This window comes from Muntiacus reevesi, chromosome 7, assembly GCF_963930625.1.
Source record: "Muntiacus reevesi chromosome 7, mMunRee1.1, whole genome shotgun sequence".
In the NCBI taxonomy this organism is placed as follows: domain Eukaryota; kingdom Metazoa; phylum Chordata; class Mammalia; order Artiodactyla; family Cervidae; genus Muntiacus; species Muntiacus reevesi.
This window is the reverse complement of record NC_089255.1, coordinates 4302824-4365005: the sequence shown is the minus strand read 5'-3', so window position 1 is coordinate 4365005 and position 62182 is coordinate 4302824. Positions and strand designations below refer to the sequence as shown.

Genomic DNA, 62182 nt, shown 5'->3' with positions numbered 1-62182 from the left:
CACATATTGGAGGAATCCATTCATGAATGCTACAGATCTTACTTGAATTCTGTATCTAGCTTTTCTTATGGAAGCAAAGGACATACCAAGGTTCTACAGAGCCTGAGAAGGACAAGAAGCTTCTCAGCAAGACACATGCCTGTTTCTCAGTTTCTGCTGAGCCCTCACTGTGAACCCCCAGCACATTAGCTTCTGCTGCGTGCTGTTAAGAGGGGATCAGCACCAGCTCAGAGGACAGTACCACCACCACCGAGAAGGGGGGAGGGAAGTAACTCCCTGAAGAAGGAGCAGAGGGGCGACGTTCTTAGAGCTTTATGGAGAAGTATGTAGGGAAAAAAGAAATCATTACGTACTTTTGGATTTCTGGGCCAGAGAAGAAAGGGCTTTTTTTTTTTTTTTTTTAGAGAAAAGTTCATGCCCTTATCACTTTTCTCCTCTTCAAGAAAGAGAAGAGACTGCCTATAGTGGAGGAATACAGTAGACCTCACTTTGTTCAGCCAAGTTTTCTTCTCAAGAGAAGCAAAGATTGTCAGGTTTGAATGAAGCAGAAAGAAGCCTAAGAGGCCAGTTTCAGCTGCAGCCTGCTAGGGGAGCTGCTATTTTAAAAAAGAAGTGTAAAATGTGAGAAACACGGCACTTAATGTTTAACTCCATGGAATGAAAAAAAAAAAAAAAAAAAGGAAAATAATTGGAAAGCGAGCTAGTAGTAGCTAAAGGGTGAGAATGTTTAGCCAGGAAGCACACCTTGATGGCCAAAATCGTCTTTTTTTTTTCTTTTTAATTAAAGGAAAGTTGAGTATCAAGAGGATATAGAGATATAATCGACCTTACACACTTTGTGTGTTTAAAATACAATCCTGGTGTTTGTTCTCATCTCAGGAGCGCCGGCGTGGTCTTTGTTACCTATCGGATTTCAGGAAGGCTGACTTGAGATGCGGCGTTGCCATTTCCTGGGCCCTCACTTATTTCTTTTCCGGCGCTGTCAGCCAGATCCTTTGTTGTGCCTGCTCTGCATTCACTCTCTCTGCCCTCACACCTCCAGACAGTGGGATGGGGATTTTCCCCGGGCCTTGCAGGAAGAGCTCCGGACGGCCACCGTCTCAGGCCTCGGATACAGGACAGCTTTAGCCGGCCAGCGGGTGTCGGGGCCGCTCGGCGCCACGCCGGGAGCAGACACGCTTTTGTGTGGGTGATCGTCTCGGCGGCCGTGCGACCCCCGGGCGGGAGGCGCGGGCCGCGACCCCCGAGGAGGCGGGGCCTCCGAGCCGGGCTCCGCCTGGTGCGGCTTTCGCGGCCGCCGCCGCCGCCCTCGTTGTTCAGTTACACCGCCCTGTCCTGAGCTGAGAGCGCCAGACGTGGCTGCCCAGGAGCCCTCCATGGCCTTCCTCCCACCCCGCCCCGCGTTTTGCTTCTCCCCCTCGCTTTCTCGTTTTTCCTCGATAACAGCATCCTGGCGGGGCGCTTGGCAAAACTCAGGCTAAAATCAGAAAAGAGAGAAAAAGGACGGACAAATTCGGTGCACCTGCCTCGTCCCTCCAGAGTTTGCGAAGGATCTTAACCATGTCTGAGTCGGGGGAGATTAGTGAATTTGGCTACATCATGGAATTGTTAGCCAGAGGCAAGGTAAGTGCCGGCGCGCGCCGAGCTGCGGCCTGGGTTCCGCCCCCCGTCCCCGCTCCGGGCGCTATTCGGCCAGTGGCTGTAGGTGTCCCGGGCCCTGGCAGCCCCCGGGGAGGGCGGGACTGGAGTCCCAGGTCCGTGTTCTCAGCCAGGACGCCCCAGTCGCTGCTGAAAGCAAGGCAGACGTCTGACCTCCCACCCTCTCCACCCCCATTAATAGCCCGCACCTCTGCAATGAGCCAAAAAGGACTTGGCCAGCTGGGTGACGGTGGGGGCTCTGGGGACCGAGAGGGGCAAGGGCTCAGCCTGCGAAGATGGGGAGGAGGGCCGGGCGTTGGCCAGGGGGCGCTCCTCGATGCGCCCAGGGCTCCTAAGCGTGGTTGACATCGTGTGGTTGACCTGGTCTGTCCAGGCGCGGAGCGCGGAGGGAAGGCTGGACCAGACGGTGGATAGGCTATGAGGCTGGGATCGGGTTCACGCAGTCCTACCTTACGGCGAATAAGAAGGGGCAAAACCCTGGTTCGCCCAGCCCTGGTGTTTTCAGGTCCTTGGCCGTTGTCCCAGGCCCGGAACATTTCAGGCATCCTTCCTTTGGAGGGGAGCGGGAGATGCCAAGGCGCCAGGTTTCAGCCAGGCACTTGTTTCGGAGTCCTTGGGAAACCCAGGGTGGCGCCTGGGGACCACGCCCTCGGCCGGGCGGAGTGGCGCCTCGCTGAAGCGGAAAGCCTTGCCAGAGTCTACCCTCAGCTGCATCTGAGAAGGTGCCTGGAGAGGCTCCTATGTGGTTTACAGGCGGGAAGAACTGGGAAATGCGAAGGTGGCGCGCTGCGCGGTCCGCCGGGATTCGCCTGTGCCTAGAAAGCGAGAAACGGCGTCTGCATTTGTCCTCTGCAGTTGGAGTTTCGAGAAAAGGTTACGGCACAGACGAGAGAAGGATGCCCTGCGCAAGGTCATCATAAAAAGAAGGATGATCTGCAGCTCTGCTGTGAGCCCCTGGGACATGAGTCTCATATCTCACCAACCCCAGCAACGTGGATGCTTCAGGCCAGACAGTCCCACGGCTGGGGAGCAGGTTAACGTCCTCCCCGACCAAAGGGTCCCGGGCCAACTGTGGGCCTCCTGAATTCTCTCTCTTGTTGTGCAAACACGGAATACACTCACTCAAAACAGAATGCTTATTCCCTTTTCATTAGTAGAGTCAGTGTTTCAGGCCATCCCTGCCATTTACACCCCGGACCAGAAGAACAAACGGAGGACGCTGGTTCGACTTTCTTTCGTGTTCCGAGGCTCCATCCTACACTTCGAGGGGCCTCCAGCACACGCGTAGGGACATGCTGGCCAGCATCTCCAAGCTCTTTGTCGCCCCAAACAGCTTCCCCTAGGCCACGAGCACCGCCCTCCCCGACCCCAGGTCTGGCGTGCTACCACAACCCTCTCCACCCTCGGGAAGATCGACCCTGGGGACAGAAGTTCAGAAGGAACTGCTGAGCGAGGAGGCTGACTTCCAGGGGGCGAGAACCTGGCCTGTCTAAAGCACACAGCAGGACCCTGGTTGCCCAGGAACCAGAAGGGGGAGGACGATGCCTTTTGTAGGTTACAAAGTAAATGGACCACCCTTGATGGGATCAGGAGTAGAATGACTGAGAGGTCAGTTTAGGACCCTGGTGCTCAGATATTCTTCAGAGTTAGCCGGATTTGTATTCGTTGGCTAATACTTCAGTAAGCAGGCAACACTTGATATTAGGAGAGAATAGTTTTGAGGTAGGATCCAGGGATCTGCAAGTTGACACCCCAGGTGATGAAGCAGGCAGGTGAACTTCTCATAAACACTAAATGGGCAAGGAGGGCGCAATCATTAATGAGCCCTTAAAACGCCTTATAATAAAGTCAGGTGAAGAAAATGAATGTCTGCAATTAGCATTGTGTTTCAGAGTATGCTCACTGTAGTGAAAAAACACAACTCAAAGCCTTCTGGCTTTATCCACGGAATTTCTTTGCCACACTCTCCACTAGGCGGACCCTCTTCCCTGGCCTTCAGTAATGGGCCTGCAGATGAAGCAGAGGCGTGAGCTCAGCTGACTTCCAGAGTCAGAGGGGCAGGTGTGCCTGTGAAATCTCTGGGGTGGGAAAGTGGGTTCCCACAGTAGGGTCTCTGCCTTTCATCTGGAGGAGTGAGGGGTCAGGAGTAGCCTCTTAACCATTAGAACTCAAGCTTCTCTGCCCTCTTTCCTCACAACTCTGCTCCTCCCAGTTCTGCTTAAACCCTCCTCATATGTGTGATTGTACAGGATTTGAACACTGAATACCTCACTGAGCATTAGCCATGGACTAACAGACCTTTGAGATTTGACTTGCTTTCTTTTCCTCTGAGAAGTTAGGTTCCACCTTGTAGCTCAAGTTGGTAATGTAAAAAATAATATGAAATGGGTCTAATTACACCAGGTTTGTGGAGTTTAAAACGAAAGAGTTGAGGCTCTTGTCTTCCTGCCCCCTCTCCTTCCCTCCCCTTCCTTCAGAGTTGGGACCAGGGGGTTGACCATCATCATCATTTCTTTCACTTTTCTCTGATGGCTTTAAAATTTTAAAGCATTTAATGTACGGTCATTGCAAAATGTTCAAACTTTACCGAAAACTTTACAGTCAAAGGTGGAACTTCGCCCCCACCTCCAATCCACTGCCTTTCCCAGTGGCAGCAGTTTCCTTGATGTCGACCTCAGATTAAATTAGCCTGCTGTGTGCTCTCTGAATGTGGGAGGTAAGTCTTTCATCTCAGGGTAACATAAAACCCACATGATGAGCTCGATCAGCGTATTGACTCTCCTGTGACGATTACTTTAATATTTAAAGTACACAGTGATCTCTACCACTGTGGTCTTTCTGTTCATCCAACCCTATGAGTATGGGTAATACCTATGATAATTCTCAAGAGGTTTAAAAATCAATGTAAATGGGCTCCTTGTATTTCACTGTCACAGAAATTTGTACCTTTTCTGGAAGCCGCTTTCTGAAGTTTGCTGTTTTTTTTTTTTTTTTCAAATAAACGTCGTACTTTGTCTTGGGGCACAGCCAATTAACTATGTTGTGACAGTTTCAGGTGGACTGCACAGGGACTCAGTCATACATACACATGTATCTCTTCTCCCCCAAACTCCCTTCCTTTCCAGGCTGAGTTGAGCAGAGTTCCATGTGCTGTACAGTAGGACTTTGTTGGTTATCCATTTAAAATATAGCACTGTGTAGATGTCCATCCCAAACTCCATAACTGTACCTTCCCCCCATTCTTCCCCTGTACAGCCTGCTGGCCTGCCTCACCCAGAAACCACAATTTCCTTCTCTGAGTCTGTGAGTCTCTTTCTGTTTTGTAAGTTCACTTGTATCATTTCTTTTTAGATTCCACAAATAAGGGATGTCATACAATATTTCTCCTTCTCTGTCTGACTTCACTCAGTATGGCAATCTCTAGGTCCATTCATGTTGCTGCAAATGACATTATTTTATTCTTTTTAATTTTATTCTTTTTATTCTTATCAATATTCCATTGATACATGTACCACATCTTTCTTATCCATTCCTCTGTCAACCTGTGAACATTCAGGTTGCTTCCATGTCCTGGTTATTGTAAATAGTGCTGCAATGAACATTGGGGGTGCATGTATCCTTTCAGATCATGTTTTTCTCTTGATATATGCCCAGGAGTGGGTCGTATGGTAGGTCTATTTTTAGCTTTTTAAGGAACCTCCATACTGTTTTCCATTGTGGCTGTACCAATTTACATTCCCACCAACAGTGTTAATGAGTTCCCTTCTCTCCACACCCTCTCCAACCCTATTGTTTGCGGATGTTTTGGTAATAACCATTCTGGTTGGTATGAAGTGATATCTCACTGTAGTTTTGATTTGCATTTCTCTAATAATTAGCAGTGATGAACACCCTTCCATGTGCGTCTTGGCCACATGTATGTCTTCTCTGGAGAAATGTCTGTCTGGTCTTCTGCCCGTTTGTTGACTGGGTTGTTTGTTTTGATGCTGTTGAGTGTCATGAGCTATGTATAAATTTTGGAGACCTTGTTGGCCAGATCATTTGCAAATATTTTCTCCCAATCTGTGGTTTTGTTTTGTTTTTCTTCTGTAACTCACCTCTTTGGACTAAAAGAGAGCTTTCCAAATCTGTGATCAAAATCTAGCATTACACAATGCAGTGTTTTCAGACTGTTTTGGTCTCTAGAAAGATGTACCTTATTAATTTGTTATCATCATCACACATTTGTTTTTTCCACACCATTGCATACTTTTCTAGAATCATATAATGAAAACTTGATGACAGGAAACCTAGAAGAGTTTATATTTAGTAGACATCCTTATTTAGAGTTTAAACATATTTATATGTATTCATAGCCAGAAAGCACTTATTTCCTACAGTTCAATAGTTTCTGTCAGGGCACATCCAAAGAGTATGATGAAGTGAAGTCACGCAGTCGTGTCCGACTCTTTGCGACCCTATGGACTGTAGCCAGCCAGGATCCTCTGTCCATGGGATTTTCTAGGCAAGAATACCTGAGTGGGTTGCCATTTCCTAAAGAGTATGATAGTTTGAGCAAAATAAAGAGGCTTTGGAAAGCTTACATTTAATTTTAATAGAGAAACAGTGATGATTCTATTACTTGGTGAATTATTACTTTTAACTTTGAATATCTTTGTTGTACAAACAATTGAAGAACTTTTAAAAACACAAAATTTGCTTTCAAACAAGAAGATGCTTATACACTGAAAGAAGTACGTTTAGAAAATCCTCAAATCTAGACTAATGTGAAGTCTTAAACATCTCCTGGGACCAAAACGAAAATACCACCAAATGATCTGTTTCTGAAGACTCAATAGATAGTTGCTCACACAACTGAATCTAAACTGGGTGATAATAGTAAGGTTGTATCCACTGCAAAGTGTTCTTTAAAATATTTTTTTATATCTTGGGGTAGGGTAAAGTGTGTGTGTTGTGGGGAGTAGAGAACACAAAGAGAAGATTTAGGTGTTAGCAATATCACTTGAAAACAGCTAATTTTGTAAATATCAGAATTTTTCTCTGATGTTTTTTACTATGTTGCTCAAAGATAATTTGGGAGGGAAAAACTTTCTGTGAAATGACTTTGTCAAAGAATGTTTAATCACATTTTCTATGAAATTGTAAATTACGTGTTAGACGCTTACCTGTGGGGAGTGATAAAGTACAGAGGCTAGAGTGAGTCTCAAGTTTGAATCTTAGCTATTGGTATGTAGGCATGTGACCTTGACGGTATTACTAAATCTCTGGATAAAGCTGGAGAGAAGTTGGGATTGTTTCATGTCCCTCTGAAGGGAAGTATACCTATTTCACAGGGTTATTGCAAGGATTAAATGAATATTTTGTGCAAAGTTCCTAATGCTGTTATTAGCACCTAGTAGGCCTTCAATTGCAAACATCTGCTGGATCATCAAAAAAGCAAGAGAGTTCCAGAAAAACATCCATTTCTGCTTTATTGACTATGTGAAAGCCTTTGACTGTGTGGATCACAATAAACTGTTGAAAATTGTGGAAGAGATGGGAATACCAAACCACCTGACCTGCCTCTTGAGAAACCTGTATGCAGGTCAGGAAGCAACAGTTAGAACTGGGCATGGAACAACAGATTGGTTCCAAATAGGAAAAGGAGTACGTCAAGGTTGTATATTGTCACCCTGCTTATTTAACTTATATGCATCATGAGAAACACTGGGTTGGAGGAAGCATAAGCTGGAATCAAGATTGCCAGGAGAAAGATCAATAACCTCAGATATGCACATGACACCACCCTTATGGCAGAAAGTGAAGAAGAACTAAAGAGCCTCTTGATGAAAATGAAAGAGGAGAGTGAAAAAGTTGGCTTAAAGCTCAACATTCAGAAAATTAAGATCATGGCATCTGGCCCCATCACTTCATGGAAAATAGATGGGGAAACAGTGGAAACAGTGGCTGACTTTTTCTGGGCTCCCAAATCACTGCAGATGGTGACTGCAGCCATGAAATTAAAAGACGCTTACTCCTTGGAAGGAAAGTTATGACTAACCTAGACAGCACAGTAAAAAGCAGAGACATTACTTTGTTGACAAAGGTCCGTCTAGTCAAGGCTATGGTTTTTCCAGTAGTCATGTATGGATGTGAGAGTTGGACTATAAAGAAAGCTGAGCGCAGAAAAATTGATGCTTTTGAACTGTGGTGTTGAAGAAGACTCTTGAGAGTCCCTTGCACTGCAAGGAGATCCAACCAGTCCATCCTAGTGGAGATCAGTCCTGAGTGTTCATTGGAAGGACTGATGTTGAAACTGAAACTCCAATACTTTGGCCACCTGCTGACTCATTGGAAAAGAGCCTGATGCTGGGAAAGATTGAGGGCAGGAGGAGAAGGGGACGACAGAGGATGAGATGGTTGGATGGCATCACCGACTCGATGGACATGGGTTTGGGTGCACTCTGGGAGTTGGTGATGGACAGGGAGGCCTGGCGTGCTGTGGTTTACGGGGTCGCAGAGAGTCGGACACGACTGAGTGACTGAACTGAACTGAAGTCCTTCAGTAAGTAAAGCTATTACATCTACTTACTTTGACGACAGGTTTTGGTCTTGAGACACCTTATATGCAAATTATGATCATTAACAATGGAAGGTAGAGGTGCCAGATAAAAATACAGGATGTAGAGTTAAATTTGACTTTCAGGTAAACAAGCAATTTTTTGGTCTAAGTATATCCCATTCAATATTTGAGATATATGGATACTAAAAAAAAAGTTCATTATGTATGTGAAATTCAGATTTATCAGGGTGTCCTGTGTTTTTGTTTGCTAAAACTGGAAACCCTAAGTATAGGAATAGTCAGATGCAGTTAAAGGGACCCGCTTACAGCCTCTAAGTATTATCAATGTTCACCCTAAGTTGGCTAAAGGACCCCACTGTCTACCAGTTATGCAGCCAATACACTCCTGTCATTAATGGGAAAATGTCTGCCAGGGCAGCACTGTGTACCTCCTGTCAACTCTGAAATTGTTGGTCTGGTGCTATCAGTTAGCCAATGAATGCCTCCTGGATTTTCTTTTAAACAAACAAAAGTTCGAAATGGATGGGGAGATATAGTTTATAAAACATCAAACATGAGTATATGGAATAAGAGCATGTAATCGCATTAAACTGAGCAGTAAGAGAAGGGCTCCAGCAGCTCAGAGCAGGGGCTACTGATCAACGAGAACTAGACTCATGAGGATGGAGACTAGATCTGCAGCCTGAAAGGTGAGCAGGAGTTGGCCCATCAAGGGAAACCTGAACTTCCTGGCTGGCTGGACTCCTCTCCTCTGAGGTTGTTCCCATAGAAACTCTTTATGACAGGCAAGCTTGGGCTGTCAGAGACTTAGGTCAATAACTGGTAAATTCATTTCCTGTCCCTTTCCCTCTAACTTCCTTGAACCCAGCAGCACAGACAGTGTTTATGCCAGTCCACCGGGATACTCTGTGGTTGACTTCATTGCCCCCTTCCTCATCACTTAAGTCCAGGGCTCTCCTAATTGAAAACCCAGATTGTTTCCAAACAGGGGGCAAGGTTTAGGAGTATGCTGGCCATGTCAGCTGATTGCTCATTCTTGGTCAGGATATACTCACAGAATGGTACTCTGCTTGTTTGACCTCAGACTGGACAGATGAAGAGCCAGTGGGGCCTCACGGCACTGCTGAGATACGCACCATGGCCGTTAGGACCTGACTCAGCCTGGAATTCAATCTCTTGTTGGGTATTAGGAATCAGTGTGGAAAGAGAGCTGGTTAATTTAATGAATAGTGTATAGCCTAAAGGGTATCAGGTTTATATTTTAAGTGTGAGCTCATGAACATTTTTTGGGCCTCTATTTTACCAGACCTGAATAATATGTGTGTGTGTGTCTGTGTGTGTGTGTGTTTTGGGAGTGGTGGTTGTTAGCAAGTGAAGGAGGAGAAATTGTCCTTTTGGACTTCATGAAACAGATTCAAAACAGCTTACGCCCCAGTGATAGAAGAGCAATTACACAATGCCAACAAGCATAAGATATCATAATGTAGGCAAGAGTATGAAGGTCAAGGAACTGAGTGGGTGACAGGTGTGAAATAGGCTTCCTTGTGTCGAATTTTGACCCATGTTTTAAAAGAAACTTGGAAAAGAAGGTGCTAGGATACTCCAAACTGAGGGGGAGGAGGCACCAAGGGATAGTATATGCAGGACAAATTGGGAGAATAATGATTTATAAAACAAAACAAAACACATCTTTTGTGTCATTCCTACGTAAACATCTTCAAAAGCTTCCCAGTACCTACTAAGAAGAAGCAGGTAGTTCTAGGCCCTCCATACAATACTGGACTCTTGTGTTACTGCAAGAGGATTTGAAGGCTGTCAGAGAGAGGTATGGGGAAAGGAGAGAGAAGGATTTTTAAAAATCCCCAAACCGTAGGATTTTCAGTTGAGCAACTGAGAACGATCTTGGCTATCTTTGATAACTGGGAGGCTGAGATGGATGGATATTGGGAGAGAGTGATAAGATGACCCCAAGCATGGCAGTGTGGGAGAAGAAATGACTAGGTAGGTGGGAGAGTGGTAGTTTAGACTGGCGGTTTTCAAATTTGCCATCTTCTTACCAATATTCACCCTCCCCTGTTTTGCTTTTAAAAGTATATGGATGAGTTTACATAAGTATAAAAACAGTTATGGGTTAAATAACATTAAAAATTTCTAGAACTAAAACAGGTACGTATGATAAAGTGCAAACAATACAATGTGGACGGAAAGTGTCTTCCACACCTGCTTCATCCCCTTACTTCTTCACAATACTATTAGCATTATCTTGTGCTCTATTGCAGACATTTTTATTTGCTTATTTGTGTACATAAACAATATGCCTGCTTGTCTCATCTTTTTATTTTTGCCAAAGTGGCAACATACAGAATCCATATGGTTTTTGTTTTGTTTTTACACTATTTTAGAAATCCTTTCTCATCAGTGCACTCATTTTAACTGCTAAATAGTATTCCATGGTGTGAATGTACTTTATGAATGGTACATATTTAATTTCCACAAATAAAGTTCCTCAGAGATCTTTATACACGTTTTTGTGCACACACAAGTCTTTCAGTGGGAAAATTATTAGAAGAGGAATTGCTTAAAGTAGAAGCACTGAAATTTTTTGATAGGATTTGCAAAATTTCCTTTCAAATAAGTCAAACCAATCTGCACTGCTACAAAAAAAAGTTTGAAGGTGACTGTTTCCCCCATTCTCAACCAAGTGTATTGAGGTAACTTTTGAACTTTGAGAATAAGATGGAAAATGGCAACTCATTGGCATTTGATTTGCATAATGGAAGGGCTTTCAAGTTTATTTTCAGCCAAATGTTGTCTATACAGTTTTTTTCTTTAGTTCATGTTAACGAAACCTTCTAATCTCTTTTAGTCTGTACTTTAACTAATTAGTTTTGGACTGACGCACTATTGAAGTGGGGAGGTGTAAGATTAGAGCGACAGGGGAATTATTGAACCCAAAGACCATAATTAAAAACAGAAACTGATTTATAATGCTTATTAAAATCTTTTAATAAGCCTTTTAAAATCTATATGAGAACATGGTGTCGGACATCATACAGGTTACTAAATTAGGCAGGCATTTGCTGTTTTCCTCAGTTCCCCCGGATTAGGGCGCTTCAGACCTCGTGGGGAGCAAGCAGCCTCAACTCCAGCCTGGAAAGTCACGCGACCAGGCATTAACCGGGATCGGAATAGTCCAGGCATTACTCGGTGAGGTGTTCATCCTCTCTGGACCTTATCTGTGAACTGAGGGCATTCCATTACAGACCATCGCTGTGGTCATTTGCTGTTCTCGGTTGTACCCTGCAACACCGTCATTTAATCGCCGGCTGGAGAGGAGGCTACCTCTGCTGACAGTGCTGTGGGAAGACGGCGGAACTGGGCACAGCGAAAGACTTGTCCCAAATAGGAAATAAAAGTGGGAAGCGTGTCAAAACCCAATCGGGATTCCGCGCTACAGCTCTGCGGTTCCCTCGCCCAGCTGTTTGTCCAGAGCTCCTGTTTTCTCAGTCTATACATAAGAGAATGAAGGGCAGGGGCGTGATCTAACAAGACGGCTTTCAACAACCCCAGGTTCATTTGTTTTCGATTTGTCTTGAAAACTGGGGGAAACGCGCTTGGACTTCAGCAGGTGAATTTTGCGCAGCTAGTCTCCGAGCTGGAGAAGCGGGGCCTGACCACAGGCTGGGTGCGTGGGTGCGGGAGCAGTTCAGGACCACCTGGCCCCCCTTCCCCGCATCCTCCGTGCCGGGGCTGGCTGGCAGGGACCCGCAGAGCGGCGGCGGCGTGGACGGGATGCACACCCTAGGCCGCGTAGGGAGGCTGCCGCCTCTAATTCCTGGCCAGTGCGCAGGGAGAGGGACCCCTACCCTGCGGCCCGTCTAAGCGCCAGTTGGCAGGAACGTGCCGTGCGTGACGGCGCCGCGCCCTGGCGTGTAAAAGCAGAAGCTGACCATGAGAGGCTGGTTAGCAGCTAGGGAACGTACAGCTCGCCCTGCGCAGCGGGCCGAAGAGGAGGGGTGCGGGGCGGGGGCAGGGGCCCACTCGGGGAAACCCCCGGCCCGGGTAGGGGCGGTGTGAGCCGGCTCTTTCCCTGGTCGCCTCCCTGCGGCGCGCGGCTCCGGTGCGACAGCACGGGGAAGGAGGCCTGGGCTCGGCCTCGCCCCGCCGCCCCGTCTAGAGTCAGGAAGTGGTGCCTGTCTGTGATGCTCGAGGCGCGCTGTAGCGAAGGCGCGGACGTCCGAAGGCAGAGCCGAGGGTTGGCGCGGAGAAGCGGCCCAGGATGCAGGCGGCTGCGGCGCCGCCCGGCCGCTCCACCCCGGCCCCGCCCTCCGCCGCCCCTTCCCCGCCTTCGCTTCCGCCCCTCCGAGGCTCCCGAACCCGTCAGGGGGCTTCGGCCGCGGCTCGGGCGGGCGCGAGGGGCGGCGGGGAAGCGGGCCGGGGCCGCGACTCGGGCTGGCGCGCCGGCCGTCCGGGAAGCGCGGGGATTCCGGCGCGGGCCACACCCCGCCCGCCGCGCGGCCGCGGGCCTCCCGCCCGCTTTGTGCGGTGGGCGCTGTCGCCCGGGCGACGCCGCCGCCCCGCCCCGCCCCGCCCTCCGCGGCGCCCGCCAGGGTCTCCGCGCGGCCGCCCGCCCCGCCGCAGTCCGCAGTAGCCGCCGCCGCAGCCGCCCGGGGGCCGCGATTCCCGGGGCCGTCGCAGGAGCAGAGCTCGACTCTCCGCGCCTGTGCTGTCGTCCGCCCTGGCCGCCTCCTGCCCGCGTCGGTCCGCTGGCCGGGGCCGGCTGACCAGCTCGCCCTCCGGCTCCGAACCGAGGCTCGGCGGCCGCCGCAGGGACCCGCTCGCTAGAGCCTCCCCGGGGCCGCGCGTCTGCCTGCTGGGGCCCTGCCGTTGATGACACCTGGAGGGAGGCTGCCATGGAGGGGGACGGCTCAGACTCGCTGGTGGGTAGGGGCGAGAACAGCTGCCTCAGCCTGGAGGGCGGCGCGCCGGGGCTCCGCGCGCTCGGTCCCCGCTGCCCGGAGCCGGGAGCGAGCCTCTCCTCCCGAGGAGCGGGGGCGGGCGTGCGGTGGCCCCGCTTCCTCTTCGCCTTCCGCGCCCTGGGCCGGTTCCGCAACCCCGGGCGCCTCCTGTCCGCCCCTGGGAGGGGAGGGTCAGAGTCGGGGTCACCCAGGCCCGGAAGGGGGCGCCCCGGGGGCGCGGCGACGGCCCACCTGAGAGCCTCGGGGAGTTGGGGCGGGGCTCTCCGGTGGCCTTGCAGACTGCCGAATTCGCCTTAAGGACTCGGGGGCCCGCAGTGGCCCCGGGCGCCCGCACCGCCGCCCTTTTTCCCGGAGCGTGGCGGGGCCGGTGCTCGAGTCCTCCTCGGACCCCCGCAAGCCCGGCCCGCGGTCGCCGCGAGCGCAGGCTCCTCCCCGGCTTTGCCTGCCCGCGCGGGGCGGGCTTGCTCCGTCCGGCAGCTGTCGGGGTTCGAGTGCTTTTGTTTCAGGGAGTCGGGTGTGTAGTGCAGTTCTCAACTTGTTGGTTTTCCGTCGAACCTCATTTGTTTTGAAATGGCTTATTTGGGGGAGCCACCACACCACATTTCTCGTAATCAGATTGCTTCCCTTCAATGCATGTAAAATGAACACTCGTTTTTCTTTTACCTAAGAATTGCTTTATATCCATCGTGATTAGAAAGTTTGTACACTGATCTGTGTACAAGAAAAGTGGAAATGATTTTAGATCTTCCAGTGAGAGGTAAACCTCCCATAAAGTGGGGCGTGAGAATCTGTTTTGGACTTTGAAGACAATATTTCCCTTTGAATTAGATGTCAAGTTCTTTATGAAATGAGATAGGATGTGAATATTCTGTATTCTTTGATGTGAATTGTGAAATGTGGATATCTTCCTGATTTTCTAAAACTGTGACGTGATGCGGGCTTTTACTAAATAATTTATTGAGTGATGCAGCAAGAACCGCTGCATTGCACGACTCACCGACAGTGATAAAGCCCGTTGGCTGAAGTACTGTCGTCAGGCATTATTAACTCACTGGTATCATTTTAAGGGGAATAGACTCACAAACATTTTTATTTAACTAAAAGAAGTGAATTAATTCAGTTTTAATTTTCTGTGTGTTTCCAGTAGTTGAAATGGTTGACTAGCATTGTACCATCCTTACAATTGCAAGGATGCTAAATATAGATTCATAGCACGTGAAGCTTGGGATCCATGGAGGGAAAACTGCACAGGCAAAGGATGGGAAAGCTGGTATGAGGTTATTAGACCTTTATAGTTGTGATGAGTCTAAGTGTTTCTCATTGAAAATATTGCAAGCTTGTACCATTGAGAGCACTTACAGTGGTTCTTTGTAATCCTTGCTACCCTTTTAGTATTCATACAGTGCTTTCAAGATAGCTGCTTTGGTATGCAGCCTGAGAACCTCAAGTATTTTACATACATTACAGTTGCAGCATGTGGAAAATGGTCACGTTTAATGTAGAAAATTGCTGATAATTCAGCTTGTAAGTAGATTTCAAATAGGGTCCAGGAACATAATGGCTAGCCCAGTTTTTAACAGCTCTTGTTGTTTGTCAGTTACAGAGCTTATGTGCTAAATAGGAATAATCCTGTTCTTAGTGCCGTATTCTTTTTTTTTTTTGGTGCTGTATTCTTAATTTTTATTAAAGTAATCTGCTTTCAGAATTTCACTAAAGGTGAAGTATTATGGTTGGCAAATATTTTATGTTGATTTTTCTCATATTTCAAATATATATATATATATATATATATATTTACCATCTCATGTCTGTTCACTTCTAGGCCATACGATGATGAGGGGGTGGATAAATAATGGTGTAGACTTCCCTCCCAAAAAGAAACTTCAGATTTTAAAAAATCTTTAATTCTTTTCTGTAGTAATTATATATGTATTTATACACGGGGTATAAGCAAGTTAACGTATTTACACACTAAAAGCCTTTTATTCTGATTTCTGCTTCTCATTAAGGTTACCATTAAGAATATCGAAAGAGAGCTCATTTGCCCGGCATGCAAGGAGCTGTTCACCCACCCGTTGATTCTCCCTTGTCAACATAGCATCTGTCATAAATGCGTGAAGGAGCTCTTACTGATGCTTGATGATTCATTCAATGATGTGGGGTCTGACAACTCCAATCAGAGCAGTCCTCGACTTCGGCTTCCCTCCCCTAGCGTGGATAAAATTGACAGAATTAGCAGACCAGGTATGTGGTAGAACCAGGTGATGAAGCTTGTTTATATGTTAAGAGATAATTGTAGAAGGGAAATTTCGTCATTTTGGGGGTTAATCTTTCTAGGTGAATAAATTAAAACTGTACTTATAAAAGAATCTCTGTCTCTCTTAAAATGAACTTTTAAAATGTCAGAATGAACTTTTAATTGTGTTTTGATATTCATTTAAAGTGGATATTGGATGTTGAACACCAGCTTTGTGTTAAACCCATTGTTAACTGTGTCTGTATTTTAGGGCATGTTCTAAGCCTGTGATGTCCTTTACAGGAGGGTTGAAATAATGGACTACTGAAGTACTTACTAGGGACTCTTGTATGTTTGGTAATAGGTAAATAAATATGCAAACTTAAAGGATGAGACTACATAATGCCTAGTCCCAGAAGGCTTTTAGAGGAGTGTTATTTGGTATCATTCTACTACATTTTATTCTTCAGCCATTTTTTTGATCCAGATTTTAAAATAACAATTTTGGACATCAGCTAAACAGTAGTGGAATTCTGTAGTAGTTAAAAAAGTGGATCTCAGTTCAGTTCAGTTGCTCAGTTGTTTCCAACTCTTTGCAATCCCATGAACCGCAGCACACCAGGCCTTCCTTTCCGTCACCAACTCCGGGAGCTTACTCAAACTCATGCCCATCGAGTCGGTGATGCCATCCAACCATCTCATCCTCTGTTGTCCCCTTCTCCTTCCACCTTCAATCTTTCCCAGCATCAGGGTCTTTTCCAAGGGGTCAGTTCTTCGCATAAGGTGGCTGAAATATTGGAGCTTCAGCTTCAGCATCAGTCCTTCCAGTGAATATTCAGGACTGATTTTCTTTAGGATGGACTGGTTTGATCTCCTTGCAGTCCGCGGGACTCTCAAGTCTTCTCCAACACTATTGGGATGGTATTTTTTTCTTCTGAACATCTATTGCAGGATTAATGTAGACCAAAATTGATTTGAAATCACTGGGAACAAGGCCATTGGAAAATTAAGGGCCAGAATGAGCAGTGAGAGTCAAGGGGAGCCAAAGGATTGGATAGAAATGTCACAGCCTTACGCTCAGCACTTCCTTCCTGTTGAGGAGAGAGTCCTTTAGTGGTCATGAGCACCAGATCTCAAGGCTTCAGCTCTGTCCAGTTTGGGCTTTGAAGTTTCCAGTTTCATCCTTTGTCCACTCTATTTCTCTCTCTCTTGTTTAGGAGTAACTTTTTAATATTGTAAAAAAAAAAAGCCCCGAAAACAAAACACTTTTTTAAAATCAGTTTTAGAGAATGTCGTCATTTTTGGTTGTGCTATGACATGGATCTCCTCGGGCAGTATTTGTGTCTGTGTGTTCCATTAGAGAGTGGATAAGAGGAGATCAGTTCTAAGAGTGGTACTATGGTATTTTAAATCCATGAATTTTTCTTTAAGTGGTAATCACCAGTTGCTTGGAGGACACTTTATGCACATCAAAGTGGTGTGTATACACAGAAAAGGGAGCTTTAGGTAACGGGGAGGTGCCGGGTGCATGAGGGTGGGCAGGGTTTTGCTCTTTGTGACGTCATCACTTTCATGTTTTCCTCCTGAGAGGAGGCTGGTGTACTGGGGAGGCTAGGAAAGACAGTGATAGCTTGAAACCACTCTACCAGATAAAAGTTCATCTTCTGTTAGTAGATTCTTAGAGAAAAATTAGGGACCCTGGCTTGATTGATGAACAGGATTCACTTTTTGTATATTAATGTTCAGCACAGTCCATTAAATGAGATTCTAGTTAAATACTAGTATTTTTACTGATCTTTAGATTGAGCTCACATGTGTATTTCATGAAATTCCTTATTATGTTTACGCTTTTAATCTTAAGACTTGGTTGGTTTTTATGGGATCAGTATAAAATATGAATGAAAAGCAGTTAACTGTTTTCAGCAGTTGGTAGCCATTCAATAAATACTTGTTTCGTGGATGTTGACTGGCAAACATCTGCTATGAAATTTGTACAGATCATGCCATAATGGCTTATCTTCATTGATAATGGCATTTTTTTCCAGGACAAGAGATCAGAAGTAGATTTACTAGATATGTTCTTCCCTCTTCTTTAGGAAGAACCCTTTTAAGCCTAAATGTGTCCTGACAGGGGGCAACTTAGAAAGCTGCTCCCTGGAGAATGATTAAAGGAAATAATGTTTGGCTGGGAGAAGGGTGTGACTGCAGAATATGAGGGCTGTCTTATGAAAGAGTAGTGGTGCTCTAGGCATCTTCGCAGCAGACGTTCCAGATCTGTCCAGTGTACTAGCCACATATGGCTGTTGAGCACGTGAAACACATTAGTCTGAATGGAGGGTACACTTGAAACTCTTAGAAGGAAAAAATGAACATAAATATCTCTAATAATTTTATATTGATTACATTTTAAAATGATAACTTTTTAATATATTGTATTACTAAATATGTATTTCTAAAATTAGCTTCACTTATTTATTTTTACTTTTTAATGTGGCTATTGGCAAATGGAGGAGGAAATGGCAACCCACTCCACTATCCTTGCCTGGAAAATCCCATGGACAGAGGAGCCTGGCGGGGTACAGTCCTTGGGGTCGCAGAGGGTCGGACATGACTGAGTGCACACACATTGGAAAATGTAAAATGACATCTGGCTTACACTTTCACATGTATTTCTTTCAAATTGCATTGCATCATTCATTTGACAGATTTTAAAATAAAAGGATGCCTTGAAAGGAGAGCAAGACTTGTGTATATAACATTAGCATGTTAAGTTGTAAAATCTAAAAGAGCTGTATAACTGTTCGTTTTTGGTCATATATATATATATATATATATATATATATATATATACACACAAGATTTTTCTCCCATTTTGTTGTCATGCCCCATTTGTCTGTTGTCATTAAAATACAATCAGTGTTAGCAATATTTATTTACTGTGCTGATTTCGGTCACTTAAAACAAGCAAAGATACTTTATTTTGACTTTGTATTTTCAACAGTTACCATAAGTAACTGTTTAAAAACACAAATGTGTGATTGTTTAAAAACACAGATCTACAGGATAAGGTATAGGCTCTTAATTGCTGCACGAACAGTGTTTAATTCTGAACTGTGGTAAAATAATTTCGATGAATGCTTTACATTGGTGGCTTTGTATAAATACCACGTGTACCAGGAGGAACATATTTTTTACTGTTAATTCAATAATTGTGTTATGTGTAGGACACAGTTACTGCTTTATCTTTTGTTAACATGTTGTGACTCTTCTCTTTGAAATTAAATTCTAAATCCAGCTTTCTGTTCATTGTTCACAGCATCACAACGGAGATCTTTGGGGTGGAGAGGTAGAAAATGCTTTATTGCTTGTGTGGCCGCAGGCAGTATAGTGTTGGATTTAAATTAAATAACTTTATAGAGATAAATTTAAAAAAATCATCATCAGTGGTCAAGTCTTCAAAATCATGTAGAAGGTGAACAAATTGGGCTGACATGACTTAAAGGTCAACAGGACTAAATTTTCAAGCAAGTTCTGATGTTTTTAAAGGAAGTTCTGATTATTAGTGTTTGCATTTTGTTGTATATGCACACACACCTATGTGTATCCATGATGGGATATTTTTAAAGAAAAAGCATCCCCTTGCTACTGTTTTTTTTAATGTTCCCTTAAAAATGCTTTACATTTACTTAATGGAGCAAAGCTTAAATTAACAGCCATATTGCTACCATGGGAAGGTTAAATAAGCCAGCACCTTAATTTGCTTAAAGGTATTGATAACTTCCCTGGTGGCTCAGATGGTAAGACATCTGCCTGCAATGTGGGAGACCTGGGTTCAATCCCTGGGTTGGGAAGATCCCCTGGAGAAGGACATGGCAACCCACTCTAGTGCTCTTGCCTGGAAAATCCCATGGACAGAGGAGCCTGATAGGCTACATACAGTTCATGGGGTCACAGAGTTGGACATGACTGAGTGACTTCACTTTCTTTCACTTTATAATTTGGTGGTTAATACCATAAATCTTAGCTTGTTTATGCATATGGTGTATTTTTTGTTAATATTTCAAAGTATTTGGAATCTGAATTTTAACATTTGGGTCTTTCTCATTCATGAATAAATAATGTACATTGCTTTTGTGTGAAAGGTGGGCCAACTCATCGTATTAAAGTATTTTCTTTTTTATTCCAGTTGACCTTTAAAGTAAAATTGGCTGCTTTTTTGGAGGGAAAATGCTGGTGATACCTTAAATTTTGGTGGAGAAAATAAACACCTGAAATGTTACCCTTTTCTGTTTTCCTCACCTTCTTCTACATGCCTCAATTTTAAAATCTTAAGCCACTTCTAGAAGCCACACATAATCCATTCTCTTATAGGTTTTAGTGAGTCCCTGAGAATTTGAAGTGTTGAAATTTAATAATTAGGAGGAAAGGTAGGAACAGTTTGCTTAAAAAAATAATTGCTCATTACCCACTTTTGATTCAGAGGGTAGTCGAGAAAAAGGTTTTGCAGTTTGAATATCCAGTACTCAAAGGGATAATGTAACTCTTAGGCATCAGATGGTCAGGACGTGGCTGCATTAAGGTGGTGCATGAGGTGGCAGCCGCTCCGCGGCACCAGGAAGCAGCGTGATGTCAACGTGAGGGGATGCAGTCTGCCACGTGGTCAGGTAGTAACAGTGTGGAAGTTGTTTGCAGCCAGAATATGGCAGAAGATACGCGGTTGGAATAGGTTGGGAATTTGTGATGAATTTTTGTTTTGAAATACTCTATGTTGAAATGCTTTATTGCTATTTTTTATCATTTAAAAGGGAAAACATATGATGGAAAGATGACTTTTGGGGGAGGATTTGCTATAAACCAGTTTGAAATAATTTTGGATTCTTCATTTTTACGACTGTGTCATGGTTTATGCTTAACTGGTTTAATCTGTCTTTGAAGTTAAAGGTATAGGGGGAAATTGTCGATTCTGTGAAATGACAGTTCAGATAATTAGCAAATATCATTGACCCCATGCATGGAGTTTGAGTTGGAAAATTGTATCGCTTGGCCTATTTTGCTTCTTTACCTTTCTAAGATGTCATTACTACCCCCCATTATACCATGCTTTTGAGTAGTACTGTCCATAGACCTTTGTATAATCATAGAAATGTTTGACCCTGCGCCATACAAGATGGTAACCAAAAATGTCTTTTGACAATTTAAAATATGGGTACTACTACTAAGGAATTGAGTTTTATATTAATTTTTTTCCCATTTATTTTTATTAGTTGGAGGTAATATTAAATTTTAAGTAAATTTAAATAGCTGCACTTGGCTAATAGTTACTATATTAGCAGAGTTATAGAGAAATATTGATTCTGTTATGTTTTATTCTTGGTTCTACTGACTTGATTTTTTTTCCCATCTGGCTTACTTCTTAGAATATCGTTAGATTTATCTTGTTTTCTTTATTGCCCTGAAGTATATTTTATTGTTTATTTTTATGAAAATGATGGTAGAAGATAAGTATTCATAAAAAAATTTTGAGAGCTTTGAAGATGTTTAGAAAAATAGCCAAGATATATTGATTTAATAGTTTGTCTGGTTTAAGAAGTTCAGTGTGATGCCTTACACCTTGTCTTTTATTATAAAAACAAAAGAGGTTTACAGAAAAGGGATAAAACTTGTTTTTGAAATTTCTGAACTTGAGGGTCAAAATCTGGGTGTCACCAGTGTACATGTTAAAGCATGATTTTATTGGCATAATTTACTTTTGTTTTTTCCCCATTACTTAATTGAGCACAACTTTCAATTCACAAAACCAATAATTCATTTTTTAAAAACATTGACTGTTAAGATTAGTTATCCATTTTAATTTTTATCACCTAGTTCATGTGTGGAAGCATGTAATTAAATATGAATTTCCATTTGTTTAAACTTGACCACTGCACTGTATCACTTCCAGAATTGTTTGGCTTGTTTTTTCACTAAATGAAATTTTCATTGGCATGTGTTTTAAAAGTAGTTCTGATGCTTATTTTATTATGTGCCTGCTGTGGTGTGAAATATCTCATACTATATTGCATGTTTTTAGAATTATTACAAGAATATATTTTACATAGGATTTTTACATTTTTATGTGACTGCTTTCTTGGGTGTATTTTTAAATGTAAAGTTTAAAAATTTCTTTAAATTTTTTGAAGATATTTAAAATTTAAAATAATGAAGCTGCATGCTTGTTGCATAAGTGGCTTTGGGGGCCTAATGCTGTTTTGCATGTTGTAAAGTCACTTCAAATGTCTCATACCATGGACTGATCACTAAATGTTAACCTGTAGTGATATGTCAGACATTGATAGTTATGTTGCCTAGGCAATATTAACACAGCTTTTTAAAGACCTTTTCTAAATGTGATTTTCACTTTTGGGATTGGATAGTAGTATGAAAGAAGGCTATAGCCAAAACAGTTTGTGTTTATACTTAAGGAGTTATTTTGTGGGCAACCAAGACTACCTGCTTGGACTAGATTTATACAGGAGAGGAGGAAACAGGATAGGCATGCACCTGTGTTAAACAAACCACCCCAGATTCCTGCGAACCTGTGGGTAAGGACTGTCATGCCTTGGTTTCTTGATTTGTTAAAATCAGGATACTACTGAGGAAAGGTCATTCAGTGTGTTGTAAAGTTACTTGTATTTTTGGTGTATCTTTTGGCTTACTGAATTAAACAATCTTAATGATTCTTTTTTTCAGGTCATAAGAAGATATTAAATGGTTGGTTCCTCTTAAAGTCAGTAGATTCTAGGTCTATGAATAAGCTTTTCACTCTTATAGATTGCACTGAATTAACTAATGATTTTGCCTACTGAATTTTCTAGATAAAACAATACTACAGTGGGATACCCTCTATTGTGGTGCTTAACAATTTTGTTACGTATTCTTCTGAGAATCAGAGCTATGGATTTGATTGTTTTTTTTAATTTTTAAATTTAATTATTTTTTTGTGCTGTGGATTATTTAACCAGAAATTATGTATGGATACATAGATGCAAAATTTTGCATGCAATTTCAAAGAGTTTACCAAACTGTTTGAGTCTTCCTGGAGTCAATCCATGGACCCTGCCTGGGTTAAGGGCTCCTGCCCTTTTATGTATAAACTCAGTTCCTATCAATCAGCCGAGGATATTTTCATTTAAATGCAAGTCACATTCCTTTGGGTATGATGTATGAAAATAACCATTTTTATATAATTATATACTTTGAAAAGATCTTGATCCTGTGTAGTATTGTATGCTTTGTCCACATATCTGATTTAATATGGTATTTATATGGGATTTACTATAGAATAATTTCTTTCATCTTTGATTTGATAACTTAGTAGCTTGGGCTTATCTTTTATATATAAAACCATATAAAAAAAAGAATTTCCAGTACATGAACTGATTTATATGTACCACTTTGAGTATTACGTTTTTGGAATATATATGTAGATACATATCTTTGCAAAACATGACTCCTTTTTTTTTTAAAATTCTATTCATTTTCCTACTTATGTAACTGAACAAGAACTTATTAATTACACAGGCTGGAAGCGCAATTCACTGACCCCTAGGACAACCACTTTTCCTTGCCCTGGCTGTGAGCATGATGTGGATCTTGGAGAGCGGGGAATCAATGGTCTGTTTCGAAATTTCACTTTGGAAACTATTGTTGAAAGATACCGGCAGGCAGCCAGGGCAGCCACAGCCATTATGTGTGACCTTTGTAAGCCACCGCCTCAAGAATCCACAAAAAGTTGCATGGACTGCAGTGCAAGCTACTGCAATGAATGCTTCAAAATTTATCATCCTTGGGGTACCGTAAAAGCGCAACATGAGTATGTGGGCCCAACTACGAACTTTAGACCCAAGGTAAGTGAAGTTTCTATGATCCCAGGGGACGGGGGAGCCTGGTGGGCTGCTGTCTGTGGGGTCGCACAGAGTCGGACACGACTGAAGCGACTTAGCAGCAGCAGTGTAGTAAACAATACGATGAGATAAATTATACCAAGTCTAGAACCTGACAGAAGGAAAATAATTTTAAAAGCTGAGAGGAGAAATTAAGGCCTTATAGTTGGAGTTATTTAGTGTGTTGCTAAATATCCGCAGAGCTTAGAAGGCAGTAGTATGGTTCACTCTGTTAAAACACAGTGATGTACAACACATGAATATTTGTAATGATAACTGAGAAATAGAGGAAAGGTTATGTCAGATATACTCTCTGTACTCTTAAGACTGAGATGGTTAAAGTTAAAAAGCTTTTGTACTTTAATATGACAAGCCTGTCATTGTCTAAAAGGAGTGGTTGGGCAACATTCTGACATTTTTAGTTACCTAAATTGTACCAGGAATAAATAAGAGTAATTACAGCCTAATAGTTTGAAGCTTATGACATAGTGGTTATATAGTATCTGAAGTGGGATTTGCATTTCTTACATATTCAGGTAGTTTCTGTAATAATGAACAAAGGAACTTCATGAATGAAGTTTTAGATGAAACAAAGTTGTCGCTAAATCAGTAATTGTTGAAGCTAGATAAAGGATACATTGTGATTTATTTTATTATTCTTCCAGGTAAATAAATAAATAAATATTACTCTTTTTTTAAACAAAAGGATTCTATGTATTGCAATTTGCCCTACTATGTGATTCAAAAGCAAAATGTATTTTTGATATCTTCACTTAATACTGCTTTCTGATTTATATAGATTTAAAACATGTAATTGATTCTTTTGATTGATGTTCTCATTCCCCTAAACCTAGTAACTTGTGTAGGTATGAATTCTATTTATGTTCTTAAACATAAGACACTGAACATAAGACATTTCCATAGAAAAATGGAAAAAAAAACAAAACAATCTTCAGAGTTATCTTGAAACTGAGCTGAATATTTCTCATTTCATATTAAATGCTGTGGGACTGGTGGATTAAAACAAGAACAGTCTGTGCTTATGCTTTTTGAAATGACTTCTGTCTCAAAGTATGCCAGTGTGGCAATAGATTTATTAAATACTTTAAAATTCGCTGTTATATTCCTTAGCTCCTCTTAAGTGCTCAAGGTCATAGATTTTTAAAAATTTATGACTTCAACCTAGTGTTTGATGTGTCTTTTAAGATAATAAATTTATTAGTACTATTCTATCATGAAGGCACCTATAATTATTAAGTATGTAGGGCTTTACTTTTTACGAGTTAATTTCAGAAAATTGACCATTTTTGAATATAAATTACAGTCTTGTTCTATTTACAAATGTGAGATTGATAAGAGAAATATGAATAAGTTATATTGAGGAGAAATGTTTTTTCCCTCCAAGTGTTATTCACTATAGTAAAATTCTAAAAAGGTGTCTCTTATCCTATAGAATATTTACTTGTAATTTACTTGTAATTTTGAGTTCTTGCATTCCTTGCAGGAAGCCAAGCTTTATATTCTAACTGTAATAGCTTTGAGAATGTAGGAACCTGGATATGCTTAAAAATTTGAAATCTTTTCCATTTTTTTTCCTGGAGGTACATTTTAGTATTAGGACTTTTTGTATTAGAATTAAAAAAATATTCCTAAGCTATCAGACCAGTTGTAGCTGCTTAAAATATTATCTTTTGGAATAATTAACAGCTTTTTGATTAAAACAATCCTTTTCTTCCAAATAAAAACAGCTGTATTATATAAAATTCCATTTAACTATGATGATAGTTTATGGAACAAATAAAAAGATAGAAACTAAAATCAGGAAAGCACAGTTCTAAATTTGTTCAGTATGTGGGTAACCAATATGTAAAAGCAAACATTTGGAACCTTATGAAGTGTTCCAAGTTCCTTAGTAACAGATTTCTTGTGAGGATAATGAAGCTATAGGTTCTCATAGTTGTTTGTTTTAATACTTTATAAACATTTATCATAATCCTGAATAATTACCTAGTCATTGGGTCAGAGGACCTTTCTAGCTTGTTTAAGCGTTTTACTTAATTAAGTCTGATAGGAAAGGAATTTTCAACTTCTTAGCACTAAGTTTAGGGGAAATAACATTTACATAATTGGCCGTTTGAACCCTTAAATTGAAAAACAGTTCTAATGTAGAGAATTTTCATACAATGGACCAAATGCTTTTATTTCTTTTTACATTTTTATTACTTTAAATGGCTTGTTAGTGATTTTATAATGCAAATCCTTGTGTTTTGGTACTTTATCCAGTTATTTGACATCTTTTGAGTGCCACATAAGCTATGAGGACCCTTAATCCCACTTTTATCCTTCATTCTATAGATTTTGATGTGCCCAGAGCATGAAACAGAGAGGATAAACATGTACTGTGAATTGTGCAGGAGGCCAGTCTGTCATCTCTGTAAGTTGGGTGGTAATCATTCCAATCACCGCGTAACCACCATGAGCAGTGCCTACAAAACCTTAAAGGTAGAGCTGATTTTAGAGCTAAATTTTGATTCTTTATACCTTTAGACCTTTAACTTTTTTTTCTGTATAAAATCATGGCAGACTGTGTGATCTGTTTTACTGAAATGAGTTAACAGTCTGAAGCATTACTTAATGATCTGCTAATATTAGGTTGTTAGTATACGTGACCAGGCAGTTCTTCGTCCTTGTAATGTGCTCGTTCTAAAGCCTGAGTGCTGAGAGGGACAAAGGAGTCTTCATTATGATCCATCACGGTGTGAGCCCAGCGCTGTGACCTTGAGTGTGGTTACAGGTGTGACAGCACTTTGAAGGGTAGTAGCTTTTTTAAGACGCTTGATTCTTGTTGCTTGCCAGTAGAATAGGTATAAACTTTTTTGTCTGTTCTGTGGATTCTGGCTAAACCTGAGTTACTTGCTGTCTGTTAACATTATACATGGCCCTCTTAATACTTTTAAATTTGGGTTTTTTTTGTTTCATTCTTTTTTCCTTTTCAAAAAGGAATTCATTCATTTATAAATCTACCACCCATTTACATTATTGTTTCCTTTAACAATATATTATGTGTCTTTTGCCCTGTATCTAGTTTGCATATCTACCTCCAGTTTCATGTTTTGTGTTTTATGGATCTGTCATGCTCAGCCTGACCTCTTGAACATACAGGTTACAGGTTTTGTTTATTGTCCACCTTTGTTTACCTAATTCTCTTAACCTGTGTCATTTGTAGATCAATTCTGACTGATTTTTCTCATCATTTTGAGTTGGATTCCCCTCCCGCCTTGCAAGCCTGGCAACTTTTGATTGGGTGCCTGGTATTGCAAAGCTTACCTTGTTGAGCGCTGGATGTTTTTGTATTCCTACAGTTCTTTGAGAGTTTTCTTCTGGTGTATGATTAATTTACTTGGGAACAGTTTGTTCCTTTTGGGTCTTAGTGTTAAGCTTTGTTAGGCAGAACAGAACAGCATTTTGGTCTAGGGCTAATTTTATCTGACTATTAAAGTTAGGCTGTTTGTTTACTCTTCCCAATGCCCTATAAATTTCGAGGGTTTTGATGTTTTTTTTTTAAGTCTGACTGGTGGGGAATAGGCACTGTTCTCAACTTGTGTGAGCTCTGAAATTATTCCTTTCAATTCTTCTGGGTGATATTTTCCCCAACCTGTGTCACACACACGAATTGATCAAAGCTCTTGTGAATAAACAAGAAAGGCCCTTGGTAAATCTCTGGAGTTCTTTTTTTTTGTGACCATCTGCTCTTAGGTGTTACAGTCTATAACCTCTGACTTTCCCAGACTCTCAGCTCTATCTCCCCTTCTCACAGGAGGTCCTGAGCCTAGATTGAATTCTCTGCATCAGGTCTGGGAAGTCTTCTCCACACAATAAGCTGGGGTCACCATATTCCCTTGTGGCTCAGATGGTAAAGAATCCTCTTGCAATGCAGGAGACCCAGGTTCCATCCCTGGGTCAGGAAGATCCCCTGGAGAAGGAAGTGGCACCCCGCTCCAGTGTTCTTGCCTGGAGAATCCCAGGGACGGGGAGCCTGGCGGGCTACAGCCGCCCATGGGGTCGCAGAGTCTCGGACACGACTGAGCGACTGACGCTTTCACCATAGGCTCATCTTGTTTCGCATCCCTCAAGGTCACTGCTTTTTGTTTCTTGATGTCCAGCGTCTTGAGATCTGTTCCATTTGTTCTGTTAGTTGTTTCAAGTGAGGGAGTAAATCCTGTCTTTGTTTCTCTCTTGTGCCTCACAGTGGCAATACCTCTGTTTGCTGATTTTACCTTTGGCTTCTTTTTTGTTTGTTTCTTACTGGTTGAATATTACACAAGTTGTCCAAAAAAATTTTTTTTTGTTACCTGGAATTAGTCTTTGGCAATAATATACACCTAAGTTAGCCTTTGCATTCTGTTTTTAATTTCTCTCATTTATGTTTCAGACTTTAGAAAAAATAGACTCCCTATGGAGTTTTCAGTTTATTCACTTTTTAGTAAGGATAAAATGATTTAGGTTGGCTAAAAATAGCGAGAAGATCTCCTAAGATCATCCTTCTTACTTGGTTTTAGGTTTTACTTCAGAGGGCTTCATGATCTAGGTGACAGGTTTATGACATCATTTCAGTTTTGCTCGCTGGAGTGTTGCAGGGGGAGATTACACACACTGGTGGGCCTCAGAGTCTCCTGGGACACTTGGTAAAGTTACAGAGGCCAGTCTTGAACCTCCTTCAAGGAGCTTGGGCGTCTGTGTCCTCATGGACTCTCAGGAGATTGGTACTCACCAGCATTTAAGAACAAAGTTAGGTTTGAGCAACTGTGGGGTCCTTGAGAATTTAGCCTCTCATCAGTTCCTGGAGAGCTGGGGTCTTAGTAGAACTAAGGGATTTCAACCTGCTCTCCAGATGAGATGAGCTTCCTGGGTAGAGTGTCTAGGATCAGTGTCTGGTGCATGTACTTTTTGGAGGCTTATGAATAAATGGACCCCTGATTCTTGCTTAAAACAGATCTAGTCTTAACACAGACTGCCCAGGTTTAAGGAGACTCAGAAGACTGGAGCCATCTCAGGTAAAGGCTACTGTGGGCTGCAGACTAGCTCTCAGCATCACATCTCACTGGAACCGCTCAGACCTCCGACCGTGTTTCTGAATTCTGTCCTCTCCCCCCCCCAGCCTGTTTAGCCCTGCTAACATCATCTGTTTCGGAACTAAGTCCAATTCAGTTTAATTGTCCAAATTCCTTTCTTTGCTGGTTTGCTGAAAAGAGTGCCAGCACTCACGCCCGGTGGGTTTGGTCCTAACATGGGCCAGACGGGGGTGGGGTCCTGGAGGAGCTGTCGTCCTCCTCACAGCTTGATGCGGAGGCAATGCCTCTCTGCGGGTGGCAGCGTGGTTAGTGTGCATGATCAAGTTTCTAGCTCAGCTGCTTATGCGTGATGTTTGTGTTCAGCTTTGGTTTCCTCATCTGTAAAGTGCTGTATTAAGATACAAGATTTTAATGTCTCTTCTGATCCTTAACATCCTGCAGTTTCCTTCTTGGTCCCATCTTGCCTTGATTCCTCAGAAATCTTGTTCCTCCACCTAACAGGCCTTCCCTCTGTCCCTCTAGCGAGCCATGAGGGAAACTCACTGGGTCTGATCCTGGGTGTCCCAGAGAGTTGTAAAGGTGGGTCCTGCCAGAGAGACCTGTTACTTTGATTTCTGTACACTTTTTCTTACCCTGTAACATGGTCTAAGTGGAAAAAAAAAGGTGATTATTAGGAAGGAGATTCACTTCTTTAATTCCTAAAGTTTTAATTCTCTGCCCTGCTTCTTAATAACCCTTTTCAACCCTTGGTCCCCAGTTATGACCAGGAATGCCCAGATCTTGTGTCAGGACTACAGCTTGCGAGGTGTTTCCTGAATTTTCTTAGTCTTGCTCAGACTCAGAATACGTTGTCTGCCACAATTTTTTAGCCCATGGTGCTTCAGGGTATTATTGTTTGTTATTATTATTTTCGGCATACTGTGTTCTGTGGGTTGTGCTAGTGATCTCAGCAAAACCTGTGACTGTCTCCATGGTAAACTATACCAATGCCCAAATGGCTGCTTTATAAACAAGTTATTCAGTAAGCTGTGAAAGTCACCTATTGTGTATACATCTGCATTTTCTTTATTGTGTATTCTATGACTGTTTGATGAATATCTAGGCTGGGATGGACCATGAAGATTATTTTGAAAGGTTCTTTGTTGTTTTTCCTGTTGTGTGTGTGGTGTGTGAGTGTTTATGAGTGTGTTGTAAAATCTAATGGAAGAAAAACTATTTGGATTGCTACTCTTCTGTTTGCTTTGAAGCTTTGTGAGGAATCATTCTGAGAGTAATGATGAGCCAACAAAAATGTAGTGTGTAGATTCGGAACTTTTGATTGATCTTAGCATCACTACCTTGTTCTTTTTGTTTGTTTTTAGGTGACCTGCTTCTAATTGCTCTTGTATCTTTGGGCCTGTGTGCTTAAAGCCAGTGACTGTTTACCCTGGGTTAATGACAGTAATCACTGTAGTTGAGAGAGGAGGACGCTGTGTTAAGAAAAATTCTGCAAGCCCTTTGTTACACTTCTCTTTCTACTTATTTGTGTTTCTAATATGTTCTAACAGGAGAAGCTTTCAAAAGATATTGATTACCTTATTGGCAAGGAGAGCCAGGTGAAGAGTCAAATTTCTGAGCTAAATTTGTTGATGAAAGAAACAGAGGTAAGTGATATTTTTCTTTTTTTTTTTTTATATTTCAGAGGTGAGGTTTGCATATTTTTCCTTTATTCATCGAGATGTTCGTTTATTCATTCATAAAATCCTAAGGGTATTTTATGAGCTGGGAGTACAGAGTTGCGTTAGATTTTCACCCCTGCTTTTCTGGCACTAGGAAAACAAATGTAAAGAATGGAATACTGTGTGATCAGTGCTGTTAGAGGTAGTGATTAGATGATACTGAAACACACATGAAAACATTTTCCTTATGTTGCTGCTTTTGAGACCTATCTTTTTTTTTTTTTTTTTTTGAGCTATGTCTCAGAAGTGGCAACATGAGGAAAACAATGGCTTTCAAAATTATCTATTTTTTTTTTTTTTTTACAGAACTAACAAAGTGCATTTGAAAAATGTATTGTATGTTAATAGGACTAGGTTTATTTAAATTTCCCAGATATTCTTAAATATATACCTGTCATATGTTCCCCAAAAGATATGTATTAGAATGTTCATAGCTGCAAAAAAAAATATGGAAAGGATGCTTGTAGCTGCATTATTTGTAATAGCCACAAAATGGAAAGCACTCAAAAGCCCATCAACAGTGGAATATAAATAGCAATGGTGAATGAATTCTCTACAACTGCGGGCAATAATGTAAATAAATCCTGCACTAACATTGAAAGGAAGATGCCGGACACAAGGAGTACCTGCTGTGTGAGGCTAAGAAAGGCGGAACTAGGCTGTGTTGTTCAGGGTAGGAGTTGTTGAAGAGGTGGAGGGTCAGCGCCTGGAAAGAGTATGTTGGGTAGCTTCTGAGTTGCTGGCAGTATTACTTAATCTGAATGCTGGTCACATGGGTGTTCACAAAGGCTCTGTGAGCCTTACACTTACGTGTACATTTTTCTCTTTGCGTATTATATTTCAGTAAAAAATTGGAAAAATTGATAGCATTTTAAAAATATAGCAAAAGAGGATAGAATTAGGTTATTTTAAAATTCTAAATATTCTTCACTGACTTTGATCCCTGTTTCTTTTCTTTATTTGAAATAAATTGAAGGTCGTTTACTCTTGATCCCTTGAAAAGTTTAAATTAAATATAAAAATATTCTGAGTAGCATGAGACTTATGTGTTAAAATGAATACTTTGTAAAAGTGGGTTAAATTATTGAAAAATTAGGTGAATAGCACATTACCAGTATTGCTTTAGTTTTTAATATTTTCTCATGTTCACTGATTGCTTTCGCCATCCTAAGTAAGTTGGTTTTATGTGTAATTTAAAAGGTAGGGTTTTGTTTTTCATATTTGTGTCTGATTGACAAACTCTTCACAGTTTACTGTAATCCCCTAGCACATAGCACAGTATCACCTAGACAGTAGGTCTTCAGAGATTGTATCTGTCGTCATTTTAGGTTTGTCTTTCATAGTTTTCTCAGTCATTCGCCTTTATTTTTTAAAACATATTTTTTGGCTGCGCTGGGTCTTCACTGCTGTGCAGACTGTCTCGAGTTGCGGCGGGCCGGGCTCCTCTTGGGTGCGGTGCAGGGGCTTCCCATCGCAGTGACTCCTCTTGTTGCGGAGCGCAGGCCCTAGGGCGTGTGGGCTTCAGTAGCTGTGGCGCATGAGCTTAGTCCCCCCACGGCATATGGATTCTTCCTAGACCAGGGATCGAACCCGCGTGCCCTGCATTGCAGGCGGATTCTTATCTACTGTACCACCAGGAAGCCCTGCCCTCACTGCTGAGATGAGGAAATCCAGTGCTTATTTCTGAGTTTGTCACCCAGTAGCTTGAAAACTGAGGAATTCAGGCATTAAGTATTCGTGTAGGCACTGACTGCTTGAGATCCTGGAGAAATTATTTAATGTTTTTTGTACCTTTGACCTAAATTGTATTTGTAGGGTTATCAGTAAGAGGCTTCTGTACTAGAAAATTTATCTCCATTCCCAGTGAAGATTGTGACACTGTCTTTTTATCTGTAATTATACTTTGCTGGAAACAGTCTCCTCTTTACCTGTGTATAATGATATTTCTGAATTTAATGTGATATGCACTGAAAAACTACCAGAATGTCATCACCTTCTTTCTCGCCTCCCATCCCCCCTTTAAAAACTTGGCTGTTGGCATTAGACAACAAGAGAAGGAAGTCTGGAAAAAATTTCCTTTCAATATAAATGTTGGCCAGAAGCCACTGGAAAATGTGCAGGGCACTTGTGCCATATATTGTCAGCTTTTAAGAGTATTCTCGAAGACTCTTTACTGTTGGCTGCTGCTATGAGTGTATAAGTGCTTGTAAGTGCTTTGCTAGTCTTATTTCCAAAGTCAAGTCAGTCTCTGATTTTGTGGACATCCAAAATGTTCCATCAGCACTATAGAGAGGATCATTTTATGCCAAAGTAGTGGAACAGCTGTGTATATAGTGAAAATAAGAGACCTTGAGGTATGCATTTATGTATTAATAAGTAATCTTTCTCAATCTTCAGAAAAGCCTACATGGTCTCTCATCCCTAGTTTTCAGAACAGAAAAACAAGAATAAAGTTAATTTGCATAACATGTAATTAAATCAGTAATAATTAAATTGCAATTTATTTATAGTTACTGGGTTGTCTGAAAAGTTCGTTTGGATTTTTGCATAAGATATTACAGAAAAACCCAAATGAACTTGTTGGACAACCCAATATATCACTAATACTAATTTGAAGAGAAAAGTTACAATTTTATATCTAAGTAATGTAATTTTTTTTCAGTTTTATATTTGTGGTTTACCTTTTTTAAAAATTGGAATATGGTAGAAATAATAAAATTTCTTGAATTAGAAATGGATAACTACAGAATTTTTTTTTTCCTGTGTCCTCGGTTAAATCAGATAATTTCTGCCTAAGTTCCTTCATATACAAATTGAACATTGCTTTTTATTTCATTGAATACATTGTTTATTGCTGGACTTTGGAGATTGAAAGCTTAAGGAAATACAGTTGTTATAAAATTACAAACTATGTCTGAAAGTTGCTGATCACCCCTCACTAAGTGTATTTGGTGTCAGGCTATTGTTCTGACAGCTTCAAGGCGTCAGACGAAATCTTCTTCCTTCCAGGATTTGGGTTTGTTGCACTGAATTTTGACTCCTTCATGAAAAGACATTTGGATTTAGCAGATGAGCTAATGCTTTGCTTGTTTTACAATAGTGTAATGGAGAGCGGGCTAAAGAAGATGCAATTACACATTTTGAAAAGCTCTTTGAAATCCTAGAAGAGAGGAAATCATCTGTTTTGAAGGCAATTGATGCTTCTAAGAAACTAAGATTAGACAAATTTCAGACTCAAATGGAAGAGTACCAGGGGCTGCTGGAGAACAACGGGCTCGTGGGGTACGCTCAGGAAGTGCTGAAGGAGACGGACCAGTCTTGCTTTGTCCAGACGGCAAAGCAGCTCCACGTCAGGTATTTGCTTTGGACTGACAGGCTCTCTCGCGGCGTCATTAGACACTGCTCCGAGTTTCAGCTGTAGCTCTGATGGCTTCGGAATGCTGTGTTAGGTGCAGTACCTCTTGCTTCACTCTTAAGCAAGTGTTGAGTCAAGCTCTCTTTTGTTAATCTCATTGCAGATATTTAGTCTCATTTGCCTTGTTAAAGAATCATGTTTATATAAAACATTTTATATCTGTCTCTAGAATACAGAAAGCTACAGAATCTTTGAAGAGCTTTAGACCTGCGGCTCAAACTTCTTTTGAAGACTATGTTGTTAACACATCTAAACAAACAGAACTTCTTGGAGAATTATCTTTTTTCTCAAGTGGTAAGTTTTAATATCAGCATACCTTTGCTTTTTTGGTTGGAATTCACACTGTGTAGATGACACATGGGCTTTCCTGATGGTTCAGCGCTAAAGAATCCGCCAGCCAGTATAGGAGATGCAGATTTGATCCCTGGGTTGGAAAGATCCCCTGGAGAAGGAAATGGCAACCTACTCCAGTATTCTTGCCTGGGAAATCCCATGGACAGAGGAGCCTGGCGAGCTACAGTTATGGGGGTTGCAACTAGTTGGACTCGACTTAGCGACTAAACAACAACAGAATATACACAAATTCTCTTCAGCTTGACATTATAAAGCAGCAACTCAGTTGCCCAGACCTCCCTATTCTAAAATCGTATGCCATTTATTTTTTTATAGCCATGTTTTTATGCCCCAAAGCTAGGTTCTATTGGTTTGTATGTTTTTAAACATTGTGTGAATGGCATCACACTGTATGTGTCTTTTTTGGTAAATTGCTTTTTTGAGAAATTAAGTTTAGGGTGAATATTTGTTAATATATGAAGTTCTGGTTTACAACTGTATTTTAGCTTTAATACTCCATTATATAAATAACTTTCCTACTGAGCGACAGTCTGTTCCTGTTTTTTATCTATTGTAAACAGCTCTATCAAACATCTTTGTCAGTATTTCTCTGTGCCTATGTTTCCCTAGGGCAGAAGCCTGGAAATGGTATCTCCAGGTTAAAGGTGACTCTAAGATGTTTAAGTGTTTACGAGCTGTATGAGTTGCTAGGGCTGCTGAAACGAGACACCACTGATTGGGTGATTTAAACCCAGAAATTTGTTTTCTTAGATTCTGGAGCCTAGAAGGCTGAGATGACGCTGTGGGGCAGGGCTGGTTTCTTCTGACACCTCTCTCCTTGAAGTGCAGATGGTGTCTTCTTGTTCTCACACGGTCTGCCCTCTATACGTATCTGCATCCAGATTTCATCTTATAAGGATTCCAGTCATATCAGTCGTATTGGACTAGGTCCACCTTAGTGACCTGATTTTAACTGTGGTACTTCTTTAAGCGCCCTCTCTCCAAATCAAGGCACATTCTGAGGTATCAGTACTAGGGGCTAGAACCTCAGCATGTGCATTTTAGGGCACATGGTTCAGTCCCTAGTGTCTGCTTGTGTTGTGTTCTGCTCACCAGTAGGGAGGCAGTCCGTTCCTTTTTTCTCCTCACCTTGTTCATCTCCTTCAGATTTCTCTCCTAGTCGTGGTGAACAGTTACAGTCTTTGGGAAAAGTATCTGTGTGTGTGTCCTTAGTTGCTCAGTCGTATCCGACCCTTTGCAACCCCATGGTCTGTAGTCCCCCAGGCTCCTCTGTCCATGGGATTCTCCAGGCAAGAATACAGGAGTGGGTTGCCATGCCCTCCTCCAGGGGATCTTCCCAACCCAGGTCTCCCGCATTGCAGGCGGATTCTTTACCATCTGAGCCACGGGGAAGCCTAAGAATATGGAGTGGGTAGCCTGTCGCTTCTCCAGGGGACCTTCCTGACCCAGGAATTGAACCTGGGTCTCCTGCATTGCAGGCGGATTCTTTACCGGCTAAGCTACAAGGGAAGCCCTTGGAAAAGTATAAGCTTAGTTATTGTGTAGATATAGATGTGTAGATCTGTATTTAGTGAAAGGAAATATGTCTTGTTAAAAAGTTATAAACACTGAAGGATTATTACTACGACCATCTTTCTCTTCCAATCAGTGCCTGAATCTCCTATTGGCTATATACCTTTCTTATCTCTTCTCTTTTTCCAAAATGTATACTTGAATTGTTTTTTATATATACGTTATTGTTTGTTTACTTAGGAGTACAAGGTCCTTCCTCCTCTGACGGGGGTGTGGGAGGGGGGTCCCAAAATTGTCTTTGGAAAGAGGAGATTGAGGTTGGGTAATCTCAGGCTCTGCCAGCGCGAAACGAAGAGCCAGGGAAACCCGTGGCCCAGGATGTGCAGTGGTCCCCCAGCTTCCGCCCGCGGCGTGCTCTCCTCACTGCTTCCTGCATGAACATTTTTTTAGTAAGCTGTGGTTTTAAAAAAAGAAAAGAAAGAGGTGTAGGGTGAGGCATACCAGTCATGATAGTTTTTTTTTTTTTAACTTTAGAATGTAGTTTGGATGACTTTTTAGATCCCTTGGCTGCATAAAGACACACACAGACACACTTACGCTGTCCATTGCTCGTACACAGCCCGAGGATAAGGGAGGCTTCTGCTTTTCATTTCATGTGTTTCTCTGTGATTTGATATAAATGTGTGTTTGTTTATGTGTGCATGTGCATGTATAACCATTACAGCTTATTTTTACCATATGACCAAAGCAGTTAAGCTGTTTGGAATTTATTCTATGGAAAAGATTATGAATACACACAAATATTTAGCTGTGAAATTTTAATCATTGTATTTTTAGTGAACAATTAGAAACATGTTTCTGAAAACAGTTAAGTGTTGCTACAGTGGAATGCCACTGGGAGAAAAATATTGGCAGGAGCTATACAAAATTATTGTAGTGATAATCTTTGAGTTACTTAATTTGTGTGTGTGTGTGTGTTTTATGTAGTTTCTGATTTTCTTACAAAAATATGTAGCTTGTTAACGCCAAGAAAAAGTCATTTTAAATTGCTTTGCAATTCTGAGAAAGATAATATGAAAGGAAATTATATAGTATTTTGACATTTATTATTATACTAACCAAACTTATATTTTAAAACACTTACTAAAATAACTTAAAAAGAGGACAGAAATTAGAAATTTCACGTCCAGGGTTATTTCAGTAGATGGGCATTGAAGGATATATGGTCAAAAATTTTGTTTTATGACATTTTAGAATTAATATGGAAAGCTAAAATGGTTTTCCTAATTTTGTCTTGTTTTTCATTCTTCTTTCCCCTTTCAGTTTTAAACATAAATATACACTTTAAAAATCTCTATTTTTTTATTTTATTACTTTTCTTTTAAAATTTTACTGTGATAAAACCTGTCCTGAGATCCACCCTCTTAAAAATTTTTTATATAGAATGTGATTTTGTTGTCTATAGTCACAGGGTGTACAGCGGATCTCTAGAGCTTATTCATCTTGCTTAACTGAAACTTTATGCCTGTCTATTAATAAGTACACATTTCTCCCTGCCCCTCAGCCCCTGGTAACCACCATTCCAGTCTTTGAGGTCATGAATTTGACTGTTGTAGACACCTCACATAAGTGGAATCATGACATCAGTATTGGTCTTTCTGTGTCCTCTTTGCTTCATTGAGCCTGTCCTCAGAGTCTATCCATGTTGTTGTATTTGCAGGAATTATTCTTTTGCTTATACACCTTATTATAAATATAGAAAGTTCTTGGACAACAGAGAAGTCCTTTAGTTTCTGTCAATAAATTATTTTTACTGAGGAAAAAATAAAGGTTCTGAAATAATAGTTTAATGTTGTTTTCTGTTTTATAATTTTTTCAGGTGTAGATGTGCCAGAGATCAATGAGGAACAGAGCAAAGTTTATAACAATGCTTTGATAAGTTGGCACCATCCAGAAAAGGATAAAGCTGATAGCTATGTCCTTGAATATCGCAAGATTAATCGAGATGAAGAAATGTTGTCTTGGAATGAGATAGAAGTGTGTGGCACAAGTAAAGTTATTTCCGATCTTGAGAGTAATTGTAACTACGCTTTCAGAGTAAGAGCCTACAAGGGTTCCATCTGCAGTCCTTGCAGCAGAGAACTGATTCTTCATACTCCTCCAGCTCCAGGTAGTATGAATACTGGGAATAAGAAAAGCATACAGTTGGAAGAGACTACGATAAAAAATAAACCTGCTGATGTGTCTGTACAGACCTACGTTAAAGCCACCTCTCAATTGTAAAAGATTCTAGAAAAGTAGATTCTATATCCAGCTCGGATTTAGAAATAGAATGACTACTTGAATTTCACCATGCAGGCTGAGAATAGGATTAGACTTCTAACTGATAACAGATACAGAATAACATGACATTTGAATGTGTAGGGTAATTAATTTGGAATTAAAATAGTGTAAATGCTACCTTACAAGTTTTAAATAGTGTAATTTTATTTTTTTGATCAGTTTATAGAGATCTCTATTAGCATAGGATCTGGGTAGATATTTTAGAAATTTTTTGGTATAATAACATGAAGTATAATTTTAGTTAACCTAATTCTGACTTATCTGGCTTTTCTAACCCAGTGATTACCAGCCCATGGGGATAGAAGGCACATATTAAAGCCACATGGATAGTCCTTCCCCTTCCCTCCATACTAAAAGCTCCTTCTACCCAGCACTGCCTCTCCTGTCCAACTTGGTAACCACTGATACTACTTAAACCCGGCCTGTACATTTTTATAGAATGAGAACGACTTGCAGGTTAGTTGGTGTTCACTACAGCGTTTCCATGGATAAGGGACGTATAGAAGCAAAGTTGTGCTCATCCTGGTGACCAGGAATCACTGCCCTGTTGGTCCTTGCTTAGACGGTCCTTCACTGGGCTTTTAGACCCCGTTGCTCCTGTCCATTTTTCGTGGCTTATGTAACCATATTTTGTGCACTCTGCCCTTCCTTGCCGTTTTGTCCAGGGTGTGCTATTCCCTCTGTTTTTCATGTATATTGTAGCTAATTAAGAAAAAGCAACAACAACAACCAAATGCATAAGGTTGGCTAAAATTATTTTTCTTGAATTTTAATAATATCCAAAAGAGAGTTTTAGGGTGCATCTACAAGTATTAAGTAAATATTTTATGGTTTATGCAGTTTCCACTTTATTTTCTAGTCTGACTGAAAGCGGAAGAAAAAGGAAACCTCAAAGTAGCTGCTGTTTTCAGGGACAAAGTGGAGGGGGTGGAGGAGGGGGAACATTAAAAGCTGTCTTCCGTTTCTCTGGGAGAAGCCATATGAATAGGGTGACCATCTAAATTTATTTTGCAAACTGGGAGACATTTGAGATTGAAAGCAAGCGTGAATTGTCATGCCAGGACAATAGGCATTACCGGGAAGACTGGTCAGATCTCACTCACGGAAAATGGTTTTAGCTTGTTAGCAACATGGCAGCCCCCTCCAGTATTCTTGCCTGGAGAATCCCCATGGACAGAGGAGCCTGGTGGGCTACAGTCCATGGGGTCGCAAAGAGGTGGACACGACTGAGTTAAAATTTGCCGTTTTAGCTATTTTTAACTGGATGCATCAATGGCATTAAGTGCACTCTGTGCACCCATCATTATAGTCTCTGGAACTTTTTCATTTTTCCAAATCAATACTGCATCCATTACACAGTAACACCCCCACTCACCCTTCCTCCAGAGTCTGGCAACCCCTACTCTGCCTCTGCCTCTTTGAATCTGCCTATTCTGAGTACCTCTTGTGTGAATGGATTTGCATAATCCTTTTGTGACTGGCTTATTTTTAAGGTTCTTCCATGTTGTGGCACTTATCAGAATTTCCTAACTATTTTAGGTTGAATGGTATATGCCATTGTATGTATATCCCACTGTCAACTTGAAAAAAAAAAAAAGCCTAATGTGAGAGTGTTATTGGGGGCAAAATGAGGACTGCAGTCTGGGAAAGCAGCCTCTCAGATAGCTCTGAGAAACTGCTCCAAAGAGGCAGAGGGGAATGTCAGTATATGTGTGATTTTGGTGAAGGGAGAGTCCGTGCAATCAAGCACATATATTTTTTTTTTTCCAGAAAGTTTCTGCTAGTCACAAGGAGCAGTCGTCACCGTGAAGTATTTTAGTGCTTTTTTAGATAGGCGGCGATAACAAGAACTGGGCTCATAAACTAGGCTCCTGAAAATAGAGCAGTCCTACCAGTCCGCCCGCCCCGCCCGCCCCCTGCACAGAGGGCCTCATTTCTGCTCTCCGCCCTGAACTCCTCTCAGGGGTGTTGAAAACCAGCAGCTGCAGCAGCACATGCTTTAATCCTTGCAGGGATAGATGGCAAGTGCCAGTGGCAAGTGCCAGTTTGAAGTTGACACTGCATTTTCTTTGTGCATTCATCTGTTGACGGGCATTTGGGATGTTTCCACTTTCTGGGCTAGCCGCCAATGAATGTTAGGCTTAATGGGTTTAAGTTGATAGGCTTAGGAGAGTAGTGTTGTCTCCATTCTGCAGTTGAGGAAATTAAAGTTTAGGTTAAGCTCCAGTTAACTGTTTGAGCCAGGAATTCAAACCCAGGTGTCTCTGAACCCAAAGCCTGTGCTTTTTTCTTTTTTTTTAAGCAAAACACTGTTTCTTGTGCCTGCCATCTTGACTGGTAAGGAGAAGACCTTATTAAAATTGCTAATATTTTCCGTATTTATAAAATTTGGACTTCCCTAGTGGCTTGGTTGGGAAAGAATCTGGCTGCAATGCAGGAGACCTGGGTTTGATCCCCGGGTCAGGAATAGCCCCTGAAGAAGGAAATGGCAACCCTCTCCAGCATTCTTGCCTGGAGAATTCCATGGACAGAGGAGCGGGACAGGCCGAAGTCCATGGAATTGCAAAGAGTCGGACACGACTGTGACTAACTTAAAGATAAAATTTGGAATAAACTTTAAGAAAACATGCGGATGTTTTTGAAAATATACAGCCCCTTATTTTAGGGATAAAAAAGAAGAGATTCAGTAGTATAAGGTGTTTAGGTGTTTAGGTTTGCTGTATCTATTCCAAGGAGCTACATTCATAAATTTCTCCTACACTGAAAATGTTTCTTCCACTTTGAAATTTCTGAAAATTTTCAGGTATAGAGAATTTGCTGGAAATCATTTCTAAGTTGGGGTTTTGGTTTGTGAGTAGGATATAATAACATTCTTCCTCCTTTCTCTTTTTAGTAATTTCTACTTGAAAACCTGTTAAATTTAGCCATAGAGTGTAGAAATGCTAATAAATAACTTGCAGTCTAATTTTAAGCTCTGTTTGCAGTTTTCAGCTTCCTGTTTGATGAAAAGTGCGGCTACAATAATGAACACCTCCTGCTGAACTTGAAGAGAGACCGTGTGGAAAGCAGAGCTGGATTTAACCTCCTGCTTGCTGCGGAGCGGATCCAAGTGGGTTATTACACCAGCTTAGACTACATCATTGGAGATGTTGGGATTACTAAAGGGAAGCACTTCTGGGCCTTCCGTGTGGAGCCGTATTCGTACCTGGTGAAAGCAGGCGTCGCTTCCAGTGACAAACTGCAAGAATGGCTCCGGTCTCCCCGGGACGCAGTTAGTCCAAGGTAGATTCCTTTATTGGTCTAGATCTTGATATTTCTTTAATTCTGTAAAATGTAAACCTCGTTTAGCAAGGCAAGCCTGAAAGTGGACTTGGATTTAGTGACTGCATTTAGAGTATTTAGTATTTAGAGTATGCCTTTCTTAGATTCAGATGTTTTGGCTGTGCTTATGTGGCTGGCTAAAAAAAGATGTCACGTCGTCTTGTATTCACACAGTGACTAATGAGCTTTAGCAGTTAAATTCTAATGCTGTGAGGAAACAAGTCTTTTTTGGGTACACCTCTTGATTATGGTATAGCTTCGCAATTTAGAATATTCAAAGGCTTTCATATCAGTTGTCTTAATTATAAATAAAATTGCATAAATAATGTTTTTTATTTATTTTAGTCGCTTAGTCGTGTCCGACTCTTTGTGACCCCATGGGCTGTAGCCCTCCAGCCTCCTTGTTCCATGGGATTCTCCAGGCAAGAGTACCGGAATGGGTTGCCATTCCCTTTGCCTCTAAATGCCATATTTCACAATTGGCTGCTGCTGCTGCCAAGTCGCTTCAGTCGTGTCTGACTCTGTGCGACCCCATAGATGGCAGCCCACCAGGCTCCCCCGTCCCTGGGATTCTCCAGGCAAGAACACTGGAGTGGGTTGCCATTTCCTTCTCCAGTGCATGAAAGTGAAAAGTGAAAGTGAAGTCACTCAGTCGTGTCCGACTCTTAGCGACCCCATGAACTGCAGCCCACCAGGCTCCTCCGCCCATGGGATTTTCCAGGCAAGAGTACTGGAATGCAGTGCCATTGCCTTCTGCCACAATTGGTGCTAAATGGATACAATTTCTTTAAACCGTCCGATAAGTATGTTAAAAATTTGATCACGGTAAACATGTTCCCATGGCAAATTTCAGTTTCTTGAGAGTGACTATTTAATGTTCTGTACAGTTTAGTTTTGTTACACGATGTAGTGTGAACTAGTCCAGACAGATCATTTTGATCACTTATGTCTCCAGAAATGCCAGAGTAACAATCTGAGTGATAGGAAAAACTTGTTGCCCTAAGATGAGAAATTGAAATAATGGCAAAAATTGAAATACGGAAATAGTTAATTAAACATAGTGACATGTCTACTTGGTAAATTATTAACAAATGTTAAAAAAAGTTTATAACATGGGAAATACTAGAAGTGAAAAGACCTGATTAAAATGGTTGATGTAGTATGTTCACAAATGTACTAATATAAGAAGCACACTGCGTAGGGAAAAAGTGGAAGGAACTTTGTATCAAAATTTTCCTTAAGGTGTTACTGTTTTATAATCAGAGGAGAATAAAGCTCTTCATGATACTTGCTTGCATCATAGAACCATGTAGGAAATCCCAACCTGGAAGTAACAGTTCTCAGCAGGAGAATGAAGCATGCTTTCTTCTCCTGCTTTATTTTGTAGTGCCCATCTATTTTACTTAGTCTGATAAATTCTTTGGATTAGGGGATCTGTGTTGGTTTCTGTTTTCTTATATATGATTTTATGCTATAAATATTCAATATTTGTCAAGTCCCTTCCATTTCATTCCCCCCTGCTTTATTTTTGATAGGCCAAAATTACTAATTATTTATAACTTCTTATCTGTTTATATATATAGGTAAAAATGGGTGATACTTTATGACAGAATTTGGGTCTGAGTCTTGGTGTAATTCTAAGTGACATTGTGTGGTCCTTAGTTTCTAATTGATTATAGTTTAACAGAAAGGTTTTGATGTAAAAGCAGTTACAATTGACTTTAATTTAACTCAGTGTATATTATCTGGTGAAAATGAAGGCCTCGGGGTGATGATACAGATAAGACCGCTTTGTCTCTGTTGTGTTTCAGATACGAGCAGGACAGTGGGCATGACAGCGGAAGTGAGGACACCTGCTTTGATTCTTCACAGCCCTTTACGTTAGTCACTATAGGTATGAAGAAATTTTTCATTCCCAAGTCACCGACTTCTTCTAATGAACCTGAAAACAGAGTCCTTCCCATGCCAGCAAGCATAGGAGTCCTCCTGGACTGTGATAAGGGCAGAGTGGCCTTCTACGACGTGGACCACATGAAATGCCTGTATGAGCGACAGGTGGACTGCTCGCATGCCATGTACCCGGCCTTTGCCCTGATGGGCAGCGGGGGGGTCCAGCTCGAAGAGTCCATCACAGCCAAGTACCTCGGCTACCAGGAGGGCATGTAGTCTGCGCGTCTGGTGTGGTCTAGGGTGAAAACTGTGAGCAGAGTGATGCCTTGGTGTTAACCTCTATAACTAATACATATCATCTAAGTGTTGTCACCACACTTATTTTTGTGTATGTTTCTTCTTCAAACACAGAAAACCTAAGCAGCCTTTCTGCCTTTCACAAATGCCGGGGAGAAGACATTCTTTACTAGTTCACACTGAGATGGGTGACTGGACGCTTTCTTTATGCACAGGAAATCTAATTTATGTCTATCAGCTTGTGTTGCTGACACTTAGACATTCCTTGTTTTGGGGTGGGGGGAAGGGATACAAAAGTATTTATTACTCTTGCTTTGTGTTTGGTTTTTCATTTTTGTATCATGTTTATGTCCTCAGAGAAGATATTTTTTAAATGCCTTATGGATAGAAAGTAGTACTAAGCATGGTGTTGTGCATTTGTTTTTAATAGGAAAACAAAGGTATAGATAGATAAAACGAGAGCAGCCATAGAAATAGTAGTATATTTAAATGGAAAATTATGTATTTAAGAATATATTGCCTAGAAAATGAATACTACTGTTTGTTTTTTTCTGAGACCACAGACCGTAAGGACATCTTAAAGAGTTTTCCTGACTGGTAAAGCCCATACTTGCATGTGTAAGAAACATGGTTTCTTGCAGGAAACACAGGATTCTTGGCTAACACATGAAGCTTTTCACTTCATACGACTTTCTGGGAAATTTTTTTCTTTTTACTCTGTGAGCATATTTGAGCTTATATAAAATATTTATTTTTCATAAATAATAGTGACAATAATGATGTCATTCTTTTGCTTTTTGTGTTTTGTAATTTTCATTTAGGGACACAAATATTACATATCAGATTGTCCTGGTTTATGTTTACATGTTTGAAAAGTTCACAATATATTTTCAGTGTCATTAAATATATTATAAAATGTGAAATAACTATCTGGTCAGTTGTTTGGCATTTTCTGTGGCTCATTGGTAATAAGCATTTATTATATAAGGAAATAAAAGGATAGATTTGTTTAGAAATAATAACTGAAATCATAATGACTGTGTATACCCTTCTTAAAAGTCTTTGAAGAATTACATTTTATCTAAATTTTATCCTCATTTTTGAAAGATACTCTTTCTTGGGTGGTTTTATTTAAACTGGTTAGTTTTTTTAAAGTTAAGAGTATTCAGAAACTAGACTGTTAAGTATATTTAGCGTCAGTCATTTCAGAATTCTTTTGACACATTTTAATTGACTAAGCAAAACTCTTAGCTCTGGCTTTGTTGTTGTTGTTATATACATATATTAATGGAAATCTGTTATTCAGGTTGGTAGCACTAAATAAGTACCTTTTCCCCCAGATCCAAGAAGGAAATATCATGGAGAGTTTCAGTGTTTAGTAAGCTTTGTTCCTTTCCCACCTATGAATAGCACTTTATGACATAGGCTGAACTAAACAAATATGCAGTGTTATGTGGATCGTTGTGCAATAAAGCTGCTAACGTCACATATATGGTAAAGTCTGATAGTCTCAAGCCTGTGAAGCTCATATCATGTAGACATTTTAAATATAAAGCTTTAATAGGGATAGGAAAGCCGCTTAAAACATTGTATAGTTGCATATAAATTGTTCTCTTGAACTTGTTCATTTTTAATAAAAATGAAAAGTAAGTCAAATGTCATTATTGAAGTTTGCAATCCAGGAGTTCTCAGTATGTTTATATGGAAAATAGAAGCCGGTATGAAAAGATGTTTGACTGAATATATTAACCTAGAGGTAAAGTTCTATTTAAAATTATTTGGGGCATTTGCTAGCTTTAATTCTTGTGGAAGTGATCATTAGAAAAGCTTAACATCAACAGGGACTCTTGATTAATGCCGAGTTAGGGGGAGTCCACTCTATATGCAGTTGAAAATCCCAGTATAACTTTATGATTGGCCTTTTGCATCCTCGGTTCTACATCTAAGGAACCAACCAACCAGGGATTGTATAATACCATAGAATGTGTTTACTGGAAAAAAAATCCATGTGTAAGCAGACCCATGCAGTTTAAACCTGTTTTGTTGAAGGATCAATGGTCTAAACTGGTCAGTTTGTCTAATATTTCTTTTTTTAAATCATTTATTGTTTGTGACTGCGCTGGTTCTTCAGTGTGGCATATGGGGCTTCTCCTGAGGAGGCTCACGGGCCCTGGAGCACATAGGCTTAGTAGCCCCCGGCGTGTGGGGTCTCATTCCCCGACCAGGAAGCAAACCCAAGTCCCCTGCATTGGAAGGCACATTCTTAACCACTGAACCGCTGGAGAAATCCCATCATCTTTCTTCTTTGATCTATAGTAGGTCAGATGTTTTCCAGATGAGCCGCCCCTCCATCCACATTTATACTCTTGGGTTATGAGGCTCTGGTCGTTAAGTCTGAATTGCAGGGAATTGTTACTCATGGTTGATGGGTCTTAATTTTAAAATAAATAAGAGGATATTCACAAATATCCCTATGATAGTACGTAATAACTTCATTCTCATATTCACAACTGCTTTCTTGAAAGTAGTAGAAATCAGACTACTTCTGGGGGATTGAACACCATCTGAACCTGTTATTCTTCTAATAGCCCCCATCATCTGATAGCCCCCGAGAATGTACACTGTGTGGGAATATAATCAATCATTGGATTGCTACAGGAAGCAGTTGTGAACTAGTGTTGTGGGTAGGAATACTCAAGAAATGATGTTCCACCAGACAGATTTGCATTCATTTTAAATGAGTTTTACCTGCTTATGGGAATAACACTGCATAAGAATTGGAGAGTGTCTTGGGACTTGAGTTAAACTTGAAGAACTTTTTTTTCCAGGTTTGACTTGGAACTATGCCATTTCACAGAAGTATTGGACTCCTGCCCTTATTAGACTCTGCTGTGTAATGGGTAAAAACTGAACAAGACAGCGTGGTTAGGTTCCTGCCTTTAGGAGCTCACTTTCTAGGAAGGAGAGATGGTAACAATGAAAGGGACTAAGGGGGTGCTGGAGGTGGGAGCTAGTATTCGATTTGTGGTCCCGGAAGCCCCTCTGAGGAGAGTGATACGAGTCTGACACTTGATCTCCAGGAGCTGGTGGGTGTACGAAGGGCCGAGTGCTGAGCATGTTAGGTATAGTGAACATGAAGTGCAAAAAGGCTTTGAGATAACAGAGTTCTGGCTGGTAATAGAATTGCCCTAGCTGGTTCAATTGAAAAGAAGTTAATGGAAGAGTTGCTTAGAGATACGGGCAGCCTTAAAGTCGTAAGATGGCTGGCACGAGCTAGCCACAGCTTAAAGCCATTACTGCATCTAGAACAGGGAGGACAAGGGGAAATAGTATTACTAGATCCCAGGGAGAGGGAGAACGGGAAGGGAGGGTTGCCGTGGAGGCAGCTGTCACCACAGGTGGGTGCCAGACAGGGAGGGAGGAAGACATAGCGTCCTCTGGATCTGCAGGGGCTGCCTACCAACCAGACCCGTCTGGCCGCCAGCCGGCCCTCTGGAGAGGCTCACCGCGGGGGTCCTCTTGGGGGGCAGAGGTGGGGTGATGGTTGTGGTGGGGGGTGGTGTAAGGGGAGAGCAACGGCAGAGCGGGAAGGAGTTTGTTGTATTTGAGGGAGAAGAGGGGAGGCTATAGACCAGGGTGCTGGCTGCTTAAGTGAGGGCACTTATCTGAAATGTAAACGAAAGGAGGCATTTTGATTCCTAAAGACTTAGACAGCTAATGCACTTTCCCCTTTCAGCCTCCTGGTACTTCTCTTCTTCGTTGGCTATTTTTTACTGAGATCTGAGTCCAATGATGTTGCTTTCTTTCCCTTTTGCTGTCTCTTGTCTGAAATACCTTTGAATAGGGAAGAATAATTAAGTGTGATGGTTAAGAAAAAAAGTTTCCTTGAAGTTCTGGGCTAGACTGATGCCTGCATATAGAAGTAAGTTTGTAATATACTGTCAAAAATAAAATTGAAATGTACCATAAGTGAATTTTAGACTATAACCTGCCCATGGATACTAAAAATATTTTTAATAAAATTATTTCCCTTTTTTTAAAGGTGCGTTTACTTATCTTATCTGAGCACAGTGGTTTATTAGTTTTTCAAATGCCATCTTGCATATTTTTAGAAGATCTAAAAAAGTTCCTTGGCTTTGTTTATGTTGGGATGTGGTTCAGTTGATTTTGAATCTGTGCTCACTGGCCAGATTATATGACTGCTTCTGAAGATCTGCTTGCTTTTCTTCCAAGTCTTGGTCTCATTAAAAGACCATAAATCTTTTAAGTGTAGAGCTAATGTCCTTTGGAATAGTGTACCTGTCATGTGATATTAAAACTGTTGGAGCAACATTGATTTTCTTTTCTGGGTAGAGTGGTGAGTACTCTTAGCTGCTGTAGAAGTGTTTTCTCTCTTAAGTAATATCTGTATATCTCCAAAATAATAAGTGCAGGGTTTATAAAGTTAAATAATAGTAAAAAATCATAACGAAACCTAGAGACCTCCCAAACCCCCACCTGTACCCCTTCTAGCTCCCTAGAGTCAGTGACATTAACTCTTACTTGTTTCTTGTGTATTTATAGTAATGTTCATTTTCTCCTAATATAAGACATTGCTTACCAACATCCTGTAATATTAAATGAAGGTTTTAACTCTCTAAGTAAACATTGTTCCATATTCAGCTAAGTAGGTCTGTTATGTCTGCCTTTCTTGTACAACTTTTGTTTTTCTCTTGGAATTAATAATTGCCTATTTTGTTGAGTTAATTTTCTTTTTCTGTCTGTCTAGCTAAATTGTCCTACCTCTTTCAGAGGTCTGTAAAATGCCTCTAATGTGGCAATTCCAGAGGTCAGACATGTTTCTATGTTGTTATTCTTCCTGGGGAATCTGCTAGAGCTCTGCCCTCCGGCTCCAGTGTGGACCGCTTCGTTCCTGGGCCTGCTAATCTCTTGGGGCTTCCCTTTGCCCTTACACGAGGAATAACCCATCCTTCTAAGTTGAAGCCCATTTCCTGGATCCCATGTTTTTCTTGTAATTGATTTATGCCCTTGTTTTATAAGTAAGTATCTTGAGAGATGGTTCAGAGATGGTAGAAGTTTTGGAAATCTTGCATTCTAAAATTTCTTTGTTCTAACCTCCCACTTAACCATTTGAAGTAATTTTCCTGTTTTTCAAGGAACTTGTATCTGGTGAGTAGATTCAGTATTTGATAAAATTGGGGCATTTTAAGATTCTGTATGACACTTTAATTTGTTTTACCCATTTGAAATCTTTGTACCCTAGATGCTCCCTCCATTTTTAAGCACATCTGACTTAAGTGGAAATATTTGTATTCCAAAAGTTATTTTGCTGGTAAAATTTCTTGGGTTGCCAGTTCTGCCCATAACTTTGACATGTAAGCATTTGAATTCCCTCCTGGAGAGTCTCTAATACTGAGCAACTTTCATTTTCACTTAATACACCTTAAAAGTGTTGAGTGACAGAACATTTTAAAGTGTTGTAAAGGTTAGTACATCCTGGTATCTAAAGGGTGATACGTCTAAAAGCAGTTTACAGGTATGGAGGAAAGGGGAGGACTCCATGAGCAAATAAGTTTGGCTGATACTCCATAAATTTAAATTAGATATTTGATGTATTTCTGACTGCAGGAATTTTCACAGCCTTTACTGCCTTGTTGATTTGGCTTAGTCTCAGAGTTCTGTGGACCACATGGACATAGTTGCTGTGGTTATTGTGAATATTTGGCTTGGACTTATATCTGAGATTTGTCATTTAATAACTGTATGATCTTAGACAAGTTCATAACCTGTAAGCTTTGTCTTCTCTGTAAGATAGTTCTAGTGCCGTGTACTGAGGCTCGATAATGTACACAAAGCACTTAACACAGTGTCTTGTATAGAGTAAGTACTTATATATGGCGGCTTCACATACACATTCTGCTTTTAAATAGCACTTCTGAAAATAGTATTTAACTTTATAAGATATCTTTTACAAATGATGGAAATACACTCAAATACAAAATTGTACTAGGGAAGTCTTAGAGTCTTCAGCTGCTATTACTTGCTTATAAAGTTCAAAACCAAACTGCAGAGGTACAGTGGTCCCCCCCATCCACATGGAATGTGTTCCAGGCCCCTCTGGATGCTAAAGCTGCTATAGATGGTGTTGAGCCCTATATATATTTATTTTTTCCCTGTACATACATACCTACTGTAAAGTTTAATTTACAAATTAGTCACAGAGAATAACAACAAACCGATAAAACACAGCATTTGGAGCACTGTGTGTACTTAGTGGCTCAGTTGTGTCCAAACTCTTTGTGACCCACCCTGGACTGAGTTCTGCCAGGCTCCTTGGGAATCTCCAGGCAAAGAATGCTGGAGTGGGTAGCCACTCCCTTCTCCAGGGGATCTTCCCAACCCAGGGACTGAACCCAGGTCTCCTGAATTGCAGGTGGATTCCTCACCGTCTAAGCCACCAGGGAAGCCCCTTTGTAACACTGTCCTATAATAAAAGTTACCTGAATGTGGTCTCACAGTATCCTGTTTTCCTGTACTCATCCTTGTGAGATGTTAAAATGCCTACATGATGAGATGAAGCAAGTGAGTGATGGAGGCACTGTGAGTATCGCTAAGCTGCTATTGATCTGGTTCTGGATGTCTGGTGTGGACCGTGTTGATGGTTGAGGGTCCTGGGCAGGGTGCGGCCAGACAGCGTGAGTTACATCACTGTTAATCAAAGCAGCACATAATTTAAAACTCAGAAATTGTTTCTCTCTGAAGTTTTCCATTTAATATTTTCGAACTCTGGTTAGCTGTGGGTAACTGAAACAGCAAAACTGTGACTGGGCAAGGGGGGATTATTGTATATAAATAATCAACTTGAGGAATAATTCAGCCAGTAAGACAATTCAGTTTTCTGTGAGATCAAGATAATAAGGTCCATGTGTTTCTTTGGCAAAGTTGCCTAACGAGCGAGAGAACATAAAACACAAAGGAAAAGGACTTGTAGCCTGTGTCGGCTCTACAGGGTCTCAGATAACTCAGTTCACCCTACATCGTTCAGTGGCCCCTGGAACCTTGTGAGGATCATGCTATAAAATGCAGCATGCACCAGGGCTTCCCAGGTGGCGCTAGTGGTAAAGAACTCATCTGCTGATGTGAGAACTGGGGGTTCGATTTCTGGTGGGGAAGATCCCCTGGAGGAGGGCACGGCAACCGGCTCCAGTACATTGCCTGGAGAACCCCGTGGAGAGAGGAGCCTGTGGGCTGCAGTCCATGGGGTCACAAAGAGTCGGACACGACTGAAGCGACTTAGCACAGTACGGCACACATGTATTGCGGGGCAGTGCTGCTCCAGTGTTAACGTGCCTGTGGGTTCCCTGGGGTCTCAGTAAGATGCGATTTTGATTTGGGAAGGCTGAGAGGGAGCTTAAGAGTCTGCATTGCTAGCTAGCTCCAGGTGAAGCCAGTGGAGCTCTTCGACTGACCGAAGTGTGAATAGCCGGATGTTGAGAGCAGGACTTGACTGAGTCACTAAGCAGAGCCCAGCCCAGACCAGCAAGCAGAATGGCTCCTCTCTGCGAGTATGGCTGGGGAGCCCCGGGGTAGGAGAAACTATAAAAACATACGGCAGTTTGCAGTGAAAATTTAGCAGTCTCAGTGCAGCTGGATTGGGAATTATCATCTGAGTTCGGCTTCATGAGATTTACAGGTAAATTTTCTTTATGTGTTAATGAAGCTTTGAATTGACTCCACACTTGAGCAAATATTCAATTGAAATTTCCAAGCTACTGAGTTTTACAGTATTAAGACTGAGTTTGGGCTTCCCAGATTAAGTCCATGGGTTATAGAACCCATCCATTTAAAACAAACCAGCTGAACTCAACACGTGTCTTCCAGAATGTGCCTTGTGTAAAACTGCTTGATCCTAACTTTTGGTCCTTGGTAATACTACAGTGAGGTAACTGCAAAATATGTCCAGTTCAGTACAGTTCAGTCACTCAGTCGTGTCTGACTGCGACCCCATAGATCGCAGCATGCCAGGCCTGCCTGTCCATCACCAACTCCCGGAGTTTACTCAAACTTATGTCCATCGAGTCGGTGATGCCATCTAGCCATCTCATCCTCTGTCGCCCCCTTCTCCTCCTGCCCCCAATCCCTCCCAGCATCAGGGTCTTTTCCAACGAGTCAACTCTTCGCATGAGGTGGCCAAAGTATTGGAGTTTCAGCTTCAGCATCAGTCCTTCCAATGAACACCCAGGACTGATCTCCTTTAGGAGATCTATATGTTAGCATTCCACTGAGGTACAGTTTAATTTATGGACAACTGAAATGAAAAAAGCATTGATTAAAACAAAAAAATCACATTGAAGATAGTCAAAAATGTTTTGATGATGGAGATAAATGTTAGAATTATTTGAATCAGTTGTGTTGGTTCCCAATCTCGTAATGTAATTGACTCACCTGGACTTAATTTATGGCTTTTAATATTCTTGGATTATGTTGACCCATGAATTTGACTTTTTTCCCCTAACTCATCAATTTCCTAAGGATGTTTCCAAGTCTTTCCCATCCAGACTCCCTGTGAATCGGGACATGAGCCAGCCTTTGCAGTTGGGTGACTTTTGCTGGGAATCTAGACATCTGAGAAATCTGTCCTTGTCTTAGTAGAAGACAGAGGCATGCCACAGAAACGCAGACTGGAGGGTAGGTTCCTACAGGCACTGTGAAAAGGTAACTGAAGTTAGGCTTCCTCTCCTGGTCTCCTGTCCTAAAAGATTGGATTGCAAATGAGTTACTTTGAAGAGATTAGATCTCTTATAAATAATTAAGTCTTTGGAGGAAAAACAGAGAATCTGGATCATTGCGTTTTTCTGCTGCTGACATTCTAGGAGAGAATCTTGAGTCATTTTGGACCATCTGTGTTTGCTCTGCGTGTTTAGGACTTTGTAATTCCAATCTTTCAATTGATTAACACGGAGCAGAGTGCGGAGAAGGCATTGGCACCCCACTCCAGTACTCTTGCCCGGGAGCAGAGTGGGGCCCTGACTCACACATTGTCTTAATCCCTTAGGTGCTCTCATCTTTGCACCTGACTTCAGTCATGGTTCCATAGTTTATTACCTCCAGCCTATACCTCTCCTCTATTTCCCAGACCCATTTATATAACTGCCTACTTGCCATGGACAAGTCAGGTGTCTCAAGAGTCCCTCAGAACTAAGCTGCAGGTCTCTTGACCTTTGCCCTCCCCAACCAGGCAGTTCATTTACAAAGGAGAGCTACTAAGTTTTTTTTTTTTTTTTTTTTAAAGATAGAATAGTGAGTCAGAGAGATAATTTAGATAGAGGGTTCTTTGGGGATCTTCAACTGCTCACAAGCTGCACCAGAAAATCATGTCAGCAGTTCACGGTCCCTCCTCTGAAAGCCTAATAGCTGGTGAAGAATAATGGCTTCGGTGGTAAATTCTCACCACCCCAACTCCTGTCTGGCTCAATTGCTTTCCTGGTCTTTAGCAACAATGTCCTCATTTGGCATGCTTACTGGATCCACTGCCTCGGGATTGTGGTACCATGTAAAGAATTTCAGAGTGAGGTTGTTGTTTAATAGCTCAGTCATGTCTGACTCTGCGACCCCATGGACTGTAGCCTGCCAGGCTCCTCTGTCCATGGAATTCTCCAGGCAAGAATACTGGAGTGGGTTGCCATTTCCTTTTCCAGGGAATCGTCCCAACCCAGGGATTGAACCCACGTCTCCTGCACTGGCAGGCGGATTCTTTACCACTGAGCTACGAGGGAAGCCCTTGGGTCAAGGTAGACAAGTTCAAATCTTAGGTCCACTACTTTTTATGGAATAGCCTTTGCACAATTTCACAACCTCTCAAAACTATTATAACAGTGGTTATAAAATGAAAAACACCCACATTATAGAGTTTGTTGAGTATTAGATGAAGTAAGCATGCCTGGTGTAGAAACAATGAATATGAATTCCCTCCTGCTTTCACAAACTGGGAGCAAACGTCACAAGGTCCCCGTTTCTCTCTAATTCTCCCACACAGTAAAATATACTTGTTGGCTTTCTTCAATAACATGAGCACCTCTCTTGATCTTGGTAGATTGAGGAAGTAAAATTCTTTCTTCTGTTTTCTATTTTTTTGTTCTCCTGTAAAGTGTCCTATTAATAGAGTATGTTCAAAGAAAAACAGTTTTTTTTTTCCCCTGGTAATTTAACAATTTTATTTTTTAAGCTAAACCAATATCTTAGATGATAAAGACTTGTTTTTAGATTATTTTACTTCTATTAACAATACCTTGAAATTATCTTTTGATGTGACTTCCTGCAGTAGCTTTCTTGACATGTATGGGCCTATAGTAGGTGCTAAACAAATTCTAGACCTGATGAGCTAGTGGTACAACTGTCATTGCCTCCACAATAACACCTAGGGATTTCCCTGGCGGTCCAGTGGTCAAGCCTCTACACTTCCACCGCATGGGGTGAGGGTTCAATCCCTGATTGGGGAACCAAGATTATGTATGTCTTGTGACATGGCCAAAAAATAAACAGTTAAAAAAAGACCAATAGCATCTAAATTATGATGACAGCCTGTAGACTTGCAGTATCAGACGTATACTCAGGATCAGGTTTGCTCGTGTATTTCACTGTCAGTGAGCAAAAGACTAGATATTTCAGAAAAGAGGAAATCCAAAAGACCAATGCATGTTTAGAGATGCAAAACAAGAAGACATTGAGACGTCACTAACACCTCTGATTGTCTGACAAGTACTTGTAAAATTGTGGATTTTACAGGAACTGAGACATGGCTGGTGAGATGGTAGATAGGTGGAACCCTTTTTGGATAGTTGTTTTATTTTCTAGTAAATTTGAGGGTTTGCATATCTTAATGGCCTAGCAAGTCTACTCTCTACTCATAGATATATGTCCTAGAAATTTCATTCTCTTGTCCATCTGGATACATACAGGAGAAAACTCAGAGTCTCAAAGTGGATGCAAACCAGATGTCCATCCATATGGAATGAAGAAATATGAAATATTTGTATGTGGAATACTGTGTAGCACAATGAAAGTTATCTATAGCTAACACATAATGAAGTTAATATCACAATGTTGTACAGAGGAAATATGGTGCTATATGTCTGCATGATACTTAAATCAAGTTCACAAATTTGCTAGAATGTAAGCTCGGTGAGGGGAAGGATCTTACTATTTCACATGTCTCAAACAGAGACCCTGGCCCACATTAGAGAGATGCTCAATGAATATTGAATGGATTTAGCCATATTGTTCAGGGATTTGTATGTGGATATCAAAGTATAAACCTTTAACATTAAAGTCAGGATTAGGTTACCTCTAGGGATGAGGGCAGCAGTTATGACTAGGAAGGGACTAATGGAAAGGTATCTTCTCAAGTGCTGGTAATTTCTTGACTTTTGTGATTATAGGAGTATTTGTTTTATATACCTTCTTATATGTGGTGTTTCACAGTGAAATAGCTAATGCAGCAGCCTTGCAGTTTATCTGGTTTCATTTTCACATGCTTACTTTGGAGCATAGGTGAAGGAGGGTGGGGACCATCACGTGGCAGCTCTTCTCCCTGGGAGGCACGTGCACGTTGGGGGTCGGATTGACAGTGGCGACCACACAGCTTTTCTGTCTGCACCAGGACATCTTAGGAGATGCTTAGACACCGGGGACTTGGGTTCAATTCCAGCTTTACCACCTACTGGCTGTGTCACGGGGAAATGAGGCAGGCTCCTCAGCTGTGAAGTGGGCATGCTAGGAGCCACCTCATAGGTGTGTAGTCATTAAATGAGGATTAAACAGGATAAACCATGGAAGGCATCTTCACTCGCAGGGTCTCTGCTGGTCCACAGGGTGCTCTGTGTGAATTAGAAGAGCACCCTCTTCCTCACAGACACTGCCTTGGGGGTACACAGCTTGGTGAGCAGGTGACACCCTTGTGTCGGTTAGAGGAAGAGGGAGTGCTGAGTGTGGGCCCCTGAGCCAGTCCTGCCGTGCAGTAAGTAGACTGCAGAACTCTCTGCAGCCGCCTTGGCATTTGGCGTAGAGTAAATGTTTCATGTACCTGCCGTGATACAAATGCAAATTGCTATCCACTCCAAACATGAGCTTGTCCAAGGAATCAGCTGAATTACCGTGGTGGAAATGGAGTCCCAGTTCTTCCTGTTGGAGAAGTTTTTCTTTTCTTTTTACACCCCCTGGAGGAATCGTTTTCTGTCAATTCTATTAGGATGTTTGTAAATACAGCTTCACTGAAAAGAGCAATGTTTTGGGGTTCCCCAGGCTCTGGTCTCAGAGCTGAATCTGGAAGCTATGAATAGGAACTAAGTTTGTTTCCTCGTTTCACAATGGGAGTTGCATTGAAAACTGTTGTCCATGTACCTGCTGGGTGAAAGATGGGTGCTTTGAGGTCAGCAGGACCAGGTGTGATAAGGTGGAGTCTTACTCTTGGCGCATAAGAACAGAAGTCATTCACACTGGAAATCACAAGTTCTAACTGCCCAAGTGAAAATCAGAATTCAGGGGCCATTCTTTGGAGTTTTCACAATAGTTGGAGAGCAAGTCTTTCATAGTCCCTAAGCGAACTCTGAATGGCATTTTATTTTATTTTATTCTTTGGATTCTTACCTTTAATTGGACAGATGCCCTAATATGGAGGAATAAAGCCACAACAAAGATGTGTTAGGTGTGTGCAAGTGTGGATCAGATTCTGAATGAGGCTAGTGCCCCCTAGTGCCGAAAGATAGCCCAAAAAGGGGCACCCCCTTCCCCAAACCACAGCTGCACACTTTTGAGCTTTTCATGTTTGCCCCAAAGACCCTATCACCCTGATTTTGATTTGACTGTGGGTGCTCAAAAGAACTAATGGTAATCACACAGTGTAAGAGAAATGTGTAACAGTTACTATTGCCCCTTTGGGTGCTGGCTGGAACACAAGCACAGCCATTTTCAGGGACGGGGATCTCATGTATGAGAGGTGGCGGGAGCTATGCAAGTAAGCAGCTTATTTCAGGAATGAATTTCAGCTCATGAGGTCTTCTTCCATATATGTGGTAAGTGTCTGAGTGCTTTGGAGCATGAGTCTGGCCACTAGAATATGGAACTTACTGTCCTTCATGAAAGAAAATCTTCATGTGTCTTTTATATACCTTGTGTTAGATATCACTGGTGTCAGATTCTGTGAACAATATAAGGCTATTGGATTCAGCTTTTTAATTTGGAAAACTGGCCGGGCCAAAGTCTTATCTGGGTTCTGTTATCAGGTGGAGCAAGTGTGTGAGAACGGCTCCTCCCTCTGAGCACCTGTGTCGGTCAGGGTCCAACCAGGAGACAAAGACCACATGGTAATTTGAAAAGGAAAAGTTAAAGTGTAAATATTAACTATTACTGGGGTTGGGGTAACAGGGAATTGGCTAGTAAGGAGGACGAAACCTTCATGAAGGAGAGTAATACCCTCACGAAAGAGCACCCTCTCCTGTCCATCGAGTTGGTGATGCCATCCAACCACAGAGGATGCTGTTATGAACAGGAAGTGGACCCTCATCAGACACAAAGACTGGCAGCCCCTGGGCCTCTGTGTTTTAATTTCTGATATATATCGGGTCTGCCTATGAGATGGTGATCACAGAGGCTCTTTTACTCAAAAAACAAATTCCCTTTTACCATGGCTAAAAGCCCAGTGAAGCTGTGTGCCTCAGGTCATTTGAGATACAACTCCCGCCAAACCTCCCTTTCTCTCTGGTGCCCACGCAGCGAGTGTGAGGCTGGTAGTGGGAGAGACGCTGGAGGCACAGGCACTTCTGTGACACTTGTGTGACCTTGTTATCCATCCTGAAAACTCAGAAGGTGCGGTAACCAAGGCTCTCCAGATGACTGAGGTGAGACATCCCTATCGTTTCCCAGGCACGCCTCCCGAGGTTTATCTTTTCTTCTGTATTCCCCCTCCTCCACTCTCCTCCTGCCTCGCTGCCACCTGCCACGCTCCTCCAATACGTCACTGAACAGCTGGCGTACTGTCTGTGCGTTTTCTGTTCCCACCGTTTCCTGAACATGCTCCGTTCCGGCTTTTGTCCCCATTCAGGGGTGGATGCTGGTTTGTAGACCTGAAGCTTCTACAATTTTCTGGGTAGGGAAGCCTCTGTAAGAAAAGGTCTAATTATGAATACAAAACTAGGCATGAAAATAAATGTGTGGAGTGAAAAATAAATCATTACAAATTAAGGTTTTTTTTTTTTTTTTTTTTTTTTTTTTAAAGCTGGTAGAGATCGCAAGCGTTACAAAATAAAACCAAATTTTTAAAATAGGTATCTGATGTACCTGTATGTAACTTGTCACTTACCTTTATTGGTTCTGCATGTTCTTTGTCTCCTCATATGACAAAATTCTGTAATATAATTTTTTTACAGAGGGATTATAAAGATAATTTAGTCTTTCCTCTAGCTTAACTGACTACACTTTTAAAAATAGTTATTTTCATTTATTTATTTGGCTGCATTGGGTCTTAGTTAGGGCGTGCAAACCCTTAGTTGTAGCAAGTGGGATCCAGCTCCCTGATCAGATATTTGAGCCCAGGCCCCCACCATTGGGAGCTTGGAGTCTTGGCCACTGGACTACCAGGGAAGGCCCAACATTTGTGTTTTATTATTGGTCCTTGGGATACATAAAAGATACAACTTGGCACATCACATTTCATTGCTATAGGTTTATACCCAACAAACACAGGAACTCTGACAAAATCTGTTTTATATGGTTCACAAAGAAAAGGAAATAAATAGCATATTTAATAATTGTCTCCAGAGTGATATCAAGTGTACTCCTGATAAGAGAATTTCCGTGTTGACAGAGTGTTGGTGATGAGAAGGAACACCTGCTTATAACTGGGGACTTGGCACAGGCTCGCTTCTCGCTCCATGTTCCTCGGGCCTCTCCTCTCCCACCACCCAGCTACTCCACCTGCAGGCTGCCAAGCCCGGAGGCCCCTCATCATCCCTCCTCTGCCACCAGGAACGGGTCACTCCCTTCTCAGCTCAGATCAGTCACTTAGTCATGTCCGACTCTTTGTGACCCCATGGACTGCAGCACGCCAGGCCTCCCTGTCCATCACCAACTCCTGGAGCTTGCTCAAACTCATGTCCATCGAGTCGGTGATGCCATCCAACCATCTCATCCTCTGCCGTCCCCTTTTCCTCCTGCCTTCAGTGTTTCCCAGCATCAGGGTCTTTTCAAATGAGTCAGCTCTTCACAGCTCCGGGTGGTTCCGGGCGGGCTCCGTGTGTCCGCGTGGCCGGTGCTCCCGTGGTTCCGAGCAGGCTCCGTGTGTCCGCGTGGCCAGTGCTCTGGGTGGTTCCGAGCAGTCTCCGTGTGTTCGTGTGGCTGGTGCTCCGCGTGGTTCCGAGCAGGCTCCGTGTGTCCGCGTGGCCAGGCTCCCGGCCGTGCTCTGGGTGGTTCCGGGCAGGCTCCGTGTGTCCGCGTGGCCAGTGCTCTGGGTGGTTCCCGGCGGGCTCCGTGTGTCCGCGTGGCCGGTGCTTCGCGTGGTTCCGAGCAGGCTCCGTGTGTCCGCGTGGCCAGGCTCCCGGCCATGCTCTGGGTGGTTCCGGGCGGGCTCCGTGTGTCCGCGTGGCCAGTGCTCTGGGTGGTTCCCGGCGGGCTCCGTGTGTCCGCGTGGCCGGTGCTTCGCGTGGTTCCGAGCAGGCTCCGTGTGTCCGCGTGGCCAGGCTCCCGGCCATGCTCTGGGTGGTTCCGGGCGGGCTCCGTGTGTCCGCGTGGCCAGTGCTCTGGGTGGTTCCCGGCGGGCTCCGTGTGTCCGCGTGGCCAGTGCTCTGGGTGGTTCCCGGCGGGCTCCGTGTGTCCGCGTGGCCAGTGCTCTGGGTGGTTCCCGGCGGGCTCCGTGTGTCCGCGTGGCCGGTGCTTCGCGTGGTTCCGAGCAGGCTCCGTGTGTCCGCGTGGCCTAGCTCCCGGCCGTGCTCTGGGTGGTTCCGGGCGGGCTCCGTTTGTCCGCGTGGCCAGGCTCCCGGCCGTGCTCTGGGTGGTTCCGGGCGGGCTCCGTGTGTCCGCGTGGCCAGGCTCCCGGCCGTGCTCTGGGTGGTTCCGGGCGGGCTCCGTGTGTCCGCGTGGCCAGTGCTCCGGTGGTTCTGAGCGGGCTCCGTATGTCCGCGTGGCCTAGCTCCCGGCCGTGCTCTGGGTGGTTCCGGGCGGGCTCCGTGTGTCCGCGTGGCCAGGCTCCCGGCCGTGCCCTGGGTGGTTCCGAGCAGGCTCCGTGTGTCCGCGTGGCCAGGCTCCCGGCTGTGCTCCGGGTGGTTCCGAGCAGGCTCCGTGTCTCCACGTGGCCAGTGCTCCAGTGGCTCTGAGCGGGCTCCGTATGTCCGCGTGGCCGGGCTCCTGGCCGTGCTCCTGTGGTTCCAGGCAGGCTCCGTGTGTCCACGTGGCCAGTGCTCCAGTGGCTCTGAGCGGGCTCCGTATGTCCGCGTGGCCTGGCTCCTGGCCTGCTCTGATGGTTCCGGGCAGGCTCTGTGTGTCCGTGTGGCCGGTGCTCCGGTGGTTCCGGGCGGGCTCCGTGTGACCGCGTGGCCTGGCCGGTGGCAGCTCCTCTGCCCTGCTCCGCCCAGCCCCTCGCTGCTCGCGCTCCTGTGCCGGAACACGAGGAATGAAGTCCTCCCGGCAGTGGCTATTGGGCTCCCCTAGTCCGCAGCCTTCTCTCCAGCTGGGCGGGTGACTCACCCCCGCTTCAGACGGGGCTGTGCTCCAGAGTCATCTCCGCAGAGGGCTGGTCCTGGCCACCCTTCTAACCTCACTCGCGCTTTCCCCTTTGCTCACCCTTGCATATTTTTCTTCATTGCCCTCGTCGCCGCCAGTCATGACTTCGTGTTTATCATCTCTCTCCCTGACTATAAGCTTTAGGAGGCTAGGGATTTTTGTTTGCCTCCATCCAGGCTGTTTCTAGTACCTTGAACATTCACTAGTACATTAGATGCTCAATAAAGGCTGGTTGAATGAATGAATGTACGGAAGGTATTGGATTAGTGCAGGGATCATTTCTCCTCTTCTCTATTTTTTCTGCAGTAAGAATCTTGTGAGTTTATGCAGTCCCCTATTATAAATGGATTGACTCCTGTGGACCTTAGCCCAGTTTAGGTGCGTTTTATTTCATATTCTCACACCTAAGAGTGGGGTGATGAAGTGGAAGAGGCCCAAGATTTAGTGTCAGTCGTCTTATGTTTTTTTTTTGCTCCAGTTGCTGACTTTGGGAAGGAGTTTGAGCCCAACAAGCACCGGCTCTTCTTTGGTAAGACAGGGGCAGTGACCCCATGCCCACAACAGGGGTACGGTCAGGGTTAATTGCATGTAAGCCACCTTTTGGGGGCTTCCCAGGTTGATGCAGTGGTAAAGAATCCACCTGCTGATGCAGGGGACATAAGACACGTGGCTTAGATCGCTGGGTTGGGAAGATCCCCTGGAGGAGGAAATGGCAATCCACTCTGGTATTCTTGCCTGGAGAATCCCACGGACAGAGGAGCCTGGCGGGCTGCAGCCCATGGGGTCGCAAAGAGCTGGACATGACTGAACACACACAACCCACCTTTTACAGTGCCTGACATGGGTAGGTTCTAGAGCATATTAGTTTTCTTTCCAATTTAATGTTCTTGGTTCCTGAGTAGGAGTGATTCCCTCAGAAGGTGATGGGAATGGCCTGACCATCCCTGGTTTAGAATAAGGAAGATTCGAGGTTGCTTAGAATGCCCAGTGCAAAGCAGTTCTTCTGAGGTATTGAATGTCTGGAGGTTTTGCCAACTTTCTTTTCTCAGAAAACCTCTCTTGCCTTTCCTGAGGCGCTAACTCATCTGTGACCAATTGTTTTCTCTGTTAACACCCAGCAAAGTGTGCAGATACAGAGAAAGGCACACAGTGGCCGTGGTGGAGTTGGAAAGTTCATCCTCGTGAAGAGGGTGGGTGTGAGGATTTCCGAGGAGGCCCCAAAGACTGAGGGTTGGTGCCAGGAGTGACGACCTCCTAGGCTTGTCCGTTGTGTGTTTCAGGGGGCCTTATCCGAGCCAGCAATCACACTAGAGCAGTCCGCTTACTCTGGAATCTAGAGGGGTTTTCTTCCGAGCCGTACACCTTCCTGGTGTGCCTGTGAGTGTGCGTGCCCCGGGGCAGGCCAGCTGGCCTCACTGGAATGGTTCAACGTGTGTATTTCCCCCTCCCAGATCCTCCCATTTTAAGGTTCTCACCTCAGTCTCTCCTCCCCACTCCCCTTCCCTCAGAGCCTGACTCTACGTTGAGAAACATCCTCCCCAAAAGGTGACAGTTGGAAATGACTTTCCGTGGACAGCCTTGTTGCTACTTGAGTAAGAAAACTAAGTCCTTTGAGAGCTCGGTGAACTGAATTTCAGGGGAGGACATGGAGATGTGCTCTCCACTGGTAGCTTCTAGGGTCCCTCCCATTACCACATGGGTATCTGCTTCTGTGTGGTTAGCAGTCTCTGAGGAGTACCAGGCAGTGTGTTCCTCTGTGCTCTGTGAAGTCCTGGCTTTGATGTTGCTTTCATTTTTACCAAAATAATTACCTCACATTTTTATTTTGTGATTATTTCCAAGCTTGCCAAAACCAACCAACCAACCAACCTATAGAACTGTCGAAACATCGGCTTATTAAAACCAGAGCTATTATTGAATGATTCCCTTATTATTCATTTCCCCAATAGCTTGCCTGCACTTTGTTAACTTTTAGAAAGCCCTAGGTCACAGGGTTAAATGCTGTTTAACAGTTTAAATATATGACTTCAGCCCTAACATAACACTTCCCTTTCCTTATTTTGCTCAGTGTAAAGCCATGGAAATGAGCCGATGCCTTTCCCGGATTTCTTCACAAAATCTAGCAATTTCAC

The 62182-nt window shown here is 42.5% G+C and overlaps 1 protein-coding gene across 2 annotated transcripts; it reads left to right on the top strand.

The window, feature by feature from the left end:
- Positions 1-1518: 1518 nt before the first annotated feature.
- TRIM36 (tripartite motif containing 36) lies at positions 1519-44206 on the top strand. Of its 2 annotated transcripts, none has more exons than XM_065940458.1 (10): positions 1519-1623; positions 15210-15444; positions 22997-23322; positions 25714-25860; positions 29978-30073; positions 33249-33502; positions 33733-33857; positions 37309-37599; positions 40757-41054; positions 42905-44206. In XM_065940458.1, exons 1-10 carry the CDS (start codon positions 1561-1563, stop codon positions 43257-43259), a joined length of 2190 nt encoding a protein of 729 aa, XP_065796530.1. In that variant the 5' UTR covers positions 1519-1560; the 3' UTR covers positions 43260-44206. The 2 variants fall into 2 exon arrangements, with proteins under 2 accessions (XP_065796530.1, XP_065796531.1); XM_065940459.1 differs by lacking the exon at positions 1519-1623 and adding an exon at positions 12822-13161.
- The last annotated feature ends 17976 nt before the right edge of the window (positions 44207-62182 follow it).

What these genes read in the sequence shown, in the direction of transcription:
- TRIM36 (XM_065940458.1), top strand. Translation starts at nt 1,561, where the DNA reads ATGTCTGAGTCGGGGGAGATTAGTGAATTTGGCTACATCATGGAATTG. An exon ending in GTGCCTACAAAACCTTAAAG is followed by an intron (nt 25,861 to 29,977) that starts GTAGAGCTGATT and finishes ATGTTCTAACAG; the next exon opens with GAGAAGCTTTCAAAAGATAT. An exon ending in TGTTGATGAAAGAAACAGAG is followed by an intron (nt 30,074 to 33,248) that starts GTAAGTGATATT and finishes GTTTTACAATAG; the next exon opens with TGTAATGGAGAGCGGGCTAA.